Source organism: Crassostrea angulata, chromosome 7 (assembly GCF_025612915.1).
Source record: "Crassostrea angulata isolate pt1a10 chromosome 7, ASM2561291v2, whole genome shotgun sequence".
In the NCBI taxonomy this organism is placed as follows: Eukaryota; Metazoa; Mollusca; class Bivalvia; order Ostreida; family Ostreidae; genus Magallana; species Magallana angulata.
Window position 1 is genome coordinate 34,544,403 of NC_069117.1, and position 72,089 is coordinate 34,616,491.

Here is a 72,089-nt window from a genome sequence, read left to right on the forward strand (position 1 = left end):
TTTGTCTTACCCGACAAAATCAAAATACGACACGATTTCCAGTGAGCGTCGCGGATCGCGGGTCTCGAGCTTCATTGAGCTTTTGCAGTACACAGCCCAAAATCAGCAATATTCGTGTTTTCAGATATTCTCATTTTGATTTAAAGACTGGTCTTCTAGTGAGTGTCACTGTGTGTATGTGTGCGGCCGGGGGGGGGGGGGGGGGGAGGGGGGTATATAAAGTATTGTACTTCTACTATTACTTTTAACAATGTTTAAAGGAAATCAATACGTAGGCTAAACCTTATATAAACATGAATAACAATAATACCAGGTGCCATTGTGTTATTATCTTTGCTGAAAATATACTAACAATTTCAAAATGTACTTAGCTAGGCTATGTGTATTCGCTGTCACAAAAGGATAATTCCGACTCGAGCAATTAGCACCTTCGCTTCGCAATATGCGCAAGCGCTGTGAGGCAGTGCAAAAGGAAAATGGCGGTCATGAAAACAGGTTGGAGACCTCCAAATCAAGGGGGTATTGTACGTGTCGGCTACTACGAAATAGATCGGACAATTGGAAAAGGCAATTTTGCCGTCGTAAAACTGGCCACACATATTGTAACTAAAACGAAGGTAATTTGATATTTATTTTGTAAATTATGTCATTCAATGCTGTAGTTGTCAAACTGGGACTATAAAGAGGACTATCAAAAGCATGATGACTACGTGACCTCCTTGTTTGTCAAGTTGAAATAGAATAATAAACAAAAGTACATCATTTTTAATTCAAACGATGACGATACTGTATAACGGTGATTCATTTTCTCTCTCTCTCTCTCTCTCTCTCTCTCTCTCTCTCACACACACACACACACACACACACACACACACACCAAACCAAACCAAACCAAACCAACCTATTGAATAATTTCTGAATATTTTTTTATAAAGATTTGAAGCAAATAAAGATAGTAAATATGACATTATCAAAAAAGTTGGAGAGACCATTCTGTCATAAACCTCCCAAATACTTGTAAATACATACATGTGATAGGTTGAAGACCCCAAAACTGAAAAGGCTGGTGGCTCAAAAACACTGTAATTCTATACTCAGCTGCCCAGTAAATAATTGTACAAAAGAATAAATTGGACAAAATATCACTTAAATTCTTCAGGTAGGCCAAGGTACTTTTTTTTCCTAAACTAACAAATGTATATCGCTGCAAATACATTTGTTAAATGTTGTAGTCAAGATTTTAATGTTTACAAATTTCATATAGTGTTTCATGGTCACAATTTTTCCAAAGTATATGTAATTAAGCAGATGAAAGATTTTTTTACCAGCTTTGGTAACTTGATAATGGTACAAGTTGATGTCCCAAGTCTACATGTCAATTGTTCATTATACTTGTACATCTCAGAATAAAACAGTGCTAAATATAAACCCTGCATTAATTTTTGCACATAATGTATAATTTTCCAAAAATATTCATTAATATAGGCGAAATAAACATGTTTGATTGAATTAGTAAATAGAGTTTGTATGTATCATAGAAAAATGGGCCAGATTAAGGCTGTCACGGTTCTAAAAATTTTCCAGTCAGGTCTAAAATATTCGGTTTGATTTTGGTTTTTTGGTTCGGGTTAACTCTTAAAAATTCATTTTGGTACACGTTGTACAGTGACGTCACATGCGACCTTCTTCAAACAGCTGATTATAAACAAATTGTAGGATTATCATTATCTCCTTTAAACTTTTGACATTTATTTACCATGTACGTTGTTTTTTAACATGCTGACTAAATTAAAAGGATAGAATACTATTCAGTCGTACATGTTTGAGCCAGCAGTATGGATAAAAAACGATGTTATAGCCGAAGAAGTGATAGTGAAGTCGGCAACAACGATCACATTGATCGACGTGTAGACAATTCATGATGGTAAACACAACTTTGACTAGTAAGGATTTTAGCAAAACAATCGGTTATAGGTGTTTATTTAATTAAAATCTACAATAATCTTGTTGAACTCAGAATTTCATTATTGTAAAACTGTGGTCACAAAGAGTTTGTTTCTTCGGCCGTAACTGGTCACAACTTTCTAAGGTTCTTTACTTCATATTACACTGTATAAACATTTGTAGCAGGAAAAAATGTTTCCATTAATTATTGTTTTTACTGTTTTTTATCTTTTAACTTATAAATTTATATCAACAAACTTTGTCTATCTCTCACGTAAACATTCAATATCGACAACTGCTTGACTTCTCCCATAGAAAATAAAACTTACAGAAATCTTACATACAGTACTTATGATTTCTGCAGAGGTGAGCTATGAATAAAGAAATTAATCATTTATTCAAAACCGCACATATATGTATGTATAGTTTAACAATGCATCAGTAAAAACATAGCTAATGAATTAAATGAAGCAAGGCAGTATTCAAAATGGCATCCTCTCTTGTCGTTTTGTACACAGGCCCCTGAGCATAAATTATTATTCTTCTCTTTGAAAAATAAATACGATTTGTTTTTGAAACTAAAATTACAAAAATATACCATATAATTCAATAATATATGTATTAAATGTATACTTATAAATCTTCTCATTGACAGATATGTTCCTTTTCATCGTAAGATTTCCGCATTCTTACGTAAGGGAAACTTTAAAAAACAATAGTCCAAATCCCCATTTTTTGACGGCTAATACACTCGCAGGAGGCACTAAAAACCATCATGTCCCGTTATCAGCAATCTGATGTCGCACGTACATAATGGCGAGTAGATCAAGAGAGAAAATATGCATATCGTGACATTCGAATTTCATCGCTTTCAAACTAACAAATTAGCCAGATTATTTTATGAAAACGATAATAAACTTCATTTTTAATGAGTATGGAATGATTTTATTTAAAAAATTCTGAAAATTGAAAAAACATTCGATATGTCCTTTAATGAGCTACTGAGAGAATTTAAGAAAGAAGGTCAATATTTGACAGCTTGTTTTGATGATCAAACTAGATAGTAATATCCCACAAGAGTCCAAGCTCTTGTTAAAACTGCTCTCTGAAAATTCAAATACTTGTTTATTGTCTTAAAAAAACCAAACCATGTTTATTTCAAGGTTGCCATAAAGATTATTGATAAAGAACAATTGGATGAAGATAACCTGAAGAAAATATTCCGAGAAATGCGGATCATGAAGTTACTGAAACATCCCCATATAGTGCGACTTTATCAGGTATGGCAATATATCATCAGAGAGATAAATCAAGAACATTATGATTGTTTTGCAAATGTTTGTTAGATTGTTGGTCAGTTTGAAGTTTATGTTGTTAAACCAAAATCTTTTAACATGAAGGTTCATAGCCCCTGCCCCAATATTTGTTCAGCAACGAGGGATCCCTTGAATGAAAACTCAATTGTCTCTCTTCTGTTATAATTTCATGATGGGATGTCAGATTAATTTTCCAGCAAAATGTGTATGTATTAAAAAAAACTCTGAAAATGAAGGCAAAAGTAGAGAATGTCTTTATTTTGGAAAGGTTTTACCAGATGGAGTAATTGAAAAAATAGAAAATAAATGTATATATTTACATTTGCAAACATGGTTCCTTATATGAACCTATAGAATAACAAAAACGTTAAATTCTGTATGAACATTTTCGTGACGCCGCAATGATATCCGCATGCTCTTATCGCTTGACAGTTGCAATATTGTTTATTGTATATGAATGATTCTGAACGGTTTGCCATTCTCAAATGTAAATACATGTATAATTAATAAACAGCAATGTTAAAAAGTTCAAGGGATATGAACTTGGTTGGTATGTGATCAAATCTTCTGAGAAGCCCTTTGGGCTTCACAGGATTTGATCATGTGACCAACCAAGTTCATATCCCAGTGATTTTTTTAACATTGCTGATTATTTCTTAAGTATACACCATGCAAGTAGAACTATTTTGCTTAAGTGCACTACAAAAGTAACTTTGTTGTTCTACCGATTCTAAAAATAAGGGATTTACCCATGTGCATCAAAGCCATAAAATTTCACACAGTTTGGTCATGACAAGAAAATACCCAATATTGATTTTTAGTATTAAATATAATTTTATAAACTGGATGCAAAGCATCAAGAAAGTTTATGTATTCCAAGTTTTCATTGGCTATAATTGAAATTATTTGCTGATTTCGGTCAGCGAAAATGGCATCCAAGTCCAAACTCACTAGTTTAGACCTTCAACGATTATGAAAAAGTTTATTCAGAAAAGGAAATTGTTTCCTAAATTTTTCACCAAAAAAACTTATTCTTCCATATCATGGTAAAAATTGTTTTTTAAAATAATGTGATATAAAAGGTGTTAAGAAAGTTCATTCTGTTTGTAAATTAAAAAAAAAATTGCTAAAAGCAATGTTTCTGTTTCAAATTCACACTGGTTATACTATAGGGTTTTCAACTTATCAGCAGTTATCATCCCCTATATGCACTCTCTGGTGGTGTCATAGGGTGATGTAAAACGTCATCAAACAAAATGACTAGTTCGGTGAAAAAGCAGATGTCTTGCATAAGTGTCGATACTGTCAATGAACGAGCCCAGGCTTTGGCTTTATTAGATGCAGGATTAAGTGTGAAGGATGTGGCTTAACAACTGTGTAAAAGTGAGCGATGAGTAACAATGTGGAAACAGAGGCGAGAACAAAATAAACAGCTCACCGACCAACCGAGATCGGGCCGACCGTCGAAAATAGTAGGCGTAGTAAAAAGGAAAGTCAAGAACATAAAATACAAAAGAGGAAAATCAACAAGAAAATGCAGCAAAGAATTGAGAACTCGGGCTGTAATGTGAGTTTTGTGACAGTGTTTAATTATTGAGGAAAAGTAAAAAAAAAATGGAAGGCACTTTAACAATCAAGAAATCAGCTTCTGACGAAAACTTAATGACAAAAAAGATCAAAATTGCTCGTGATAACAAGCACTTGCCAACTTAAGACTGGGAGAACTACATCATCAGTGACAAATCTACAAAATACAGGTTTCATCTGCGGAACCAACCAGACATTGTTGTGTGAGGGTCCCAGTCTGAGGAGGTACCCGATGTCGGCTGCGTCAAGTCAAGCGCCAAAGTCATGATATGGGGGGTGCAAGGAGTAAATGGTTTGTCAAAGCTACACATTGTTCCATCAGGCGAAATTGTAAATGCAAAACATTTTGTGGATAAAATTCTTCAAAAAGAACTTAAACCTGAATCAACAGAAAAACGCTAGCAGGATTGATGAACGAAAGTTGGTTCAATATCCATGATTTGCTACTTTTGTTTAAAATGATGCAACATCTCACACTGCACTGGTAACACAGAATTGGTGAAAATTCATTTACCACACTTTATTTCGAAGGAAGAATGGCCTGGCAATTCCCCAGATCTAAACTGCAAGGAATATTTCTGGAGTATTCTGGACAGTTAGGCCTACAAGGATCCGCGCTGACAACATGGACCAAGTATGCTGCCGTCTACAACAAGCATGGAGGGAGATACTTTAGATACACTTACATGAGTTGTTTACTAATGAATTTAGGCTAAAGTAAATCATGGAACAAACTTTCTTAACACCTTTTATCTGTAAATTTATACATCCCTGGGTAATTAACACATTTGTCAATGAGTTGGGTACATTTTTGCAATGAAGAATGGAGCTTTTCAGCAAGTTGTTTATCAGATTACAGACATGATAAGTGGGCAACTCTAAATACTAATTAATTTAAGTAAATTCAGTATTCAACCCTGGAATATATTATTAAAATTGAATATTATCTTGCATCTATATAGACTCTATAGAATTTGAATAAATCATTTTTCACTTGTAAAAATTCACAGGATAGAAAACATATTTTTTACGAAGATTTATAATAGGAAATGTTGATATCTTTTCTCCATTTGGAAGTCATTGGCATACATTGCACAATTTTTCAACGTTATCATCTAGGTACTTTCAATGTCTCTTGCAATCTAAAATCCCTTTAGACATTATATTTTGTAGCTGTATATTGAAACCTGATTGTTTCAAAAGAGAAATTTAAAATTTTTAAAATATTTTTGAATAACATCGTTTGAAGCCTGAGGTATTTATAAATATCGAGTAATTAAGCCAAATGTGAATTGAGGAAATCATGGGAAAGGTAGAGTTCGAATGTCGACTTTAAGGTAGCAAGGGACAGTTTCGGATAAAATACCCTTCAATATTTTGTGTAAAATTGAGAGTTGCTGTACTTGAAGGCTTATGAGTGTTGCTAAACTTCATGAAATGATTTTTAATGATTACTGACAATACCATTAGTTAGAGGGATGTCTCTCGTTGAAATTGATATGCAATGTGTTGGCCTCATATGTTAGGTACATGAGAATTAGAAGAATAATGCGAAACCTGTGGCTATGACTGTTGTGTTGACTTTACACAGTGAAATTGCAAGTTACAGACGCGAGGTAAAATAACACGAAAAGTAGGTGAGTGGGACATTGTAAACTATACACCAGTAAGTGTCTGACATGTGATGGTGCAACATGCACATGGCACAGAAGGTCAACCTATTGCAGGGAATTAGCTTTGGGATGTCTTAATTTTAAAAAAGATGAAAAATTAGCAAAATGTGAAAGGGTCAAAATCTCATAAAAATCAGTTACAGGTTTTGACAAGTAATTTTCTTCAGAAATTGGTGATTGGCCTTATAAAAATTGAATTAAAGGTATTTGTGCTGAATGGGGGCTGGGGAAATTCTACTTACAGAGTTCCGAAGACACACATCCCCTTGTAGCCAGGGGATGACACCTTAATTATTTGGTATATTCACTTCTGAGTGGTGGTATCATTAGTGAGCGTTGGCTCACAGATATCTTGTTGATATTTAGGTTGATAGGTAAAGGTTAATATACAGGTTTTCTGTGTTAGTGGTAAAATTCATTGTTATATTGTCCAATTCAATATACTTATTAGGGATGAGTAAATATGTTTTACAAACATGTAATTTATTTATGAAGGTAATGGAGACAGATAGAATGTTATACCTGGTTACAGAATATGCCAGCGGAGGGGAAATATTTGGTAAGTGTATTCAGATTTATTCATTTTTGTGATAAGTTATACTAGTATTTGATAGCACTAATTGTGAATTTGAGAACCCTTTTAAGCTCACCTAAGCAAAAACCTTAGTGAGTATTTTCTGATCACATTTTGTTTTGTGTCTGTTCACATTTTCAACTCCTTCTCCAGAAGATATATATTTGTACCAATTGGACGTCAACTTTCTACAATACAGTATTGTATGATATGATACACTATTGTATTATATGATACAATGCTATATCATATATTGTAAAAAAAAAAATTACATGTTACAATGTGATATTGTATCACACTTTTTGTATAGTATGATATGATATTGTATTACACGATACAATGTCATATCATATGTTACAATATTATATTGCATCATTATTTATTACAGTAATATATTGTATCATATGATATTAATTTTAAGTATCATAGGATGCAATATCGTATTTTATATAATTGTATTGATAAAAATTGTATCTTATATGACCATATGAAATGGACATATGATTATCATACAATTTTCTATCATATGATATACAATATTGCGTCAAAACAGTATCCATGAATATCCAAGATCATTAATTATGATTTTCATATCATATGATAAAGTTTGTCTGATTTCGGTGATGCTTCATCTTGATGAAGTGTACTTTGTAATCTGTGATTACCTTTGTTATATTATTGTACTGATAAACACTCACAGTATCATATAATAATGTATAAAATGAACATATGATTATCTTAAAAATTTTTAACGTATGATATGCTAATACAATATTGTGTCGAAACAGTATCCATGAATATCCAAGATCATTTACTATGACATCATATATGGTAATATGATAAAAGTGATGCTTGATAAAGATGGTGTCATATCGGTGAGCTTTGTAATCTGTGATTACCTATGTTTATCTCTGTCTTAACCATTGCATATTACATGCTATTGAATCACGATATGATATAGTACAATTTATCTTTTAATATTCCATATTGAGTGAAATAACAATTTCATGTTGACTGAAATAACATTATATTACATTTTTCTTGCATCATATTACAGAATATCTACGAATATTTTGATGAAATGGAAGATGTTGACCTCATATACGTGATGCATTTGTATACATGATGCCTTGTCAAGATGAGGTCTGTGATCTCTAAAACCATATGTTCTTTTCTTCAGATCATTTAGTAGCACATGGAAGAATGAATGAAAAAGAAGCCAGAAAAAAATTCAAACAAATTGTGGCAGCTGTTGCATTTTGTCACAGTAGAAATGTCGTTCATCGAGATCTCAAAGCAGAAAATCTTCTGCTTGATGCCAATCTCAATATCAAGCTAGCAGGTAATTAATTCTTTGATTATATATTTCTAATCAAAGGATTTCATTAAAGAGACAGTACAGCTGAAAACATGTGTGAATAACTTCAGATTTACCTATTGTATCATTAGGAAATAAGAAATAACGTTGATTGTAATAGTTGAAATACATAAAAATTCCTTTCACATACTTAATTAACGTAATTATGAGCTTTCGGAAATTTAGGGGTCGTACAAACCGGAATAATTTTATATCGTTTATTTGTACCAAATTTTTGAATTTGATTGACAGTAATTGACACGTGCTGAAAACTACAAAATCTTCGTCCGACTAGTCATCATGGTATACGAGGTTACAGGGGCTCTCTAAACGGAACACATCCTCACTTACTTGATAATTTATAAATTGTTTACCAATTTCGGTTCATTTTAAAATGAACAGACATAAATATGTCAAATAACCCCTCAAGAGGCCTCATTTACAAAAATGAATTTAGGTTGTAGCAACTCCTACAATAAACACGAAAAATACATGTTTACAAAAAAATAATTGTGGTCATTTTAAAAACTTTGAACAATTATTACTTGGGAGAAGTAGAAAAGACATATTTATATCAACAAACATGTACAGGAGAATCTTCGCGAGCCCTGCATGTGTTTTGTTTACAGTAAATACGCATGCGTAGTAGTATAGAAAGCAGACCCCTTAACACGTTGTGATGTAAATATGTGATAAGTTATACGTAATTATTAATTTTAATGAAATAATTAGATTTATTTTATGATGAACTTTGTAATTTTCTTAAAGTTTATATGAGTAGTACAATAATACCGAACCTGATCAATAAAATATTTTCAGGTTTTGTTAAAAGATGCGCCGTACTGTCTTTTTAAGATACAGTACAGCTTATGAGTATTCCTCACAAAAAACACCATAGCTGGTGGAACTTGGTTCCTCACTGATGTTGGTGGTGTTAAAAGGTGTTGAATTTTTTATTCAGACACTGCATTAGATATGAAAACACAAGTAACTGCATGTGTAAATATTGCAACACGAGCAACAACTGGTTCAACATAGAGCATTGGCTGAAGTGACATAAAAATACATTTATTTACTGAACCAGCTAGAATAGGAACATACAATACTCAATTTCCCCTCTGATATAAAAAAAAAAGGGGGAGTGAAAAAAAAATCTCTCATCTCCTACAATTTTCTTGTTTTAAAATGAATAAAAAGCATTGAAGGAATTATTTAAATTGTAAAATAAGCATTATTTATAAAGGGTAAATGTAAATGATAATGTTAAGATGATTTGTTTTATTTTCAGATTTTGGATTTAGTAATACATTTTCTCCGGGATCAGCCCTGAAGACTTGGTGTGGTAGTCCGCCATATGCCGCTCCTGAACTCTTTGAGGGTAAAGAGTATTACGCCCCAGGAGTTGATGTCTGGGTAATAACCAAACTTTAATTAGGTGTTAAAAATGAAAAGTTATGTTTCATTTGGGACAGACTGGTAAAAATGCAATTGTTTTAGTTGAAATCAGTTCATTTGCCTTTTAAATATTAAATTTGGTCACAAGAGAAATAAGTATGATGTGGAATAAAACAAGTTTTGTTCGTTTATGTCAACAAAAAATACTTTCATGTTTACCATATTTGGCAAAAAATTAAAAAAAGGGGTGAGCAATTTATACCACAATGGCTTTTTTGGCACATATTCCTTCCAGGTGAAGCACTGACTGTCATACTGGAAAAACTTTTTGATAGTTGAAACATATGTACACTTCTGTTTGTTTAACACAATATTTAAACTTTAGGCTAATATAATCTTTGTTAGAGCATTTAATTGCAGAAAAGGATTTGTTTTTAATCTGTTGATAGATAAAAAATCATATTATAACTGGCACTTTATACTCAATTTGATTGATTGATTTATTCCTCATTAAGATGTTAATATGGGTACCGTCTTGGTGTATGCCGCCATTACAGATGTTATAAATGAATAAGCATAGTAAGAGCCTCATTAAGTTAGTACAGTTTCTTATTGTAATTATAGTGGTTTTAAAAGTACTCTAAGAATTATTAGTATTTTGATTAAATAAAAGTAATTTTAAAAAGCTCACTGAAGATTTGATAGCTTATTTTTTTTTTTACATTTCTGCGACCCTATCAAAGCCATTGTTTGGAACTCATGTGTCTGTCACTTGTTATCTCGGACATCGCCATGGGGCAATGAAATTATCAAAACATCCATAATGACCTGTAAACCCCTGTTGTCTGCGAGAGGTGACCATATTGAGCAGTTCAAAGATTAATATGATGATTAATAAAACATAAGAATTATGACAGAATGGTTATCAAGTGGCCGTTGAATAAAGTGTTAATAACATGGTGGGTCAAGATTTGACTGGCCGCTGGCCGCGTTACTTGAGTGGCCGCATAAGAAAAATCATCAAACTGGTCGCTGGTCAAGAGTGGCCGCTGATTTCGGGTGGCCGGCTAAGACAGTTTGGACTCTATGTACTTGTTGTAAAATAGCTCATTTTTAATTTATCATATTTCTATAATGACGTTGATGAGGCAATTTATATTTATAAACTTGATTGAGATAACCTTTTATCTATCTGTAAGCAAACTTAGTAAAGCTCTATTCATACCTTTGAAGTTTGGGGCATTACAACACTGAATTCTGCTCCATTCATCTGTTTTGACAGTATGGCCATATTTTGGAATTTGGGTACATAGTGGAGCCCTTGGGATTTTCTTCTATTTTTTTAAAATACACATTCACTGTCATCTTTGTTAGCCAAGGTTTTTCGGTCTACTCTGCTCCCTATAAATCCTTTGCAGATCTCATTACTAAAGCTCCGTGACATGTTCTATTTTTAGGTCACCTTAGTAACTCATGTGACCTTTTGCAATTGGTCTTTGTCTGTCGTCGTGCGTGAACAATTTTAATAATAATAGCATCTTAAATTCTGTTCTCACCAGTCAACTTGTTTTCAAATTGTATTTTGCCGTAGCGTGTACCCGGTATGTAACCTGTTGTTTCTTTCAATCATAATGTGAATTTGCAAGGGGCGCAACTCAAGTTATTTGCCAGAGAGCGCCACTGCATCACAGAGTTTTAGTAATGAGATCTGCCGAGAGCTTATGGGGAGTGGAGTGGACCGAAAACCCTTGGTTTGCGGCGATGATTTACTGCATTACATGTTTTTGTTAATCACTGAAGCATATCAAACTGTGTGGTTTCTATGATTATGAATACCGGTACTTGTAAGCTTTAATGCACCAGCTTTAGAATTACAATAATTAATGAATGGTTTTTAATTTCAGAGTCTTGGGGTTGTGCTGTATGTGCTTGTTTGTGGTGCTTTACCATTTGATGGCAGTTCACTACAAAGTCTTAGGTCGAGGGTGCTTTCAGGGAAATTTCGAGTGCCATTTTTCATGTCCACAGGTAATTTGAAATAGCATAACCACTGATTTACCATTACATTATATGTATACATATTTCATATCAGTATGTATATGATATACTGATATTAATAATTTTCAGTGTTTTTATCCCCTCGCATAACTTCTTGTGAAGGGGATATAGCATCGCTGCTGTGTGTTTGTGTGTCCATTTCAGCCTTTTTAGCAAAATTCAAAGAAAACCCACTCAAACTTCGTACACTTCATAAGCATGGTTAAAGGACAAACCCTATCCATTTTCAAGTAATTATGTGAAATATTTATTACAAAATCGTAAAAAATACAACACTTAAAATAGAAATTAGAATCTATGCCATCTGGAAAATTTCTAAGTTAGAGGTCAAGGTCAAAGCAAAATTATCTGAAATTCTTTTCATCCTATATTGTCCATTATTTAAGTGGGGCCCTTTTGAGATGGTCACTATCTCAATGTTGTCTAGTTTGATTTAGGGAAGTAATAATGATTCAACTTATTTCTATTTACAGAATGTGAAAACCTTATCAAGCAGATGTTAACTGTGGATCCCTCAAAACGTATTTCAATACAGCAGATTTTGAATCATGAATGGGTTAGAGCTGGGGATGAGGATCCTGAATTTGAGGAACTAATCTTATATTCAAGATCTGCAACTAATGAGGCAGAGGAACTTAATGAAAACATTCTTATTCACATGGAGAATCTGGGACTTGATCGGGAAATGACAGAAAAGGTAAGTTTTGAAAAAAGTTGCTATTATGCATACTTAAAAATGGTGGCCTAATATAGATGATGCCTTGTCTTTGAAAAATCTAATAGGATTTTTGGCATATGCTGGGAAAATGATAAAGTATTGATTTGTAGAAGAAAAAATGTTCTTATTGCCAAGTGTGAAATGTACATAGATTAATTAGGTTATTTTTAAGATCATCAAGTTCTTTTATTCTTTTCTGCAGCATTTATAATCATACTAATTTCTCAATGCACCTTTTTTGCAAGTTTTACTAAAATGGTGAACTTTTCGGTAGGTAGTGTCTTGGCAATCCAGTCCAAATGTCTTCTAATGTTTACTTTGCCCCTTGATTATTAGCAGAAATATTGGAACTATTTTGCACCAGTTTTAATATATTGCTTGTATTAAAAAAAGCAAGTACTGTCAATAGACATGGTTATAATACAAAATTAATAATCTTTAAAAATGACAGCAATTAATATAGTGTTTTGTTGCCTCTTTCCAGTCTGTACAGTTGGAGGCATATGACCACCACAGTGCTGTTTATCATCTACTGCTTGACAAAATAAAGAAACACCCCAAATCAAGCATAAATAAATTGCCAACCTTACTACCAATAGGAGTGGCAACGGAGAGAAGGTCCAGTATTACTACTGGTGTGGGTAGGTATTCCGATGCAATTTGTTGTTCTGGATCATCAGATAGATATACAGTGATTTGTAGAATTGTCAGTTAAGATAATACTTATAAATGGGGATGCAAAGGATTTCCATCTCTATATCTGTAATTATACCCCCTCTCTTAAAGGCCGAACATTTTACAAATGCCTCCTTTTTTACCTGTATAAACTTTAAAACGATGCCGCCTGTCATTCCATTTTATAACAATAGTGCCCAGTCTGATTGACGTGATCTTCCGAGTGGATCTGGCCAGGTCTGTGGAATTCTGTTTACTAGCAATTAACAAGATTATCTTTGATGCCTTCCGTCACAAATTTAAAGAGGAAATTGATTTTTAACATTATTGAAATTGATCATGAAAATTAATCATTTAGTAATTGAAATTAGTTAATTTGTATTTGAATTTGCGTGACCTTATAAATTCCACAAAGATGAGCAGCTGTAAAATATATTAAAAATTCTCTTTAAACAAAAGTATGAGCTACTAAAGCTTTATTTACTGGTAAAACAGGCAATTGGAACTTTATGCAGGAGTTTGGAAAGAACTCCATCGTCATAGCTTCGTAAAGGGAGTGCCTGCCTTTACATCCACATTCTTATTGATCGCATGGTTTTTACACCTCTATAAAATAAGCCCCACCCTCACCTGAGATTTACCACCCGGTAAAAATGTTGACTTTGGGGGGGGGGGGGGCTGCTTTTCCTCTGTGTGTTTGTGGCATTTTTCTCAGCAGTTATTAATGTTCTCCGACCCCCAGCTTCAAAGTATCTTTTTAGCTCACCTGAACCGAAGGTTCAAGTGAGCTTTTCTGATCACCCGTTGTCCGTCGTCCGTCCGTCCGTCCGTCCGTCTGTCTGTCTGTCTGTCTGTCCGTCCGTCCGTCTGTAAACTTTTCACATTTTCAACTTCTTCTCAAAAACCACTGGGCCAAATTTAACCAAATTTGGTACAAAGCATCCTTATGGAAAGGGGATTATAAATTGTTAAAATAAAGGGCACAGCCCTTTTCAAAAGGGAGATAATTGCGAAACAGTAAGTATAGGGTGCATGTCTTTAAAAATCTTCTTCTCAAGAACCACTGCACCAGAAATGCCAATATTTACACAAAAGCTTGTATATATAGTGAAGATTCTAAATTGTAAAAATTGTGACCCTCAGACCAAAACTGGGGCCCCAGGCGGGGTTCAAAGTTTAACATAGAAATACATAGGAAAATGTTTAAAAAATCTTCTTCTCAAGAACCACTGCACCAGAAATGCCAATATTTACACAAAAGCTTGTATATATAGTGAAGATTCTAAATTGTTAAAATCGTGACCCTCGGACCAAAACTGGGGCCCCAGGCGGGGTTCAAAGTTTAACATAGAACTACATATGGAAAATGTTTAAAAAATCTTCTTCTCAAGAACCACTGCACCAGAAATGCCAATATTTACACAAAAACTTGTATATATAGTGAAGATTCTAAATTGTAAAAATTGTGACCCTCAGACCAAAACTGGGGCCCCAGGCGGGGTTCAAAGTTTAACATAGAAATACATAGGAAAATGTTTAAAAAATCTTCTTCTCAAGAACCACTGCACCAGAAATGCCAATATTTACACAAAAAACTTGTATATATAGTGAAGATTCTAAATTGTAAAAATCGTGACCCTCAGACCAAAACTGGGGCCCCAGGCGGGGTTCAAAGTTTAACATAGAAATACATAGGAAAATGTTTAAAAAATCTTTTTCTCAAGAACCACTGCTCCAGAAATGCCAATATTTACACAAAAGCTTGAATGTATAATGAAGATTCTAAATTGTAAAAATCGTGACCCTCAGACCAAAACTGGGGCCCCAGGCGGGGTTCAAAGTTTAACATAGAACTACATATGAAAAATGTTTAAAAATTTTCTTCTCAAGAACCACTTCACCAAAAATGCCAATACATACACAAAAGGTTGTATATATAGTGAAGATTGTAAAAATCGTGACCCCCGAACAAAAATTGGGGCCCCAGTAGGGGTTTAGATTTTAACATATATAGGAAAATGTTTTAAAATCTTCTTCTCAAGAACTGTAGTGCAACTGTTTTGGATATTACTATGCATACATGTACATCCTTAAATAATGTAGATTCAAAAAATTGTAACCCCCGGACAATTGATGGGCACCAAGAGGGGTTCAAAATTTAAACATTTTAAAAAACATAAAGGAAAAGTTTCAAAATTTTCTTCTCAAGAACTACAATGTTTTAGTTTGTGGAATTTCTATGCATGCATCCTTCGCTTATGTAGATTCCTAATTGGTAAAATCGTGACCCCAGACCAATACTGGGGCCCCAAGATGGGGTCAAAGTTTATTATAGAAATATAAAGGTAACATGTTAAAAAATCTTCTTCTCGAGAACTACAATGCTTCAATTTGTGACATTACTATCATGCATACAACCTTGGATAATGAAGGTTCGACAGTTTTAAAATAGTGACCCTTGGACTAATACTAGGGACCCAAGATGGGTTTAAAGTTAAATGTAGAAGTACCGGTATATATGGAAAATGTTTAAAAATCTTCTTTTCGAGAACTACAATGCATCAATTTGTCAGATAACTACGTAAGCACCCTCAAATAGTGTAGATTCGAAATTAAAAAAGCCGTGACCTCAATCTAATACTGGGGCCCCAAGAGGTGTTCAAAGTTTAAATTAGCATAGAAATATAGAGGGAAAATGTTGAAAAATCTTTTTCTAGGGAACTATAATGCTTCAGCTTGTGAGATAACTATGCAAGCATCCTTAAATAATGTAGATTCCAAATAATTAACACTTTAGCACTGGACTAATACTGTGGCCCCAAGAGGGGTTCAAAGTTTAACATAGAAAAATATATTGAAAATGTTTTTAAAAAGTTTTTCTCGAGAACTATAATGCTACAGTTTGTGAGATTACTTTGCAAGGATCCTCAAATTGTGTAAACTCTAATGTAGTGGAACCAAGAGTTATCTTTCTTGATGTTCTGTATAGTCTGAGAGTTATTCCTCTTGAAGTGGAACTCTTCTCTTCTTTTTCAGGTTGTGTACGTGCGGTCCCACCGCAGTGCTACACATTTTAATTCCTATGTTACTATTTATGTTGTTAAAGCCAACCATAAACCTCGGACCATAACTGGGTCCCCAGAAAGGGGTTCAATGTTTAAAATAGAAAAAGCATATGCTACGAAATGTAATGTTACAAGGAACTGCTGTTCAGGTGAGCGATGTGGCCCATGGGCCACTTGTTTTATTATAAAAATGTTATTGGTCCTTCAAAGTTTACAAATGAAATGATATAAAAAGAAATTATAGATAGTATCCATGCATTTTACAAAGTTATTGCAAATTTGCCCACAATGGATATAATGGAATATATATACATTTTGAGATCAAATTTTAAGAAAAAGATTGTACCTGTTCATCGGTGGCTCAAACCCTTATACAGTGTACCCATATGTAGTATATCTTCCTGGAACCACTAAGCCAAGCATTTCATTGAAACATTAATCCTAATATTAATAATAGAGGCCTAATTATATTTGTCTATATAAAAGGCTGATATATGGTACGAATAAAAAAAAATTCAGATGATTTAGAGTTGTTGGACATGGCAAAGGATTGGAGATCTTGAATTGCAGATGCTTGAAATTTTAACACTTTCTTTGTTTAGGCATGTAATTTTTCAATATTATGGGACTCGAAATCAAATATCTATATCCATAAATTCGTTATAATCAAGTTTGTTTTAACCTTAAAAGTTTGCAAGGATTTGTTAAGAATTTTGTTGGAACACTATTAAATTTTGCTATGCCAGGTCATGCGAATGAACCAATTAGATAACACTCTCTTTTATATATTTATTGAAGTATATTTCTTTGTGTATTTCAGTGGATCAGGTCAATAAATCAGGAGAAGTCACTTCAGAATCAACACCACTTATTTCCCCTGCAGCTTTATCACGCATTCAGCAACTAGTAGAACAAACAGAGGTATGTCATATGTTTTGGTTCTGTATTGGTCATAGTTAACATTATATAGGTATCAAAACGCGGAGAGATAACATATTTTTTGCTGCCTTTGCTACACCTCCGGCACAGGCGTACAGACCTGGTTTTTAGAGCAGGTCCTGTATCTAAGTTGTTACTTGTCTGGTCTTCACCAGACTTGCCTAGTTTGTGCATCTTGGCATCTTTATGGACTTAACAGTCTTATATGCTGAATCTGAGTTATACTTTTCAGATGCTGGAGGAGGTTAAGGTTTTTGAAGTAGGTTCAAGTTTTTGGAGCAGATGCCCTTTGATAGCCATATCTAGGTTACTACTGGTCCTATCTTCACCAAACTCGGGTGGATGATGTGTCTTATAATACTTATGCACTTGACAGACTTGAATGCTAAATCTGAGGCAAAGGTTTCGGATGGTGAATGAGGTGTACGTTTTTTGAGCTGGTTAAAATTTTTAGAGCAGGTGCCATTTGATGACTATATCCAAGTTATTACTGGTCATTACTTCACCAAACTTGCATGGCTGGTGCATCTTATGATACTGATGCACTTGACAGGCTTGAATGCTGAATCTGAGCGATAAGTTTTGGATGCTGGATGAGGTTAATGTATTTGGAGCTAGTTGAAGATTTTGGTGCAGGTGCCATTTGATAGACAAATCCTAGATAGATAATGCATATTGTGATACTGATTCACTCTACAAGATTGGATGCTGAATCTGAATTATATATTTGAGATGCTGGAGGAGGTTAATATTTTTGGAGCAGGTCACATATTTATGTAAATAATATTCATTATTCAAACTTGCATGGTTGATATAACTATGTAAATGAATCTCTGTGGTAGCTTTAGATACGGAGATCAATCTTGATTTTCTAGATGCTTAGATAGGTTTAAGATTTTAGAACAAGTCAAGTTGTGTTAAAATCTTTGAGGTGGTTACAAAATGAAGTAAATTCTGTTCACACATAGTCAGACTAAAACAGATAATTTAAGAATTAAAGGTAGCTTTAAATACAGAGCTTGATCTTGATTATCTTGATGCTGGAGGAGGTGTAAGTGTTTTTATGAGTAGTTAAATGCCGGTTTGAATGTTGGAAAAAATGCTGTCCTGACCACCTATCATGGTTCATGTAACTTTGGATTTAAAATGTGAGACTTAGATACAGACCCTGAACTCTATTATCAAGGATGATAAGAAAAAAACCTTGTCCTACCTCAATATAACTTTCATGATAGATGCGATTGTTGCTATATGATATATCATGATTCCTATTCTAGACCTATGATATTGTACTGTATGATATGGTACAAATTGTATAGTTAATTTGATATTGTATCATATGATATAATTTAGGCCACATAAAATTAATTCTCTGGTTCTCAGGCCAAATTTTGCAAAATTAGATGAGGGAGGGAGGCTTTTTTTTTTCTTTTTTATTGGTAAAAAAACAGATGAGGGAGGCTTTTTTTTATTTGGGTAAGAGATTAACTACCTAAAATTTAAAAAACAAGATTTTCTTTAATCAATCTGCTGTTTTATTATTTAATAAGGATATCTATTAAATATTTTAACAGATAAAAACACCCCAATGTATGTTTGAAAATACAGTCCAACTTTCAAAGTACAACAATGATATTTTAATATTTAAGTCAAACAAAAAAACATCTATTCTTTTATAAGTGAACTGTTTGTTTTCATTTTTTTCTGCTTCTTTGCCTTGGAGCTTTGAACATTCTTCCATTTTAACGCGGGCTGTCGTTGTGAAACAACACAATCATGACACATCGGGTACTGTCCTTCTTCTGTATCTGTGTCTTGTGTCCAACAGTGATAGCATATTGGGGGAAATACACCAGAGCTGTACATGTAGTGGGGGGTCTCAATTGGAGATGCACAGGTCAAATTTTATCTCATATAAACTTTCTACATGAGAGCGCATATTGAGAGTGCTTTCTCAGGATTATCAGGTTTTAATTCCTAAATTCAGATCCACATGAAAACTGATAAAGTCCAATGATTTTGGTAAGCAAGGTACTTTCTTGGGCACCAAGTTTAGTAGCACTATATAACTTATAAGACTCTGGGTTTCTGGCAATCTATGCAGGTTCCCATTTGTTTCACTGTTTTGGCAGTCTGAGCAGATAGACTAAATGGAATTTCATGTCTGCTTGCAATTGATTGTGCTCGTTTAGATGATAAAGAAGGACAGTGTTCCTCTGTAGTATTGTTCAAAAAACCTCACTGAATTCTTTGTAGTGTCCTTCTTCTCCTTTAATAAATGACAGGCATTTAAAAATAAAGAAAAATACCAATCCACTTTACAAAACGTAAAATGACATAAATGATGTTTACTCTAAAATACCTTGCACTGGATCAGGAAAGTTGTGTAACTGGCTAGAGATATCATTATGCAATCTTGGGTGTCCGACAGTTCCTAGGACCACATTTCTTCACAGTTAAGAAGTAAGTCCTGAATATACAGCAGTTATCAATAAACCCCGCAAGTTTATAATGGTTAAAATCGCGGCGTCCAAACTGTTCTTGTGCTTGCAAACTGTCAAAGAAACGGAGGCACCAAGTAATATTTCTGCGGAGGTCCAACTTTCCCAATCGAATTTCATCGATTTCACTCCCTTGTACAGGTCTAACAAAAAACATCCATCGGAAAAACTCTCAATAATAGTCCACGGTAGAATCAAAAGGGTTCCATGGCGGATACAAATCGAAACAGCAGACATTTTGATTCGTTTTAAGTCCAAAATTTCCATCGACCCCATTTTTACTAGTATCGTTTATATCATCGAGAGGTTTGGATCATACAGTTTTTACTATCGAAAATAAGCGACTTAATGATTAAGACTACGGAGGCTGCGTATTAGAAACGAAAGTAAAACTATATACAAACCGAAAGCGGAAACTTTTTTTTTCCGGATAGGTCTCCGCATTATCAACTTTTTATTTTATTGAAAATGCAATAAAATTTGCAATGCGGCACCCTCAAAACGGATGCGCGCGGGCCTGAGAACCGTAATTTCAATTTTATTTAGCCTTAGTAAAATATTATATGATACAATAAGATATTGTATCATATTTTTGTGAAATATCATATGATATTATATGATGGAATAATATTGTATCATATTATCTTTACTATATGATATTATATCATGATATTGTATCTAATAATATTATACAATGTTGTATCATATGACATTGTTATATGATATGTTAAATGTAGGGGTGTGCAATATTACTACAAATACAGAAAATATTTCTATAATTAGGATAATGTAAAGAATTACTTAATTGTTAAGTGCTACCTGATTTTCTTTTTTTTCCCGTTTGAGTCGAATTTGTATTTTCTTGGGAAAGAGGCAATTTGTCGTTTTGGTTTTAATAGCATTGATAATGTTTAATTCAAAATGGCTAATGAGTATTAATAGTACAAATCATGAAAGCTAAAGCTTCTGTGTGACAAAATTTTGCTCTTCAGAAAAGAGCAAACCTCAAATCCAAACATGTTAACATGATCAGAGTAATTAACTACTGTAAATAACTTTCTTTTAACCCATTTCCATTGCTTTGAGAAAAAATTTCTAATACAATTGATAAATTTAATGATGGTTTTATGTTGTCTAACTGTTAACCCAGTGAAATTAAAAAACTGTCATATGTTGCACATCTTCTAAAAATCTTTTTAATAATTCCAATTAGGGAGAAGATACATCTAGTCAGCATTCTGATTCTGATAATGAAGAGCCCTCCCCTGAAGCCCTTGCTAGGTATCTTGCCATGCGTCGCCACACTGTAGGAGTGGGGGACTCTCGCCATGAAGTACCAGAAGATGTTCGAGTCAAACTGGCCAATCATCAACCTCTTATAGCTTCTCCTCAGCCAAATCTCTACTGGCCAATGGGTTTTGTGCCAAATACCAACAATCCCCATCTTCCTACTGTGCCAAATGAAATGCCTAGTGTTGCTGTCGCAGATCAACAATTCTTGCAACTTCCTACTTGTTTTGGAGCAGGTAACAATAATTGATTTAAATCCTGAGGTTCTTGAATAAAATGATAAAAAAATTTATGTCAGTAATAGGCCATAAAAAATTCACTTTCAAAAAAGGAACTTTCCTTAGATTTCAGGCCCTTTTCTGATTGGTTCTTTACCTATAAGGAAAAGTTTTATATTGCATAATGATGAACACATTAACGCAACAATTGATTTTAAGCATTCAGATCAATAACAGATTAAAAGAAATTAGTATTTATGAAAGCAAGAAAGATTATATGAGTATGCCCAGGAACAGCAGGTGTATGTGACACTTGCTATTGGTTTCTGATGATGTAACAATCTTTCTATTGTATGAACTACTAGTATTAAAATGAGATAATAAAGAGGTTGAGATTTCTTATGGGTATGTGTACATGAACTAAATTATTAATTACTTATAATTAATTAAAAATTATAGCAAAACTACCTTTCATTTTTATGCACAAGTCAGTATATGTCCATTGTTAGGTGGAGGAGGAAGTTGGAACAGGAGAGCTTCTGATGGAGGTGCTAACATACAGTTGTTCGCACGTCAGATTTGCCAAGGAGGCACTAGTTTACCAGGTAGTCCAGGCAGTCAAGAGGCACTTCCTACTCTCAACCAGTCCTCCGCAGGACTACAGTTGCCAACACTTCAGGGCTCTGTAACTGTAGAAGAAAATGAGGATGGAGGCTCGGACCAGGAACCAGACCCAGAAGCTGTACAGAGGTGAGTCAGAGTTGTTGAGATAGATGTTAGCACTCTATACAGTTCCTGAAATGTTCTACTTTCCCACTGGACAATTATTGAATGCTGCATAAGTTTTTGAATATTAAAAAATCTTCCCCAAAACCATTTGACCAAGTTTTGGTTGACTATTAGAAATGCCTTACTGAAGGATTGCAAATATAAAAAACAGAAAAATAATAATGATTTTGACCAAATATCATGACTATGCCCCTTTCAATGATTAAAAATAACAGTATTATATTCTGAAAATGATATATAACATGTATTCTTCTAATTATTTAGATTAATTATTTGAATGACCATATTTTCGAAGTTAAGGCCATATAAGAAAGCCTCTAATGTTACAGATCATTAGTTGCCTAGATTATGACTTTTAAACTATTTTAACTTTTATAAATAGTGCATTGAGAGAAACATATCAAAAGGTGTGTCTTTTGCCAAATTTGAGCATGGTATCCAATTTAATTTAATATTGGCATTTAATAAATTTTTAACAATTTAAATTTTTCTATGCACATATAAATACATTTTATTTCTAGTTTCTTAAAACCACATTTGAACACCCCTTTCTATTGACATTTACTAGTATACAGTAGCAATTGTTTACACCTGTATCAATTAAGGTATGCCCCTTACCTGAACTTACCTGGGATAACCCATCTAGTTTAAAACTCTGGCTTATTTTAAAGCAATTTTTTTTCAGGAAACACCAAGTGCTGACTTGAACAATCAAAAGATTCTCATTAGTCAATTCAACACTCATAACTGACTAATTTTGTTTAATTTCTTATCATCTTGACAAACTGGTCAATAATTCAATAAAAATTTAATTTCAGGTACTTGGCCAGTAGAGGTAGAAATAAAAGACACACTTTGGCAATGTCAAATCCTATCCATGAGATTCCTGAGGAGTTGCAGAAAAAGCTTTCCCTACAGCCAATCAGAGCACCTAGACGAGGGAGCGCACTAGGAACAATGCCACTTCCAGAAAGAGTTGCATCAAGTGAGCTCTGAAGTTTTACGTATATACTTTAATTTTGTTAATTAGGGCCCCGTTTAGTGGGTGTGTAATAGTCAGAGCTTTTGGTTAAAGGGTGTGCAGCAACCTTAGAAGTTTTAAGGTCAAAGCAGATCTCTTTAAAATCCAGTTAATTTCCCATTGACTTAATCTTGCTCATATTAAACTAAAAGAAATTCTGTTGGCAAAGGTAAATGAGCTTGACTTTGCCAACCTGAAAATTTTTAAGTCATAGGTCAGAGAACAAAATCCTCTGAAATGCCTTTATCCTATTTTTCATTACTAAAGCGGGGCTGTTTGAGATAGTCACCATCTCAGTGATGTCTAATCTTAATTAATTTACAATATTATTGCATAACAAATTTTTGTTGGAAAGAAATTTATTTGCAAATGCTTACTCTGATTTGTAACATTATGTGGGAAATTAATTGAATGTTAACTGAATCAGAATTAATGAACAAATTTAAATGACAGAATAGGAGAATAGATACTTTTATGAATTTTTAGGTAAAACTAATCTTTTCTTGTTTAGCTCCAAACTCTTTTGCGAACTGCTTACATTTACCAAATGAGAGATTTTCACCTGTACGCCGAGCCAGTGATGGGTTGGCCAATTTACCAAAATACCAATCACATCTGGAAAAGATATACAACCAGACCATACAACAATCTGGCTCTAGACACAGCAGCCAGTCCAGTCTCAAACAGCTACAGCAGGAATGTCAAGAACTACAGGTAACAATGTGTGGGTGTGTTTGACACCTCACCAGGAAAAGAAATGTTTAACAGCATACATTATATGTTTTGATTTAGGAGTTTAGTATTAAGAACTTTAATGAAAAACAGCTCGGTACCTGCACTGTAATTTTCCTATTAAAGTTCTGATAGCGCATCAGCATTTATTCATTCAGGATAGAAAGTAAGCAAATTGAATAGTGTTTTGATTTAAATTTGTAATTATTGTTAAATTTTTTAGCTCTATGAGACAAAGTCAGGGGGAGCTTATGCTATGCTGTCAGTTTCGGCAATGGCATCGGCATCCAGACCTGGTTTAAGTTTTTGTTGCAGGTCTTGTATCTAGATTTTTACTTGTCCTATCTTCACCAAACTTGCATGGATGATGCATAAGGACCAAAATTTTCAAATCACTCAACTTAAACCTCAATTCAAATCCTTATATGAAAAGTGTATTAATTTGAGGTTAAAACTTAGACTTGAGGCTGAGTATTGACTTGAGGAAAGTTGGTGGCAGTGGGGCCTGGACCTACTTATAGACTTGAAAGACTTGGATGCTGAATCTGGGCCGTGAATTTCAGATGCTGGAGGAGGTTAAGGTTTCGAAGCAGGTTAAAGTTTTTAGAGCATGTGCCCTTTGATACCCATTTCTAAGTTACTAACTAATCCAAGCGTGCATGGATGATGCATCTTATGATACTGATGCACCTGACAGGCTTGAATGCTGAATCTGAGCCATAGGTTTCGGATGCTGGAGGAGGTTAAGGTTTTTAGAGCTGGTTAAAGTTTTTGGAGCAGGTGTCCTCTAATGACTATATCTCCCGCAAATGAAGTTTATTCGTTGGGGGGTTTATATTGGATTCACCTTGTCCGTCTGTCCCTCTTTATATAGACGCAATTTTGCCCCCCTAAAGAATTCCTTACAACTGCGTGGAACAGTCTGGAAATTTGTACATATTTTGAACTCTATCTGAAGTTTTGCACCTGCAATTTTTATTAAGATCAAACAAGATTTAATGATTTTATGACAATTTACATTTTCCTTATCCTATATATTGCACACTGATGTTGAAAAGTAAGGGAGATAATCCTTACAGATTTGATTAATTATATTATTAGTAAAAAAAAAACTCTTTTAATACATTTATATAAATACATCCAGATGGAAGTTTTTTGTCTTCAATTCTTCACTAAATTTATATCACTAACCTTTCTGATTCAATTATATATTTTAGTTACTTAAATTAAATTTATGTTAGTCCCATTTGAAATAAGCCTTGCGGGGGTATTAGTCCCATTAGAACAGTTCTAGTTACCTATATTTAATTATTTATAGAAACAATGTCATCGTGACCCAGGAAAGGACGTTGAACTTCAGCAGCAACACACATTTCACCGCCTCCATCAATCTCTCCAGGTAAAGTGTAGCACTTGCTTATTGTTTATTTGTTGTTTTTCCTTCAATTCTAAACACTTATTTAGACCCTTTGAATATACTATAATAAGCAATATTAATCATAGCAAATGCTCATTCAAAATGAAGAAAACTTAGTAGTTTTCAATTTGTTTATACAAATATGTTCAAACTCTGTGGGCTTACCTGAGCTTTTCTGATCACAACTGTCTGTCTGTCTTCTCACTAACCACTTGACCAATTTCAACTAAATTTGCTTGAAGCATCGTTATGTAAAGGGGAATCTAAATTAAGAAAATGGAGGATCTAAACCCTTGAGAGAAGATATGAAAAAACCTCCAGAAAACTGAAAGTATTTTAAGAAAAATGAAACACTGGACCAGAAATGCCATTTAAAACAAAGCTTTTGTATGTATAGTGTAGATTCTTTAAACAATGACCCCTGGAATACTTGGAATACAAGTTTGGCAAATATTAATGGATGATAGATACTGTTCACACAAAAGAAAACCCGGTTTGCTGTCATATTGACAGCTTTTCTCTTGTTACAACTTAATATCTGTTTTGGAAGGAATGGGGTGTTGTTCAATTTTCATTTTTACTTTGGGATATTTAGGAAAAATGTTGTTTTGAAGCAAATTGGAGAGTGTGAGGATGTGTGATAACTGCGTGTGGTTGGAAAGGGGACACCTCAAAACGAATTTTACAAACGAAACAAAATAATATGAAGCAAAAGAGACAATGGTATTTTGACATTGCTTATAGGAATTTTCAGGTTCTCTGGTAAGTGAACCGGGCATAAATTATATTCTTACATGTGTATATGAATGTGGGAAAATTCCTCTGCAATTTCTGAGTTTTGTTGTTTTATTTTTTTTGTTCTTTTTGTTAAACTAAATAAGAAACAAACTAATTTGAAGGAGCATGAAAAGGAATAACATGGATGATGATGAGATATTTGCAACAATTTATACCTGCAATTGTAAAGATTAATGTTAGCAATATACTTCAGCAGACGACATTGTTGCTTGGGTGAGCAATGTGGCCCGTGGGCCTCTTGATAGTTATTTGATATTACTGTATAACCATCAGTCATGAGACCAAGGCTGGTTAAAAGTAGTCTAGATCCATACATTTCTAGAAATCATCAGGTTGAACAACTCTTAAAACATTAAGCTCAGTGTGTAGATTCATTTGGATCTGGATACTATTTACCATATTATATTCATCAAAATATGGTAGAAAACTGCATTTTACTTTACTATTTTTCTTCTTTTGTACTCATTCAGACAAATAACCAGTAAAAGATACTGTATACATGCAGGGAAATATTTGCCCCCGTTTTATTTTTGTTCCTTTCACCCTCGTTGTCAGCGGGCGAATTTAAGACTTGGCAAATCCCAAAGTCTCATATTATTTCTCTTTAAACAAAACTGTGTCTGGGCGAAAACAAGATGGTGCGAAACTGGTTGCAAGTGTAAAAGGGCGAAAATTACACGGGGGCGAAAATAACTCTGTATACAGTATGATTTATAAGTTAAGCATCACACCAGGATTTAATTATAATAAAATCAAACCACACATCACAACATAACTGTTTTTCCTAAAATCCAGTGAAGTATTCAGTGAACTGGTGTAAGTTAGTGTGGTGATGTGATAAGAAATTTTTATTGTAAACATTCTTTATACTCCTACTAGTATGACATGAAGGTGGATGTAATGTTCATTACCTGAAAATGGATAAAATTACATCTGTTTTATTTTGTTTGGAGGTTTTATATTTTTAAAGCAATAAATGCCCAAAGTTCAAGTATCAAACAAGATTTCAATCCATACATTTAACAGTAAATGAACAATGACTCAGATACAGGTATTACTTCTTTAGAATGTACCACGTACTAACTAATTTGAAATAAGATGTATTCACTGTAATTTCCACATGCAACTACTTTCCTCCTTTTATAGGACTACTCCATTAAAAAGTTTTACCCAAAGTATTTATAACAGGTTTGTCACCTCTAGCTTATTAGAATGCACCTCATGATAATCAGTCCTATATGTTTCTCAAAGATGTAATATAGTATGCCTGCTATGAATGGGTGTAGCCATTACTTATTTCCAACTCTTACCCATCACAGGGATTGGGCTTATTATCAGAGACTACTGTTATATCAACAAGAATTTTGTTCATAGTGAAATTTTATTTAATAAAGGACCATTTGTCATACAATATTTTATCTGCCCCAAAATTAATGTTTCTTTTTATAGAAAACTAATCAAAATATGGCCAACAAATACTTAAATTTACCCAGCTCTTGGTTTTCCCTTCTTTTTTTTAATTTTCCAGTGACAAGATTTTGGGGCAGATAATTACTTTTGTTAGAAATGGTTCTTTATGTTGAATTTATTGGGTTGAGGAAGAGGCAAGATGTTAACAGTGTGGCCCATTGGCCCCAAATTGATTAGGTCACATAAATTTAATATTAAGATTCTCATCTTGATTTACAAAAATATGGGGCGAGTGTGCAGATTTTATTTATTATTTTTTATTTTTTTTAAATCACCTTTTTCACTGTTCATGTTCTAGAAATAAAAACTGCTCTATTCTTTTAAATTGTTAATGCTAATATGTGTACAAAAACCCAGTTTTAATCTTTTTGGTTAATTCCATTTTTTTTCCAACTTAATTGTTAATGCACCAAGACATTTGTATCCTTATGATAACAATCATGACTTGAATCACCCAAACCATCCACATGTTTAGGCATCCATTAAAATATTTTGAATTTTTTTGTATACCAAGCCCGATTTTTTTCACCAAAATTTTTTTTCAATTTTTTTTTTCAAAATAAAATAAAATGCATCAGGGCAGGCCATTTTCAAAGGGGCAGGCGGAGATGAGAATCCAAAAAATAATTTTATGTGGCCTTACTAAGCCTTGTCATGGTGGTAGCTTTATATATTTTTCCTTGTATTTACAGTCTATACTTTTATGGGAATGGGAAACTATTTTAACAGCACATAGGAATGCTTTTATAACAACCATCAATGTCCATATTTTACCTTGTTTTGGTTGCATTACATGACAGAATGATGCACCAATGAAACTAGAATGGTTCATGACTTAGTCACAAGTTCACTTGTAAAAGCAAGTTCTGATTACTTGTTAGGTTTGTTTGGTCTGGCACCAATTTTCTTGCAGCCTTTAGTTGTATAAATGCCAGAGTGATAAAATTAAGAATAATTTTTCAAAACATTAAAGTTTGCTATTGGTATATGCAAAATCTATATAAAAATATGCTGCTTTAAACATGAAGGCAAATGCTGAGTAAAACCACCCCACTGAATCAAGCAGTTTAAATGATAACTACAAACAATTTGATAGTATCCAAGCATAGCAAACTGCTGCTGCACAAATATTGCTGTAATTCCTATGGTATACAAGTAGATTTAATTTATTGCAGGTTCTGTGCTTATTGTATCTTTTATAAATGCATATTTTTAGACTTCTTTTGCCTTGGACCCATAGTAGACAAGTGCGAAAATTTTCATATAAATCACTGGTCATTGCAAAACTATACATATTGTTTATAGCTGTATTATCTTCTGTGGAGGGTTTTAAACTTACAATTATTCACAGACATGCATATTGGAAGATTTATAAACTATCAAAGTTGCATTTTTTAATAAAACCAAAAATTGAATGAGCGCAAAACGGATGCTTGTACATGTATTTGCATTCTAACATCCTCACAATGTCAATGTTGTCATTCTACGGATATGGCAATTTTTTAATCCATTTTTTCTGAGCTGACTTTTTTTTCCTTTTGATAAATGTTACAAAACAGTCATTTTGTACCATATTTTTCACATTTTTAGGTCACCTGAGTCACTCAGGTGACCTATTGCAATTGGTCTTCGTCCGTCGTCGTGCGTTGTGCGTTAACAATTTTACATTTTTAACTTCTTCTTGAAAACTACCAGGCCAATCGTTACCAGTTTTTGGTGTGAAGCATCTCTATGGTAAGAAGAATCTAAATTGTGAAATTTATGGCTCTACCACCCCTGGGGTGCCACGGGCGGGGCCAAATATGCAAAAAAAGCCAAATTTTCAAAAATCTTCTTCTCTACTTCCACACATGTGAGGAAAAAACTGAATGCATGGTTATGATGTCCAAGAGGCCCTCTACCAAAATTGTGAAATTTATGGCCCTTGGGCCAGGGGTTCTGGCTCTAGGGTGGGGCCAATATGGCCATATAGTAAAAATGTATTAAATCTTCGAAAATCTTCTTCTCTACTCCCATATATATTTGTTAAAAACTAAATGCATGGTTATGATGTCCATGAAGCCCTCTACCTAAATTGTGAAATTCATGACCCCTTTGTTAGGTGTTCATGCTCTAGGGTGGGGCCAATATGGCCATATAGTAAAAATGTATTAAATCTTAGAAAATCTTCTTCTCTACTCTCATATATATTTGTTAAATACTAAATGCATGATTATGATATCCATGAAGCCCTCTACCTAAATTGTGAAATTCATGACCCCTGGGTCAGGGGTTCAGGCTCTAGGGTGGGGCCAATATGGCCAAATAGTAAAAATATATTAAATCTTAGAAAATCTTCTTCTCTACTATCATATATATTTGTTAAAAACTAAATGCATGATAATGATGTCCATGAAGCCCTCTACCTTAATTGTGAAATTCATGACCCCTCGGTCAGGGGTTCAGGCTCTAGGGTGGGGCCAATATGGCCAAATAGTAAAAATGTATTAAATCTTAGAAAATCTTCTTCTCTACTCCTATATAATTATATTTGTTAAAAACTAAATGCATGATTATGATGTCCATGAGGCTCTCTACTAAAATTGTGAAATTTATGACCCCTTTGTTAGGTGTTCATGCTCTAGGGTGGGGCCAATATGGCCATATCAAAAAACTGAATACATGGTTATGATATCCACAATCTCCTTTACCTAAATTGTGAAATTCATGGCCCCTGGGTCAGGGGTTCAGGACATGAGGGGGGGGGGGGGGCAATATGGCAATAAAGTGTTAATGCATATAATGTTTAAAAATCTTCTTCTCTATTCTCGCACATCTGTATAAAAAAAACCGACTAATAATTATGTTTACCAGGAAGTCCTCTACTGAAATTTTAATTTTCATGTCCCCTGGGGTATGGGTTTTGACTCTAGGGCAGGGCCAAAATGGATGTATAGATGTTAATGCATATAACGTTAAAAAATTATCTTCTTTACTCCCACACACCTGAAAGGAAAACTAAATTCATTATTTTGTAGACCAGATCTTTTAGTTTTTCACCAAAATTATAGGTTTCACAGTTCTTTTTGAATTAAATGTGGTTGTCATTACAAATTTATAATTCTTCTATGAGACTCCATGACAAGTTTGTGTATTGGATATATGCTACTCAGGTGACCGTTAAGGCCAATTGGCCTCTTGTTATTGATTAGAACATCTAGAGCAGAAAACCTTTGGGGGTTTTCACACCCTGTTATTATCCCTAATCTGGGATGAATTCTCACATCAGATGGCCCTTTCAAATTACACATTACCACCCTTCTTCTTTATGAGAAACTTACAGATAGAGGCTATTTGATAAAATGTTTCCACAGCTTCGTTACAATCCCATATGAAATCTTTTTCTAGTTGGGCGATGCCCATAGAGCAATTTATAGCCGGCTTCTGGGATTCTCTTCAACCGAACGTGGACCCTCTACACCACCACTAGAAATTCTGCTTTGAGAAATAGTACAGAAATATTACAAATGCAGTGCGTTTAATTTTTGAAACATACCTTATGTTACTTTATAACCTTTTTCAAAATGCAACGGCAAAAATGATTTTAAGAAATTAAGTACTCTTCAGCTGGCCTCATTGCATAAGCAATTGCCAGGCTATAGCTATAGTGTAGTAAAAATACAACTTAGGTATGTTAATAAAAGCCATTTTAATGCAACATTGAACTGATGCAATATCTTAGATGTACACATACATGTGATATGTGACTGTTCGGGGCCTTGAAAACTAGTAATTGGTAAAAAAAAAATAAAAAAAAATATTGCATAATATCATTTTAGGCATCTTATTGTTTAGAATGTTGTAAGCATAACATTTTGCATATTTTGCTTTAGCTAGCATATTAATTGCAGAGTTTCTCCTTAATTTTTTTATTAATGAGCAGATTAAAACTTGCTAGCTTTGCTTATTGGCATTATTATTGGTTTAGTCTTCAATTTACATTGTTAACTTAGTACTAAACATCTTAAAATGAACAAAGGAGATTAGCATCTGCAAATGCCACTTTGCCTAAGTATTGGCTTTATTAGTCCCCTACCGGTTTTCACCGGAGGGGACTATATAGCTTTCCTCTGCGTCTGTCAGTCTGTCTGTCCATCCATCAGTCCGTCTGTCTGTCTATCTGTCTGTCTGTCCCACTTCAGTTTTCCACACTTTTTTTCTTTATACGTTTGAGGAATGATATGAAAATTGCTGAAAGGCTTCAAAATGTCAAACTGCAGATCAAGTTTACACTTTTGTAGCGTCTGGTTGACATATTTTCAAGAAAATTATTTTTTTATATTCCAATTTTTTAATGTTCGGGTTCGTTATCGGGTTTGGTGTGCATTGAATAAACGAGGAAAGCATGTAGTCGGTAATAATATCGTGCATTACTTGGACCATTCCTTTTATTGTTTCTAACAAACAAATAAGTTCTGTAAAATAGTGTCAAGCATTATGTTGTAAATTTAATCGACAGGGTTTTTTGTATTATTACAATTGGGTTCGTTATCGGTTTGGTCTGTTGATTCGGGGTACTGAAGACAGTAAGAAATGATATTCTGCATAAGAGTGCATTGTTTTCACAAATTTCTACAAACCGGCAGGGGACATGTATTGCTTATGCAATACTTTCAGAATGCTTGTTATCAAATGTATCTACATGCATAATTTCACTATATCAAAATTAAGCATGCCATCCCACTGACACCTGTGTCTGATTCATGTCTTAAATTGTCTCTCATGTAGACATATAATGTACACAGACCCTGAAGCATGCTGATATACCAATAATAAAACTTTTTTTATGAACTACAGCAGCATTTCTGGCAAAACAGGCAGCATTTCAGTGCTAAAGTGTTATGAACAAAGCATTTTGTGTGAAATGTTACATGTATATCAAGACTTCATTTGAAACCTTTTTTAAAAATTCATTTAGTGTTTCTAATTTTACTTTCCCCAAATGGACTTTTTTGTCAATAAAGTTATTCATGAAAGGGGGGGGGGGGTGGAAATTTGATTAAATGGAACTTTTGATCGCAATATTTTGTTTTACAAATTTATGAATTGTTGTTAACAATGTAATCGAAGTCTTTGGATTTCCATGTTTCTATTCTCTCAAAAGTCATTTTAAAAATATTTCTTTAATACTATCAGAGAAAATAGAATTTATTTGAATTACTTTTGGTAAACTATTCAGCATTCATTGCAAACCCTACTATTAAAGTGGGGTTTTTTTTGAGGAGTTAAATTTAATCAACTCTCCTATGCAGTTACTCTGGCAAACCGGAAGTTAAATAGTGTTTGGATATAAGCACAAATCATAACCGCTTACAAGACTAAGGTCTTAAAAATAATCAATAAATTCGATGTAAAGTACTCAGAAGCATTGTTTTTCGGAATTTTTCTATAAATGCCATGAAAACAGATTTTTGGTACGAACTCAGATAATTTTGCAGTCATATGCATTCAGAATAGGAAATTATATTGAACTCTGGCGTATGAAATCCAAGCCAGAGTTCATTGTAGTCTCGTTCAACGGGACACCCAGCTGTCTCCATAAATCTCTGACAAGCAGAAAAATTCAGAGTTCAGTATTGTTTGAATCCTTAAAATGTAAAGAATTATTTCAATTACTGATACATAGTTTGATGAAATTAATTCTATCTATAAATATTAAAACAACATGATTCCTATTGGGTTTTATCGTTATTCGTGTCATACTGGTATTAAAAAAAATTTTGCGTAAATTCTAATACAGCAAAGAAACTACTCGTCATTCAAAATTACATATCGTTGATTTTAATTAAACGAAATAATGACTCATAAAATCAACTCCCATCAGTACTTCCGTACTTTGATTAACTGTTTAGTGTTTGAGTGATGGTAATTTATCTAGCATGTGTAGTAGTAGCATGCTTCAGAGTCTGTACATGTATGCTTGCAAGTGCCAATACGCCCATTAGAATTATTATTACACCCCAATTAATGCAAATCAACCTCAAGAAAAGTTTTGATACATTGTAAGTTTAAGATTTTTTTTTTTTTATCACATTTTGTCTCTTGGTCTTTCAAGCTTTAACACCAACTTCACCAAAACCACCAAATTAGGCACAAATTATATTTTTGGAATGGGAGTTCAAGTTGCTAAAATAATGGGCCATGCCCTCTTTCCAGGGGACATTAAAATATAAGCAAAAATGACGGCTCATAATGCTACCTCTTTTGGGTTTTAAATCTACCTCTTTTTTACCACTGGAAGTTCAGTTATGGAGATCATGTAAATTTGTTAATAAAATTTGTTGGTATTTTTAAATGATATTTTTTTCAAAAACCATATGGCCGAAAAAGATTGCAACTGGTGTAGAAGCATCCTTAGTGAGTGTAGACTCCAGTTTGTTCAAATCTTGATCCCCAGTGGTAAGGTGGGGCATAATTGGATATTAAATTTTGAACAAACATTTTATTTTTATTTGTACATCTATTAATTAATTGAACAACAACAACTATTGAACGACTAAAACTTTTTTTTTGGATGTAAAATTTTGATCATTACATGTACAAGTACTGGTAAAAACTAAACTCACTGACAGGTGTAGGTTCCTTTTCTTAAAGTACATAAAATAGTAATACATTGTCTTTCTTATCACACCTATAGCTAGGTAACTTCAATGTGGTATTTTATATTGTTATACTTTCATGTTAAATACTGAAATCTGATTGGTTAAGACGCAGTTAATAATATTTACTATTACCCTCAGCGTTAGCAACGCACTTGGCAACGGGTAACATTAAAAAATATTACATGCGCGAAAATTATGCGCGTACGGTTCGCTGTAGAATTCACGTTATTCCTATATAAAAGCAGTAAAATTTTCTTAAAAATTTTAAAAAAGACATTCAGTATAACAAAATAAAGAGTGCCTGTTTGGGAGGATAACAGTTGAAATTGACACCCCTCGAAAACCATTGTCAACCTCCGCTTCGCGTCGGTTGACAATGGTTTTCTCGGGGTGTCAATTTCAACTGTTACCCTCCCAAACAGGCACTATTTATATAATATTGCATCTTCAAAGAATATGCAACATATTAAAATCAGTGGTTTTCATTTGCAATTACAATATTTTGTGATAAACCACTTACATACTGGTTTTATGAATTTATGTATTATCTTATACTGATACAAACAGCATTAAAGGCAAGAAATACAGAGACAATCATATTATTGAGAACCTCCTGCAAATATCTTGCTTGTGAAGAAAACTTAGTAAACAAAAATTCTGTATCCAGGTTTGGTTTATCTTTAATGTTTTCTGATTATTCTTAATGTGTGGTTTTGGTTTTTATTTTTCAGAACAATGTCATGCCTCACTCTCCCGTTCCATCACCACCTCTCGCACCAGCTTCTCCAAGTTTTAATCACAGTAGTCAAATACAAACAGACACACAGACATCATCTCTGTATCAACAGTTACAACGTCTTCATCTTGTTCAGCCACAAAACTACCATCGAGGTAGCCCTCCAAATTGTATATCAGGACAACAAACCGACTCTCCAACATCCCAGTCACTTCTCCTGCATTCGTTTACCCAACAAAAACAGAGGTCTAGTCCACCTCCCAATGCCACGAATTTCCAAAATTTACAAATGATTCGTGAAGACTCCCAAGATACATGTGATACAACTAACAGTAACGAGGAATTCAACATGCATGCTTCACTATTTTACCAAGAAGGCATGGGAGATTTAGGACATAGACAATATGTGAACAAACCTCAGATCAGTATAACTGATACACATGGTCATGTCACCGCTGTACATTCAGATGGTGATGAAACAGAAGGCATGGAAGAAAGTGATATACAATTACAGCCAAAAACCTCAGGAAGTTTCTCCACATTCCAAGACCAGGTCTCTAAATCTGTTTCCCAAAATTCTTTTCAGCACTACAGTCACCAAAAGAGCTTAGCTACTTTCAGTACAGTGGTTTATAACTCAAACCTAGCAAACATTCCCCCATATCTCAGTGGGAAAACACTTTATTGGGACATTTCTCAAAGTGAATTGCCATTTTCATCTTATAACTGGCCTAATGCTCAAATTGATCATCAGAAACACAATGCAATGGATCTTATACATAGTCAACAGAGTTTTCAGTATGACCAAAAACATTCAAGAATGAAAGACCACACTTTAAGCCAATCAAATGCAGAAAAAGCAATTGACCTATCACAGTCTAATCAACTTGGTCAGAGTGATGAAGTGAATATTCAGAAAGTGAACTCTAACATCAACCTTGCCTCAACTCGTACTGTTGAGGACATTCTCTCGGAACTTAAGCGCATTCTTCAAATTGGAAACAAAGGAAGAGTGGTGCAGTTTTCTGAAAACTTGTTTCGGTTAGAGAACTCGGATGTTCAGATGGAACTTGAAGTGTGTCAAGGGGACAGTTACAATGGTCTGCAGGTCAGAAGGATCTCCGGTGATAAGGGTCATTACCGTCAACTCTGTCATGATTTACTCTCTGGAATTAATCTATGACAAAAGTTGTTTGTTATAGACATTAACAATGAATCTCCTTACAGAGCCTTTTTATTCCTCAGAAGATTCTCTGTTACATATACTTTTTATTCATGCCAAGATACCTTGAAACCATATAAGGTTTTTAACTAGTAGTCAAATCAATTAAGTGGTTTTGTAAAAGACCTTTTGAGTCTTTCAAATGACACTTTCAATTTGTTCCCGTCCATCAGCATCTGTTGTACATTTAATATTTGAATAATTTAATCTTTTTTGCATAAATTATCACATCTGCACTTGCTGTCAGCAGAGAAAAAGTTGCCTGGCATTCTTTGCATGTTATGTTGCCAGTGAAAGGAAGATTCTAATATGTAAATGATAATGTCAGAGAAGGGTTTATAATAAATTGCTTTCAAAAGATTTATTTGTTGTATTTTAATCTATTGTACAGTTATTATTGAAATTGTTACTTATATTGATATTTTTCTTATTGATTGAGAAAAGTTGTCACCTGTGTCAATAAGTGGGATAATTTATGATATGAATCACTTGCACTCCCCAGGAGCCTTATATGAGGGCTGTTAGATAATATGTTATGTGTATTATAGCATTATGATGATACTCCTAAGGTGGAATGTCCCTCTGATAAGAGAGATAACTTATGTAGAAAATATTCTCACTTTGTTTCCCGGTTTATGCTGGAAGGCATCATTTATTTAAATTTAAATATTATAAGATGAAATTTGAATGGAACAAAGCTCACCGAGACGAGGCATCACCTGATATATTGTAACATAATTTTTAACAATATTATATGATATAATATTTTATCATATACATGTAATACAATAGTGTATCATACTATACAATACTACATCATAGGAATCGTGTTTTATCATTTAACAACAAACACATTTATCATGCTAGTTTGAACGAAGTAGCTGTATCTGAAGCTACGTTTGCAATTCATTTATCTAGTTAAATCAATCATGCAAGTTTGAAATAGCACTATTATCTATTAAACATGTGACCTGTTCAAAAAATCTATAGCTCTGCTTCAGCATCCACACCTGGGGAGTGAATTAAAATCACTAGATGCATCATCTATTCAAATTTGATTAAGATTAATTCAATAATAACTAAGATTTGTCTGTCAAAGGGCACCTGTTCTAAAAACTTTAAGAAGCTTAAAATCTTTAACCTCATCCAGCATCCGAAACCTATGGCTCAGATTCAGCATTCTAGAATATCAAGTGCGTAAGTTTCATAAGACACACCATCCTTGTAAGTTTTGTGAAGTTATGACTAGTAGTAACTTAGATTTAGCCACCAAAGGGCACCTGCACCAAAAACTTTAACCTGCTCCAAAAACCATAACCTCCTCCACCAACGGAAATTCATGGCCCAGATTCAGCATCAAGTTTTTCAAGTCCATAATTGGGTCCAGATGCAACATCCATGCAAGTATAGTGAAAATAGGACAGGTAATACCTTAGATGCAGCACCTGCACCAAAAACCAGGTCCGGACGCCGACGCCGGGGTATAGCATGTTAAGCTCCCCCCGACTTCGTCTCGGTAAGCTAAAAAGTGGGAAAACACCGGTACTCAACAGTGATTTAGCATTGATTTAAAGGAAGCTGCACAAGACAGAACAGCAGCATGTTGTTTTAACAGTCTTAATGATTATCAACTTTTCAGGCCAATATTTTCATGACCCAGGGCCCCACCTGTCTCCAATTTAATTTGCTCAAATAATTTAAAGTCTTTTAATTTACAAAATTTGTAATGGAGTTGCGTTAAAATATACAACTTTTTTTTTTACTTAATATGAGTAACCGATTACATGTACTGATTTTATAACCGGTTACCATCGTTCCGTCCTAGGAACCGGTTAACTAGTTAGAAATTTCCATCCCCCCCCCCCAAAAAAAATTGACCCATCCCCGGTGTGGACCCCACTGTCTGACCCGCAAAGGTTATTAAAACTGAAATAATTAAGACTTATATAAAAAAATTTAAGCACAGAATGCTTATTTTTGGATGTCGTGGGACCGACGACATCCAAAAATAAGCATTCATTGCTTTAATATATATATATATATATATATATATATATATATATATATATATATATATATATATATATATATTCATACCGTTGTCTTTTTAAATGAAATATATGTGTAACGTCGCTCTAAAGCCATTTTATACGCTCTCAAGCAGGGATATGAAACATACAATGAACAGCCATATCAACATGTTATTTAGTTTGCTTCCGCGACTAAAAATGTTGTGCCAGAAACTTTGTTGAGATAAATTTTTTTTTTTCTATTAGGGAGTAGATTTAATTTAATGATTAATTTTCAAAAGTACATATCAAATTTGTTATGTAAGATTTAACGTTTCATTTAATTTTACAAAAATAAATATACTCAAAACACGTGATGACGTTGGAAAATATTTACATCTTCGAAGTATTATTCCTCTATTTCTTACGGAAATCATAGCTCTATAGAAACAGCCAGACTGAAATCTACACGCCCCGTTTATCGATTAGTCGAAATCTACAGCGGCTGAAACTGACACGCCCTGTTTATCGATAGGTCGAGACCTACAACTACCTAAGAAAAATCACGGACTGCACCAAATAATCATGATGATTTCAGACTCAAATTCTCACAGGAGACGATTTGGCTGTTTCTTTTAGCTAACGTACTTATGTACATTAACAGTATTTTAGTGAATTCTACTTACCTTTTTTCGATCAATTTATTAATTAGTTAAAAGAAAGATGTGAATATAAACAATAAAATGCTTTCATTAATGATTCACGCGGGTTATGAAGTTAGCGATCATTGCAAAAAAAATTTACATAACCCGCATTTTTTCTGCAATGTCGCTTGGTTTGAACATATTTTATTGCATAAACATATACAAATTTCTTACAACTTACGAGGTTCTTACCAAGTATTACAATTTACAACTGTATAGTAGTTTAGAATGGAAAGGACATAGAAATGGATATTGCTAAAATAGTTAAGTTATTGAACAAACGTACATGTATTAAAAAAAACCAGTTCTGTTTGAATTTGGTCTAGGCAGTAAGATTGAATTTACGAGAATCTGCCACAATCTGTGATAAATCTTTGAACAGCTGAAAAAAAATATTTCGCTACCTTCATATCCCGAATGAATCACCAAAGAAAGCATTTTATTGTGTAATTGAAAGTCGCAGATTTGCAATGCAAACATACTGAATATAAATATTTCATAATTAATGCTAAAATCTAGTCTCTATGTTCTGAAAAATGTTTTTTTTCCTGTGTTTTAAGATTTAAAAAAAAAACTCTTTGAGACACAGTTGGGCTAACTTCTTTACCTTAATTAAGTGGTCATTGTTTTATTAAACTTAAACCTATCGTATAGATGGAGTCTTTGGCTCAGTTGAGCTGCATGCACAGTTTACAGACGAACAAATAGACGTACAGATAGACACTGCACAAAGATAGAATAGAAAAGACCACTTAACCTTTCAGCTTAGGGGATTGAGTAAAATCAAATCATCATTGCTAAAATGTTAGAAATTTGGTGGTGAGTACATTAATTATCAATTCAGTTTATTTACATCCTAATACATGAAATGGGGGTGGGGCTCCAATTCCAAATAGAAATTCAAGGGAAAAGTAAAGCTGTTGTAAAATTGTTGTGGAAACAAGTCACTCTAAAGATTTTATAACACACGCACACACACACACACACACACACACACACACACACACATTTACTAATACAAATATCTTAATCAGCATTTGAGATAACTAAAATAGATTTTTATTGAATTCCTGTCTACTCATGGTCATCTCATTAGAAGGAAAACCAGAAGTTCCCCTCCATAAACACGGTATGTATTAAGGACATAAAAATACTTTTAGATAAAAAAGTATAAAATAAATCAATTGCCTCAAACCGTCCATTTATAAGGAGAAAATACATAAACTTACACTAAAACAAACAAGCAAGCTAATTGGTGCACGTGATATATTGAGCATGTACTGAACTCTTTAAAAAAAATCAATGCAAGACAACTACAATTTCAAAATTTTAATTTTTTCAATATTAACGTACAAATAATCATTTTTTACTTGTATTTTCTTTAAACATTCAAATTTCGATTTCATTCTTATACATTTATCCAAGTTTTAAGATTATGACTGGAAAGGATAATGTCAAAGGAATAAAGTGAAGGCAGAATTATAGTTAAATACTAGTAGTTCGGAGATTACAGCGGTTTGAGTGGTATTCGAGCTTTATTATGACGCTTTTCACTGAAGAGAAACTAAAGTGTGAAATTAAAGATGGAACAGAGCATTAGACTGATCCAGGATAAACGCAGCACGGATCCTTCGTTTCCACCGTATTTGCGAATCCAGTCCCAGTAGGAAGAATCATCCATGCAGTTCAAGGGCTGGACCGTGTAAAGGAAGGTTTTGGTGACCTCAAGAAACCCATCCCCGCACTCAAAGGCGTTCAAAACAGTTTCCACACAACTGATTTCATTATTCAAGTTTCTGGAACAATATTGTTAAAAATAATATTATTCCTGAATTAAATTATAATGTTGCATAACATAAATGTCTTCGTGCAGTGCAAAAAGAGTTGTTTTGCAAATTAAAAAAAAAAAACTAAAAAAAAAAAACCTCCCGAAAAAATTAGTAATAAGAATATGATTTTTAAGCTATAAATTATCATTCAAAAACAAATCACAATTTTAGCTTTAAATTTGGAGTATTTTTCTATATCTTTATACTGAGTTCTTTTTATCAAAGAGATCAATACAGTGTTAAATGAGCAGGACGTACATCCACCCCTCTTGATTTTAACACTCTGATTTCCTAATGATCGGTTGACAAAAACTGCTTCTTTATCCATCATGAAAATTCATATGGTATATACATTCAAAATTAAAGTGAAGACATTGTTATATAAAAAAGCTATTGATTATACCAGAGACTGTTGGGCTGTTTTTATTTATAAGTCTTTATGACGAATTTATCAACCCTGATCTGTAGCGTCAAGGACTTACCCGCAGAAAATGGTCCAGTTTTTAGAAGCTACGGCGTCCACTGCCGCACTGAAATGTCGTAATCCGAAACAGTTTGCCATGTATTGGTGAAACTTGTCGCTCTTCTCTTCCGCACACTTTAAACCCGCGAGATAAGCTATACAGAAAACGAAATCCTATTATTATTACAGTTATTTACATTAAAAAAACCAAAAACCCCAATAAGGCTGCGTCACACGATTATACTTCTTTTCAATTTGATTGAAATATTAAATAATTATGGGCAGGCACGTAGCAGTTGGGGCAGACTCATCCAAAAAATCTTGACAAGCAAAAAAAAAAAAGGTTTCTTCAATTAAATTTTTACTTGATCCCATAAAAGTTTGGGGGGGGGGGGGGCAACTCCATGTTTATTCATTTTTTTGTATGTAAATTTAAGAAAAAACTTTGCTGCGCAAAAAAGAGGGGGGGGGGGCGTTACGTGCCTGATGGGCACTGGTGACATTGTACTCCCATTTTCCATGTGCGCCCATTTTCGTTAAATAAAATCATGGTTTTGTTTAAGATCATACCTAGCTGTATGGAGCCGCTATGATTAACAAACATTGTTCAATATATATCCTTGCAGCTTAGCTAACTGCTACAGTCTTGAACGCAGCCCAGCATTATACTCGAAACAAAAACCAGCAAGTACGTTATCTTACTTTCACTGTTTTCACAAATCCCAAACATCATGGACCTTAGAGACCGGGTGCTCATCATTAGGGGGTTCAAGGAGTTATAATCGGGACACATCATGATGATGCTCTCGTAACAGAGGAAGAACTCGTTGTAGTCCATCCTAAAGGCAGTCAAAAGAACTATTTTAGATTATTGATTATAAATCAGTGCGCAAAAGTGGGCTTGCAATGGCTTGGTTTAACGTTTAATTTTAAATCTGCCACTATTAACATGCATTCATTTTATTTATAAGGTATTGAGTTGACAATATTTTTTGTAAATTATGAAATGAACGCAAAGATATTTTCGTGAAATTATATATAGCGTGTGTTTTTATTTTGAGCAACTTACCCGCATGTATCGATGTAATCTAGGGGCACAGACAGGATGCTTTTGATATCTTCTTGTGGAAGCTTGATGCCAATGGAAGCATAGCATCGCTGGATTCCACTGGTCAGCATATCACACGTCTGACCAGATACAACTATCAAGTTGTCTGAAATTACAATTGTACATTGCACACTAATCCGGATTATCCACTCAGAGCCATATCAACAAATTCTTTTACTATATGCTTGTAGACCAGTCAACAACGTATGCATAAACCATAATTTATGCGAAATATATCTATGACACACCAAATTCACAAAACGGGCTAAACATAGTTTCAAACACGATAAACTAGGTTTATCGGTTGTAAACCGTAGTTTACGGAGTGTAAACAGTAAACTATAGTTAACGACGTTAATCTATATTTCACTCCTGTAAACCATAGTTAACGTAATCATCTATATTTCAGAACCGAAACTTTAGTTTACGAACCGCAAACTATATTTACATTTTCCAGTGTCTTTGCCTGTGATAACACTACGTATCGATTTTGTACTATAAAACCCATAACTTCAAATGACGTATAAATGAGGCGCCAGCGGGGTTTGCTTATCTATATTAAAATATTTAAAAATCGTACAATTACATATAATTATTTATTACATACTTAGTAATAAATACAGGTTTTTTTGGCATATGTGATAAAGATGACATCACACAACTCATATCGGCCTCCGGGGCTGATACAGGTTATTAGCCCTAGGGCTGATACGGATCCGTATCACACCCCTTGCGGAACTCCTCTGCCTTTTTTCCGTTTCGGCATTTGTGCATGTTTACAGATGAAAAATGAAACATTTTTTGCAGTCGACATTTGGAACATTTAATTTTAAAGCACGAGGAAATTTCAGTTCTGTAGCTACATGTTGGTAAAACAATAAGATCTCATATTTTTATTTAATAAATATACAGACTACTTTCAGATAATATTTAAAATCAATTTGTTCAATTTGATGCCTTTTTACATAATTTATTACTTAGTATGTAATAAATATAATAATAAATACCCTTTTTCCATATCACAGCCTGTATCAGCCCTCAACCAATATCATCCCTCGGGCCTTCCGCCCTCGGGCTGATATTGGAGTCTTGGGCTAATACAGGCTGTGATATGGAAAAGGGTATGTATTATTCTCTATATAAATATAAATAATATTAAGGAATCATACTTTAAATATTACGAGGTGATTATTTTGGTCAGGGCATGATCAAATCTATCATTTATTGGATTTGATCACGCCGTGACCAAAATTATCACCTCATAATACTAAAAAAATGATTCCTTAGTCCTTAATTAACAGTCGATAATCCTAGTTTATCGACTGTGAAACTATTATACTGTATGCCCATACTGTATAAATTGAATAACAAAAATGCGTTTGTAATCATATGCGGTTTATTTGGTGTGGAAATAAACTTTAAATCTGTTTCATATACATTTATGATTTCACACTCTTGATGAGTGACGCAATTCGGTTAGTGAAAAAACTTAATACCATTACTAGTATTTCACTGAATATTTATTGTGTGTCGAAGGGCTGGCCTCCTAGCCCTATACAAATATTTTTGAGAATGGGAAATAAAGAGCGACACTTTGAACAAGGAAAACATTTTTGTCCCTTATTAGTCTAGGATAGATACACCTCTGATGAAAATATTTTTGTTCAAGCATGCGCTCAATGTTTTCTGATAGAAAAAATGTTTTTAAAAAAGCCAATTTATGCTAAAAATGGCGGGAAAATGTTAACTGTGATGTAATATTTCTAAACTGTGGGCATTTGGATCAAAGTGAAAATCATAAAGTAACTTTACATATAAGCCTTTATGTGTACAAAGAAAACAAAAAATTAAAGAAAACAAAAAACCATGTTTATTTTAAGGGCCATTCTAGGCTCATACATGTATCATATATAGTCCTTTGGGCTTGACTGGCCCATTGGTACTTAAAACGAGGATGAAAGTGTTGAATCTAAGAAGAACGCCGACGAAAAGCAGTCCTCTGGTTAGCTAAAACATACCCACTCAACATTGCGTGCTTTATCATTTTTTTCATTTCAAACCTTCCGAAAGGGTTTTTTTTTTTTATACATTAGTAACTAATGGTTCATTTTGTTTTTCATCTTAAATTTTTATGCATAGGGGCAATTTTAATTTAATACTAGTAGCGCAGAAGCGTTTGCCAATTGTAATATTTTCGGGTGTTGGAAAATATATATAGTAAGAACGCTGAGTTCCTCAAACACGTGTGTCTTTATTCAAACACTCGGAAGTACTGTTTTACAAGATACGGGGTTCACATAAAACATAGAATGACCAATGTGACGTAACAGGGGCAATCTCAAAATACAAAATCAAAATCATTACACCAATGACCTGGTGAATTGGAAAATTTATATTTTCTGATGAGTTTAGGCGTTGAATAAGGACCTGATCCCTTGACACGAAATTCAAAACCTACCGAGGCATTTATGATTAGTCTGGTCGGTGATAAATGTTCTTGAAACATTCAAAAACCAACAAACATCAATAAGAAGTCAGGGAAGTTCATCACAATATACATGTATTTACATCCACTATGTATGTTTCACTCTATTTCTTATAGAAATTGCAATTCTCAGCTCTATTAATTAAAACTGACAAAACTGAAATCTACATGATCATGATCCAGTTTTATCCAGTTTGTAGATGAGCGAAACCTCCAGCAACCAAGAAAAATCACGGACTACACAAAATAATCATAATAATGTCAGATTCAAATTCTCATATTCTTTTGTACTGATATATAAACAATAAAGTTACTTTTACTTACTTTTTACGATCAATTCATTATTTTGTTAAAAGAAAGATGTAAACATTAATAATAAAATGCTTTTTATGATTCATGCGGGTTATGAAGGTAGCGATCACTGCAGGGAAAAAACATAACCCCGTTTGCGGGTTACTAGTATGTGATTTTCTTTTCTGCAGGGAAAATACATAACCCGCGTCAGCGGGTTTTGTTATTTTTCCTACAATGTCGCTACCTTCATATACTATAAGAATCACCAAAGGAAAGCATTTTATTAAATTTCTTTTATACAAAACGAATTCTTATTTATTCATACCAATATTATAACTTTTCAAAGTAATTTAAAATTTGGATCAGATTATAAAAATAACATTAGTTGGATCGACCGATTATTATTGTTGCTGGTTACAATTTTAAATCATGATAATAAAAAGAACACACAAGATGTACTCACGTATGGATAGCATTACTAAACAAATTGGGAGCTTCATTTTCATCAGAATTTCGATTGTAATGACTGACCACTTCAAAACTCTCAGAGGAATACGCCTTAACACTTTCTCGTATTTCCTTTAAGCTGTGATATCTGGGCATTCGCACCAACATCAGCTTTATATCGGCAATAGGCTTAACTCCCATTTCCTTTACACTGCACATGCTGTGAGTCAACACAAGTACTATTATAGTACTAGCTAACGCGGGTAATGTATTGTTTTTTGCTTTGTTGCCACCTTTATGTCGCCATAGTTTGTATGAACAAAAGTTTGTATGAACAAAAGGAAATGCAAGCTTACATGAACATTTCCACATTACTTGACAATGCGTCGCAAAAATAAGGATGCATAAAAATTAAATAGTGTACCGCCCAGAAAAAATTATAACAACAAAACTGCCTGTAAATAGTGCGTGTAAATTAAATATGCAAATGTCTTAACATTTACATCTACGAAGTATTATTTCCTGTATTTTCTACGGAAACTTATAGTTAATTCATAGCCAGACTGAAATCTACACGCCCCGTTTATCGATTGGTCGAAATATACAGCGGCTGAAACCGACAGAACTAAAATTAACACGCCCTGTTTATTGATTGGTCGAAGCCTAGCTACTGAACGACCTAAGAAAAATCATGGGCTGCACGAAATTATCATGATGATGTCAGACTCAAAGTCTCACAGGTGACGATTTCGCCGTTTCTCTCAGCTAATGTATGTACATGTAAATTAGGGAATTTTACTAACTTTTCATTTTTCTGCAACGTCGCTACCTTCATATCCCGAATGAATTACCAAAGAAAGCATTTTATTGTTTAATTAAAATCAACTACAAATTTTCGTGACATTCTGCATTCTTTCATTCAATATTGGCAAAACCTCATATTTTAAAATGAGAAAAATTCCTGAAAATTTGAGGCATCGTAGTTTTCTTTAAATATATATTACATCTACCCAATATGACCATATATGACTATATACACCTGTCTAGTGACTGCATACAAATGGACTTGAGAACAAACCCAAACAATAACAATATATATATATAAAGTATAATTTATTGATATTCTTTAGAACCATCTCCAGTTTCAGATTGCTGAATCACAAAGAAGTTTCTCTCCTGTTATCGCGTTCACTCCTTTTATAGAATGTTAGGTAACAAAATGTAAATGTACGACAAAATTAAATAATTTCAATTATTCTGCTGACTGTTCCTGATCCTCAGGGGCTGGGTCGGCCGTCTCCTGGTTTCCTCCCTCCTCGGCCCCTGTGGTGGTGTCCTCCCCAGCCTCGGGGGCGGTTTCCTGTTTGGTTTCCTCCTCTTTCTTCTCTTCCGTTTCTCCTTCCTCAGTTTTTTCTTTCTTTTCTTCGGTTGTTTCTTCTTGTGATTCAGCTGGCTGTTCAGTGGAAGATGGTTCTGTGAAAAGATTAAAAATTTTTTTACCTCTTTATTCCACTGAGTTAGAAAAATTATTACATGTACTTTTTCACTTGTTCTAAAATAAATTAATACATCTCAAAGGATGCTAGATACTGTACTTAACAGAAATAAAATCAGTACTGGGAGTTAGTCAATTGTAATACGTACGTACAGTATCAATGTATGACAACTTTGGTTATAACAAGTAATAAAATCTGACATGCACATCAATTTCAATTCGGATGATTTTCAACTAAACATGCCTCAAAATGCAAAATAAAACTCTTGTGCTTACTTCTTAACAAATGTATCACTGACAGATTTTTTATTTAATAAACAAATACACATAGAAAATAATAATCAACAGCAAATGATTAAAGCCATTGATGAGTCTGTAATCTCAATTTGAAATGAAAAAAGCAACAATAACAAATAACAAGTAAAATTCAATGGAGTAGATAAAAAACATTACCTCTGTGTCAGTTTATATATCTCTTACCTTATGCTATGAATAGCAATTAATAATATGTAAAACACCCATAATATATATCTCATTTTCATATACAGTTAATAATCATTTAATATGAGGCAAACTAAATTTGAAAAGAAACAATCTAAAATTCATGTTTTCGGGCAATGAATTCAGCATAGCTGCAGAACTGTAGTTCCACTGGAAATTCAGGTTGACGGACCCTGGAGCTACAGTTTCATCCAAATAAAAAAATTGTATGTTTTGGACTTAATAAACTAATTTAGGAAAATATTCTTTGAAAATTTCAATACCGAAATATTCCTTTGACATTTTACTTCAGATGTCATTGCTGGTACTTTACTTGCCTCTGAGCTAGTATCAAACACCCTAGTCAGCTCTCGTAAAGTAAAACAAAGTTGTTTATTTACAGACAAAAATGCGACTCTTGATCCAACATTTAACACACTTTAATTTCTGAGGTTGGTTAGGGTGTTTAGGAAAATGTTTGAGGCAAGTAAAGTGGTGATACAGTAGTAAAATATCTAAGGAATTTTTTGGTATAAAAAAATAATTACTGAATACATTCTTAGATAAGTAAACTTTTAGTGCACAATAAATAGTTTTTTGTATGAATGGAACTGTAGCCCCAGGCGCGCTCCACGGTCCGTCAACCCAAATTTCCTGTAGAGCTTCTAGCGCTGTAACAGTTCTGCAGCTAATTTAGCATAGCAGTGAATACAAAACTCTTTGATTATGCATTAAAGATTATATCTATATGATTGACAAACTGATCATGTCCAATTTAGTCCGATACCTACCCTCTGTCTGTTCTTTGGCCGCCTCTTCCTCCTCTTCCATATCTTCCTCTGTCTTGAGATGAATAGCTGTAACTTGACCTGCTTTCCATTTAGGGACAATATTTGCTGAGGGCTCCTCATCATCACCTTTGTCTTCCTTCTCCTTTAATCAGAAAGTTCAGTTTCTATTTTTAATTAACTTCACTGGCAAGATAAAAAAATGTTTACAGAATAAGCGTGTATTAGAAACAAACTTTTTTGATGATGTTGCAATGGCTCAGTTTTTTGTATGAATGGAACTGTACATAGAGATTGTATGTTTTATTATACTTTCATGTTGAAATCTGATGGATTAGACACAGTTAATAATTCATTCCATTACCCTCAGCGTTAGCAACACACTTGGCAAGGGGGTAACACGATGAATTGTTACATGCATGTAAATTATGTGTGTACGGTTCGCCGTAGAATTCACGTCATTTGTAAAAGAGTAAATTTTTCTTTAGAGTTAAGACATTCAGTGTAATGAAATAAATAGTGCCTATTTGGGAGGATAATATTTGAAAATTGACACCCTTCAATCGATCATCTTCGCGTCGGTTTGACAATGGTTTACTCGGGATCATCATTAATCAACTTCACAGAAATACATGTATATGCAGACAAGGGGTTTTTGGAATGAATGTATGACCACAGCTTGAAATGTTCAGTTGCTAGGATCCAAAACACAATAACTATACATAAACTGAAGATAGATATTGTATACATATATTCTAGCTAGTACCTATAATATATAGCCATGACTTACTTGTTCAATGGGAATGTATTCCCCGTGTTGCTCACATCCAATATCAAAAACATATTTTCCCTTCCCCATTGGCTGAAAATTGGAGCATAAAGACATAAAAGTTTGTATCTCTTGACAAGGCAATTAATAAACTTAAAGGGACTTGGACACGATTTGACTTAAAATTTTCAAATTTTGTTTTTCCATTTTCAATGTTTATACTGATAAATATAGAAGTTAATAATACTATGTCAAAATTTGAAACTCAAATATCAAGTTATAAGCAAGATACAGAGTTCATAATTCTTTGTTTTGTAAACAAAGCTCGAACATTGTCATTTTTACATATGTGTTGTATTGATGTAAGTTTTGATCAAATGTAACTTTCTTTTGTTGATAATAGCATTTATGAAGATATTGAATTAGTTTAAATTGTTTTTTACATGTCACTTTGTCTAAGAAATGGTAAAATTCTACATTACATTTTTTGTAAACAACTATAAGACTCGAGCTTTGTTTACTAAACTATCAATTCTTACCTCTGTATCTCGCTTGTAACTTGACTTTAACATTTATTATTTTGGTCAATCATTTAAAATGCACAAGTAAATCATTTTATACATAAAAAATGAAAATAAAATTTTTGATCTCAAATCGTGTCCAAGTCCCTTTAAAACCCTAAAAAATAATAAATTATGATGATTCATCTATATGATCAATTCAGAAGACTATATGTAATTAATTATTAATTGCAGTGTAATTAATTAAGTATATATTTATATACTTCATAAATTGGCAAATGTATAATTATCATGCATACAAATTGTACCTTGTCATCTTTGAACACTCCGACATATTTGTGATTTGCATGAATTAGTTCACCATGCCCCTCTCGTTTCCCAATTTGCCATCGGCCTACATATTTTGTGCCAGTGGCAGCATATGTGTAGGTTCCCTGGCCATGTCGCTGATGATCCTTCCATTCTCCTTCATATGTGTCACCATTTACATAGGAGTATTTACCAAATCCACATCTTTGATCATCTACCCAGCTTCCTAGAAGAAATGATCAGGAATAAGAAATAATTCATATATACCGCTAATATTAAATCATAACTGGGATAGAAAATCTAATGCAGAATCTTTTAGATATAATTTTTCTCACAAAAATTAAGGCTTTTCCTAGCTAGGGCGCATCATGGAATATGCCAACAGAGCAGTTGCTATTCATAATGCCATGTTCACTAAATATTGTTGTTTATTTCTTAATTAATACAGTATACTGCATACTGCATGTGAAAATAGATCGTACATACCTTCATATTTTGAGCCATCTGGATAAATAAATGTTCCTTGACCATGTTTTCTGTTTTTCAAATACTCTCCGATGTATCTTGCACCATTTTTAAATCTGAATCCAAAAAAGGTAATAAATTAAAAACAAAAAATCTTGTAGAAGTGCATGCATGAGTTGTATAATGAGTTGTAAGCCTAATGGTAACCAGGAAAAGACACAAGTTGGAATTAAAAATCATAATTATAATCACAAATCATGAAAACTTCTTTTACCCCATTTTTCAATATTGTTTTGATGTGTAAATCCATAATTGTTTGGTTTTTTATGCAAAAGAATGTGACATCATTTCAATAGAAACCATAATGATCATAGTTGCAGTGTAATATACAATATTTTTTTCACAAGAATATCTGTGACTGGAAACCACCGAAGATAAATATATATAACAATCAAGAAATAAGGATCTAGATTCCACTGTGACCTTTGGAGTTTAGCAGATAATCCCAAATTTCTATAATTCCTTAGAGATATGGAATTATAAGCATGTGTTCTAACTTAAAATAACAGGAAAAAATTCAACTTCAAATTAACTTGATTGAAGATGTTTTAAAGGAAAATTAACACTGTGTTTTTTCAATCATTTATCAATAAAAAAGATATCAAATGAATATCAAAGTATGTATTAAGCAAAGTGATGCAAAAACATCTTGCGACATCAAGAATAAATTAAAGAACATAAATGTCATAACAATTAAGTAAAAATCTTGTTCATTTTACCTGTATACACCTTGACCGTGTCGTTTCCCACAGTCATACATTCCTTCATATGTATCTGTATTTGGTAATGTTGCTTTTCCATGGCCATGCCTTTCTTCATTTTCATTGCGCCCTCCTTCATATTCCTATTTATAATAGATGAATGAGACATAATCAGTATGATTTGAAAAATTACTTTTTTAAAGTGAGTGTTTAAAGGTGATAATTTGTACAAATTAACCTCCTGTATACTGGTAGTTACAGAAACAATAATCTAAAAGAGATTGACTATTCTGCTGGAAATCTTATTAATATATACATGCAGTCTATATAAGCTAGCTGTCCCAAGTTAATTTCACTTTCTGTCATACTTCGCTTTTAATGAAATTATGCATAGCTGTCAAAGAAATACAATATATTGAAATTGATGAAAGGGAAAAAAATTTAGATTCCTTGATAAAACACATCGTCTCCTTTCATCTAGCTGAAGGTCTAATATAGCTCCCAGGTTGTCCATCTGAATGTTTTCAGACCGAAAGTTACAGACCTGCAGCTATCAGATAATATCAAAGGAACAAAAACCTATTTATTATGGAGATTCAATCATAATGGAAAAACCTGACATCTTCCATCATTTGCACAATTTTTAATTGTCTTTCATATGTCTGTTTCAAAATCCCCGTCAACTTTATATTTAGCTGTGTATGAAAAATCTTGGGGTTTTTTTATAGTATTGAGAGAACATTGTTTGAAAACTGAGGTATTAATATAAATATGGGGTAACAAAATGTACAACATAAATATCTTTTGACAGAATATTATGCTGGCTATTTTAATTTAATTCAAACAAACTACTCTTAATTAACAGATTTAGGATACTTTGATTTTAAGATATGTTATAGGTCTATTGATTTCATACCATTTCAACACAAATAACAACGTAAAACTGACTAAAAAGAAGCTAACAACTAAACATTCTACAAATATTACTGTACCAACAATATTAATTAGGCCTAATCATATTACTATATGTACATTGTATAGTATAATATATACCTTGTAATAATTTGCTTCCTTTTACTCTACTAGTATTAACGTTAATTTACTAAATATTCTAATATTTTTCATTCAGTCTAACGTTACAGATATTATGATTGTATGGGCAATATACACGCATGAGCATTCTGCAAGATTTGAAGTTGCGATACGCTCTGTGTACTTGTTTAAAAAGAAAAATAAGACGCTAGTAATAAATACCCCAAGGTATGGACCCTGATCTTCTTCACCCTCTTCAGAACCAAAATCAGACATCTTTTTCTTCTGTGGTGTTTATCACAACTAAATTCGCAAGTGTATGGCGGCCTTTGTAAACAACGGTTGCCAAGCACGCAGGCGTGTACGATCACGATCGAATCTTCGGAACTCTCCGTTCGGGTGTCCTTTGTGTATTTCTCTGTTGCCATGCGCATACAAGTAAATAGCCTAGCTTTCCAAAAATTTTAAGCTTGCCTGACTAACGTTAAACAAAATTGTTCAATGGAAAGATGCATGTATCAATTAGGCTATCTTATAAGAAATTAAATTTACTTTTCGCTGCTGTTCATATTATTTTCATAACCATGATAACAGTGGCGTCGGAACTCGGAAGTCGGAAGCAAATTTGAAAGGGGGGGGGGGGGGGAGATATAGACTAACGTTAATCGTCAGAAATCTTGACAAGCAAAATTAAAAAATTTAGTATGCCTATAACTCAAAAAAATCTAATCATCCAAAAAATTTTTTTTCTCTAAAACCATGAAATTCCTTATCCGTGGGGGTGGGGGCTAATATATCTATGACTCTACATTCTCAATATCAATATTATATAAAAAAAATAATATATCAATTTTTTAAGGTAAATTTAGTAACAGTTATGTTTGCTCGATAAAAAGTGGGGGACAGAAACTCTTTGTCATCTTTTTTTGGGAATGTGAATATGTAAGTGAAATCTGGGATAACTACTGGTTTGGATGAAGGAAGAATTTGAATTAGATATATACCACTGAACAGAATTGATGTGATATTGGGTAAAAACTACAAATATTATAACAATTTCAATATAATAATATGTATTGTCAAAAGACATATATATATAGAAAAAGGAGTAGAAAAGAATTACCCACCTTTATTGGACTCAAAAGTGAAATACTTTATTATTACAAATGTGAAAAATTTATTTACACGAAAAATTGTGAATTAGAAAAATTTTATGGAAGATGGGCGAGGCTGTCCTTTAATAATGATTGTTGATTTTCAGCCTTTTGCCCCTATGATCTTAGATATTACAAAGTACTTTATGTTTGTTTCATTGTAAAATGCTGATTTTCTGTACTTTATTTTGATGTAGAGTAATGTGAATATACATGCAACTGAATGAGTGGGCGTATGAATGAAGCTATTTGTAAAAATACCCTGTATCAAAATATATTCAGTTTATATAATCATGTCAACTTTTAGATTCCAAGGCTCCCAAACCTCGGCTATAAGAATACTTTTACATGTTCAGGGGTAATAAAAACACTTGTTAAAAAAAAGAGAGTGGGGGCCTGACCCCTCCCTGATGCTATGTGCCTGATGGTTAAGTGTAACTTTGCAAAAAAAAAAAAAAAAGAGGGGTGGAGAAATTTTTTTTCAAAGTGCGTTAAATATTTGACCAAGTTAACCCACTTTGAAAATTTTATTTCAAAGTGCGTTATGAAGGTACATCAAAATTTTTTAGTATCGACACTCTTAACGCACTTTAAAAAAATATTTTTATATCACAAATTCTGGAACTGAATTTCTATTTGTTGATAGTATGATGACTTGTTAACACTCGTGATTTAATTTACCGTAGTTAGAACGGGGAGGGGGATGGGGAGGGAGTTAAGCAAAGATACAGGTCAAATACCAGTGCATCATTTAATTGATTACAAGCAGGTCCCCTACCCCTCATTTTTATTTCCAAAACATATGATGTTAAGCAACTTTGGGTAAACATTTAAGATCGGAAAAAGAAATATGCTCTGTATAAGTACATGCAGTGTTATTGAAAAAATGAGCTGGCCGAACAATAATTTCTCCATTGTTATGTTAAAGAATCTATGTGCTTCAACAGTAACCCTCTTTTCGTATTCTATTCAAATGACTCACTCCAATAAAATAATATTAACATTAACGAACATTAAATTATTATAAACTTAAAAATAAGCATTAGGATGTGGGTTAATTTTCTCGCTCTGGTCTTCTAAAAGACCATATTGTTTTTGATAAACAGAACTAAGGTATCCTTTTTCACATCATATTTGCAATAAGCCAAGTTAAAATATATTATACATTGATCTCCATTATTCATACCTTTAAATCATATTCGTTCTGGCATAGCCCAATATACTAGATAAGAAGTAAATTTACTGCATACTCAAAAAGGAAAATGCAGTTGCTTAGCGATGAAGTTTATGTCATATTTGGATAATTCAAACCTCCCGAAATTTTTTCTGTGTGAATTGTCGATATTGTCTTATGAGAAAGAAACAAATTCTCATCTAGAAACTGTTTATCAAGTTAGCAAAGAATGCAATGAGTTCTTTTTTAGATAAACAGCTAAACAAGGTTAAAACAATCATTTATTGTGTATTAAACTATCAACTATTTTTACTAAACCCTGAACATTTTTTTTCAAAGTGGGTTAATATCGACGATATCAACGCACTTCGAAAAAAAATATTTTTTTTTATTTTTCAAAGTGCGTTGACTTGGTCCCAAAATTAACGCATTTTGAAAATTTTTTTCAAAGCGCGTAATTTTTTTAAGTGCTTATTTTGATGTTTGTAATTAAATCTTTGTTTATGTAATTTTTTTTTATATTGAAGTTATTTATTTGATTAGAATATAAAAAGAGGGTTAATGTTGAAACACTTATAGATTCTTTAACATACATTTGTACCTATGGAGAAATCATTGTTTTGTCAGCTCGTTTTTTCAATATCACTGCATTTACTTAATTTACAACACAGCATATTTCTTTTTCCGATCTTAAATGTTGGTGAAAATCATATGTTTTAGAAGAGAAAATGAGGAATAGGGGACCTTCTTCCTCTGATCAATTAAATGATGTACTGGTAATTGGCCTGTATCGATGGTTAACCGCCACCCCCATCCCCATCCCCGTTCTCAAATACGGTAGATTCATTAGTGTTAACAAATCATCATATTATCTGCAAATTAGAAATTAAATTCGAGAATTTGTGATTTTTACATATTTTTTAAAAGTGCGTTAAGAGTCTCGATACTAAAAAATTTGATGTACCTTCTTAACGTACTTTGAAAATTTTTTCAAAGTACGTTAAGAAGGTCCCAAATTGAACGCACTTTGATTTTTTTTTTCAAAGTGCTTTTTTTTTCAAAGTGCGTTGCCACATACCTTACATGTGTATATGCAATATTCTGCGAAAAAAATGATAAAGTTGAACATTCAACAGCTAGTATTTTTTTTTTTTTTAAATTGTCAAGAATTAGAATCCAAGTGATATGCACTTTCCTAATATATGTACAAAACAACAACTTCTTATATCTTGAACACTGTAGGAGGAGTTATCCATACAATAGGGATACCCTCTCCCCCCGGCCATCTTCACCACTTCAATAACCGATTTTTTTCTTTGGAAAACCCGGTTAAAAAAGGGTTACAACTGCTGATGAACAGAGACTACAAGATCAATTCATTCAGAACTGACAGGCTGATATAAATAAGTCACCAAAGGTACATGATTTTTAAAGTTACTAATCAAATTTTCAAATCAAAGTTTGGATATGAAAAATATTTAGATACATGTATTTTACCCCTGAAATTTTGAAAAAATCTTGCAAAATTTCATACTTCAAATCATCACCTACCAGTTGAACTGGGAAGATAGGAAGGTATTCCATTAATTGAAAGATTTACACCTTTTGGACCTGATGACAATATGTGATGTAAAATTATAAAGAAAACTATGTATGTTTATCACAGAAATATACGAGGTAGTACATGTATGTCCTCCATGAGTATCAGCGGAACGGATATAACTTTAATACCATTCCTTATCAAAACCATATATATATATATATATATATATATATATATATATATATATATATATATATATATATATATATATATATATATATATATATATATCGTGTATTATTTGTTAAAATGGTGTTGAGAGAAATTGAACTGATGATACCCCGGAATACTTAGTAGATTACTGCAGCTGCAAAGCAGTTACTAATATGCAAGTACGCTGGGTATTAAAATAAAATATTGACTTTAGCTGGACAGCAGCTTAAGGTTTATAGCAATTAATTAAAGTCCTCACTGTAGGTTGACATCGGACATTTGTGATTACATGTAATACCTATGTAAAGCTAGTTCTTTACTCCCTCTACATTTAAACGCTGCTGCGATTAGTCCTTTAATCTACATTAATCTACTTAATCAGTAAACAGTATGAAAGGATATCACAACGAGAAACAGAATATCAATTCAAGTCCTGTTTTGATTAACAGACTGACCCCACTAAAAAGCTACCAAGAAACTTGTACCGATATTTCTTGATTTGATGAGATTCAGGCAATATAATGATAATCTGGAGTTTGATCTTTGTTCTGTGGAACGCACGAGGTTCAAGTAAGTATTCATCTTGACAACAGTGATTATCAAAAACTCTTTATAAAAATTGACAAAATACGAAAATGTAAATTAAATATCTCAAGAAAACAACAATATATAGAATGTTACAGATTGTGTCTATCACTTTTGTCAGGAAAAGGTGTTAAACACCTCTGTAAAGAGTGAATCATATGAATTCGTGCTGAGGGCACAGGGATCGAGTTCCACGGTACCACAGAAACTTATATATTAAAAATGTTCTGTGTCACCTTAATGCACCATATCATCGTGGCTCTGAATATCGTGGTTTCATGTTAACGCTGTTGTGAACGATGCCTAAATTTTAGCTCACCTGAGCCAAAGGCTCACATTAAAGATTTTATTTTTTACATAAGCAAAGTTTCAATAACAATTTTATGTAAAATTGAATACAGTGCATACATGTGATCACCGTGTAGGAAGGTTTAGTGTATTACCTTACACAAAGTCTTTAAGAAGGATAGGTGGTCAACAGTTTAACCATCAGATCTCCCTTAGACTGAAATTTTAGCTTTCAAATTTATCAGGTTTTTTTTTTATCTTTACATAGAGCTTTTTTTTTATTAGTAGATTTAAATAGTCTAAAAATGGCCACGAACATTCAGCCCTCCTAACATTTCGATTCAAGGTTCCTCGACACACAAATATTTTATTTGATGGATCTTTTTTGAAATATGATTTCACAAAACAGAGATTAATATCGGCTTTTATGCACGGTCATTTCATGCATATCTTTTTCAATTTTATGCTACATTATGGAATGCGATATCAATGATAAATGTATGCTATGAGATTTTAATGCAGTGCTATGAGATTTATATGCTATGAGAAATTGAAATAAAGAGTTTAATGATAGGGTATGCTATGCTATACTATGATATGCAGTGAGATTTGTACAAAATGTCTTTGTATACAGAAAAGTTTCAAACATTTCAAAGTAAGAAGATAATAAGGCAATGTTTACCACTAATATGCAATGTGAACATTTATTCTATAAAATAAGAGCATTTAAAATCGATTAAAAATAATGTTTACTGCTATGCTATGGTATTCTATGGTATGATATGATATGACAAATGAGAATCTATGAGATTGTATGCTATGGTATGACATTCCAATGCTATAGTATGAGATTTAAAGGCAATGCTATGCTATGGTGTATATTGTAAAAGGTGTGCTTAAACTGACAGTAATATTGTTGATCTGGCTGGGACTATCAAGAACATTTCACATGTTTGAGTGAATATTGTTAATTTATTTTGACAATAAATGCTGTATGAATTATTTCACGTGAAGTTTTTATGTATACAGAGGCGTTTTGTACAAATCTCATAGCATTTAAGATACCATACCATAGCATACCATATCATTATGCTCTTCATTTCAATTCTTCATAGCATATAAATCTCAAAAAATCAACTTGTCAAAAAATCTGTAATTTTGTGGAAGCATCTTTGAGTCATGAAGACGAAAGTTCGTTCAAATCATAATCCCTTGGGTTAGGGAAAGGCTACAATGCGGGGTTGAATTTTTAGAAAGTAGTATTTAAAAAAATCTGTAAAAAAATCTTCTCAAAAACTGTTTGGACAGAAAATCTTAACTTGTGTGGAATCATCCTCTGGTACAATAAAGGGTTTATTCAAGTTTGTTAAAATCATGAGCCCTAGGGTAGGGTGGAGCCATAATGGGGTGTCAATTTTTTAAATAGGAATAATATATAGAGACAACTCTTTTAAAATTCTTTTAAAATTCTTCTCATGAAACCATTCGGCCAGAAAGTCTGTTACTTGTGTGGAAGCATCCTCAGATAGTGAAGATTACAATTTGTTCAAATCATGATCCCTGGGGTAAGGTGGGGCCACAATGGGGGCGGGGTCGATTTTTATTTTTTACATAAGAATACATGTACATTAATAAAATTTAAAAAACAATTGCTTCTTATAAACCAATTAGCCAGAACATCTATAACTGGTGTAGAAGCATCCTCGGGTAATGATCAAATCATGATCCCTTGGGTTACAGTGGGGCCACAATGGGGGGGGGGGTTAAAAAATTTTCGGTGAAAAAAACTTCTAATTTTTTTTCAAACACAAAAATATCAAAAGGAGGAATAGTAATTTAATAAAAAAGTTAAATCTTAATAAACAAGATACTCTGCGAAGCTATTTAGATATTTTATATTCGATACTTTAAAGACAGTCTTAAGGCTATTCTGATCTGTTATGGCTATTGTTGCTCAGGTGAGCGCTGTGGCCCCTGGGCTTCTTGTTGTTCTGAACGACCTTATTAGAGTTAAAATGTATATGATATTCATATGATACTGCAAAATAAGCAGTAAACACGACACATGGTTTTAAATATTGTTCTACTTGTTACAGGCTGTTGTATCTTCCCCGTTAAGGGGACTTGGGACACCAGCGACCATGGATTAGTTACATTTTCAGATACTGTAGTCAATGGATTTCGTAGCATTTTTTTCGGAACATCAGATTATACATGTGTTACCAACATTGATGAGAGATACATGGCTAGGTATGTCAACAGAGAGAGAGAGAGAGGAAGAGAGAGAGAGAGAGAGAGAGAGAGAGAGAGAGAGAGAGAGTTTTGCAGTTGCGGATCTAAAAATTTCCCCAATACGATGGGGTTGGGTTGAGGTTAAGTGTAAATACTAGATAACTATTATTATCTGTATATTTATTCTTTTTACCACTTATAAAGATAATATCTCTCTCTCTCTCTCTCTCTCTCTCTCTCTCTCTCTCTCTCTCTTTCTCTCTCCTAATGTTTGACCTAATGTTTTTTTAAAAGATGAATAAATCGAAACTGATGTTTATTGCAGATCTTCAAAATTTATTCTACATGGTGTTGAATTTGAAGTATATCTTTGTTTACGTTTGATCTACGTAACAGCGAACAAATATAAATATCATTTGGCAACTGGTGAGTTTTTTTAATATTGTTCCTCAACTGTATCACATTGCTACATTTTATCAACTTCTCTTTAACAATAACATATAAATGTCTTTTATGTCTTCCTTTCTGTTAAGTAATTCAACAACAAAAATTCAACTGCCACCCTCATCTCTTACGTAAATGAATTGTACGAATTCATTGAATAGATCTAGAAGAAGGTTTGCAATTCTTTTAAAATAATGTTCACCTTTGAAAAGCGTTTTCTAAATTTCTGGAAAAAAAGATTTTGTCTACCTAATAGAAAAAAAAATCATTTATAAATATTAGAGAATTAGATTCGAATAAGGTGTAAAATTGAGCGGCTTTTTTTTTTTGTATTCAGATGAGAATCAGAATGCTGGCAACGAAAGATTGAAATCAGCCGCTTCTAATGCTCCTCTAACGTTTTCCGATGTCTGTGATAGAACTTTATTTGAAACTGGTTCATACAGCATGATGCTAAGATCAGGTATATAATCAAATAAATCATATATTTTTTCTTCACAGTTGTAATTATATACTTTGTAAATTGAATCAATGTTTTATACGAACAATTGTGAATGTCATGTCTGATTAATCTCCTTTCTCCTTACACTCATCGAGTGTAAGGAGAATGTCTAATGAATATCTCTTACGCGTTGTTTTTTTTTGGTGATTGAAGGGACCGTCCTTTCTGAAATGGTAGAATGTCCGACAGATATCATAGCAAAGTGGAACTACGTAGTGACTGACTCCAATGGAAACAGTTACTGCACTGTGAATTCCTCCTTAGACATCTGTCAGAATACCACTCTCATCTTTAACACTTCTCAATGCTCTGGAAACATACTGCATTCAGGTAACCTAGTATATCCAAAATATAACGTTAGATATTTTGATTTTCTTGCTTGTATATACAATTTATTCAAGCAATACGACATGCCTTTTTATGACTGAAAGTTTAACTAAATGTCAAAACCAAATGTCAAAAATAATCTCACTTAGTTTCTGTTAACTCAAAATTATTAAGGCATGTAGCAATAAGGGAGGCGTTGCTGAGCTCCAATTTATGTTGGAAGGCAGCATTTATTTAAAATTCACATATAGCAAAATAAAATTTGAACGGAAAGAACTGAGCCCCAACTTTTAGCAGCACATGTACAGAAAACTTTTACAAAAAATTACAAAAAACTAATAACATTGATCAGATTTTTATGAGGCCATATCCATTCCCCGTAGAATAATATCCCTACCGGGTATTTTGAGATCGTACTAATTGCTGGAAATCATTCATATGATCCCTTTTTGTGTCATAACAAAATGCTCTGGTTTACATTAATTTTTTAGCATATCCAAAATATATGGATCCAATTTACTATTACCTTATCTGAAAAATTAGGAAATAAAAGAATTTATCATGTATTGTATGTAAAACCTTCAATATTTTATGATAAAGCTAGAAAGAAACTTTTGCAGATAGAAGCAATTTAATATAATTATTTTTGTTACAAACCTATACAATAAAGCGCTATTCTAAACGAAAAAGCACCGCTTCAATATGTTTTCTAATACGAAATGACAATGAATATAACTATATATCATTTTCATATATATTTAGTATTTCTAATTGTATGCTCCGATGGTAAAATTTTGCTTTTATTATTCACTATGTTTATTTTTCTTCATATTAAGATCAAACAAACAGCAGAAAGATTCTTTAAAATACTATAAACGTATTATCTTTGGCGTGTACGATATTTGGCGGAAATTAGTTTTTGAACAGGTTGGCGTGGATTTGAATTAGCGTATTCCTGAATGTGACTATTCTTACGCATTTATGCATGGCATTTAGCGATGTAATTGATTTAGCGGAAGCCGCATTCCGCCAAAAGCGCTAAATAGAATACACAGCCAAATGTAGTACGTTTACAGTATATGGTAAAATTAATAGCAGAGGGGCATTACAACTTAGTGCTAGAATATAAGGTTTTAAATCATTTCGAAACAAAATCACAGTATTAAAACACGTGTTTGCTTAATATTCCATGATCTTACACACATGTATCTTTCTTCTTATAAAACTTGACGCTTTGAAGTTTGTTACAATTAGGGTCTAATGTTCATATGAATGCATAATTAGATCCATTTAAATAAGACCTTGGACTTTCGATATGACTTAAATATCTATTTCTTGCACCAAAACAAGTCAAAAATGACGCTGGTTTCGAGTGAAATATGCATAGATTGCGTAGTCATAGCTCAAAAGCCAGACAAATCTTGTTGAATTCAAAGAGCCATGGCTGAGTGACCAGCAATGAAATACGTCACATTGCTTTTTACCCAACTACCCAAAGTCTAAGCTCTTGTTAAAATGGTTCTATCATAAACGCAAGTTTTTGCATTCGTAAATTAACAATAGCTTTGAAAAAAAACTATTATCTGTAAACATTTATCTTTCAGTTGATGGTTCCTTCCATTGCATATATACTACCCAGGTTACGACTTCTTCCTATTACATAACAACGTACAACGCTGACACCGTCACTCCCAACGAAAACACAACGTTCCGTTTCTCCTGTCTGGTAAGTACATTAACTCTCCTCCTTTTCAATGAATACAACAAACGTAGTGCCTTTAAAAATGTGTTCTAAAAGTATACATGTATTTGAAATCAACAAGATTTAAAGTTTTAACACAACCCGAGTTATGCTCCCACAAACAAGACAGTGCCAACCAAAAATTAAAAAACAAAAACAAAAAAAGAAGCACATAGATACCTTAATTAGTTTGTTTTATATGCATGTGTAAAAGATTGTAAACTCAGAATAAGCAATAAACGTCATATTTAACTCCTTGTTTGTTCAGCCACCTTTGTTTGAGCTATTTAATCAACTCACTTTTTACCGTTTCGGTCGCTCACATTAATTAAAAGCTCAAGCGAGCTTCTCTAATCACATTTTGTCCAGCGTGTGCCTATCAATAGATCTGTAAACTTTTGAACATTTTAGACCAAGACACAAGACCAAGTCCACAAACATTCCTTAAACCACCCGTTTTTGAAATCAAATATAAATTGTCAACATAAAGGGCCAAATCTTTTTCAAAGGGGAAATAATAACAACAAGGTTAAACAGGGCGTCTTTGTATAAATTAGTTTTGATGAACCACCAAGGAAACCCGTTTAGAACAAAGGTTTATATACATATATTATTTTTTTAATTAGCTGCAAAGCAACAGTGTGTATTAAAATGCAATTATCATGGTGTAGTATAGATTTAAGAGGGATAGATGGTCGTGACCATTTTTAGACTGAATTGATCTCCCTTGAAAGAAGACCCCTATATAAAAATATTAGAAAATATCAACATTTAAAAGGTAAAATTTATGATTTTTTAAAACTAAATAATAGTTTATGGCTAAACTTAGCATATCTTAAAATTTAAGGTAGATCTGATGGTTAATTTGTTGACTATGCAGCCTCCTTAAAATTGTTCAAACCTTCACCCCTGATATAGTGGCACTCTAAATACCTCTGGGAGACACTATGGCCCAAAAGGGGGTTAAAGTTTTACGTCAAAAAAGTTTAAACAAGTTTTCATCTTGTCTATTTTTCCTCTGTCTCCCAGAGCCTGATTATAGTGTTTAAAAGATTGAGTTGCAAGAACTCACTTAATGACTGACGTTTGCTCAATTAAGCGATGTGGCACATCAGTATCGTATTTTGTTTTTGTAGCTAGTTGAAGCAAACACCAAAGACAATATTTCTTTGTATCAATATCCTCAACATTGCCATCCATTTCAAAATGCCAAAAACCTATCACCAGAGATTTTATTATCGCTCTCTTATCAAAGTAAGTAATAAAGTGAAGAAGATGCATTATTAATTATTCGCAATCAGTTGTTTAAGTGTCTCATGATTTCTTTTCATTCTCTTTCCAGGATCATGTGGTAAGTAAATGGAGATGATTACATAGTTGCTCCGCGCAGTCACCCCCGTACTTGGGTCGTGAGTTGTGGGATACATACACAGACTGCAGTGCAGTATTTGTATAACACAACATAAATAAATCATATGTGACACGCCATTGATATTCCTTGACAAAGAAGAGTAAATTCTCAAGGAAAAAATGACAAAAACAGTCAAGTATATCAATTCCTAAGCCCCGCCCCCGATTAGTAGATATTCACATAAACTTTCACTTTGTTGGATTCTTATGGTTTGATTTCCTGTATGAATATTCATTGTTGCTACTATATACATGATTATCCAAGTCCATAATATTATATTCTATGAAATCCATTTTAATATGGACAATTGCTTCATTTTTTTTAAACTTACAATACCATGTATATTGAAAACCGTGCTTTTCACTTGCTTTTTTAAAGAAAATAAATCATTGGTTGGTTTCGCGGATTATACTGTTTAAGTAGATATACTGTCTAAATTACAAACAAAACATTAAAGTTGTTTAAAAATTCAATTAAGCATTATTACTTTCTGGTGTAAATTAAGTGTCTAGGAAAAATATTTTGTTGAGCTTATAATAACTTCTACATGATTATTTGCAGCTACAGATATAATTATATTAAACACAACAATTACGCCCACTTTGACGACGCAGAAACCAACGACTTCCGACGCAAACCAAGCCTATATAGCTGTGGCCATTGTTATACCAATCCTTATTGTCATCATCATCGCAGTAATAGTTGGGTATTTGTTGTGGACAATGTACCAAAGAAAACTGAAAGCTAAGCCTTTACCAGATCCCAAGTTTCTTCATGGTGAAATAAGAAATCGCAGACTTAATGTCCAGTTTGAGGGTATGTCGCCGACATACACAGACAGAGCGAATGTGTTGACAAGAATATCAGAAGACAGCCTCAGTTCTGCTATGATACAATCAGATTTATTGGAATCTTCAAGTGCAGGACCTTCAAGTCTATCGTCTTTATTGGTCAGTGTACCAACTCCCCACACTAAGGATGACGTGTATGTAATCAAGGAGTGTGTCAATGATTCGCCACATAATAATGACCTGGCACCTTCAATGTCCACGCCGGAAAATGATGATACCAGTATGGATATAAGTTTTCATTCTATTGGCGTCGATACGAGAGATTTGAAGAGTTCTCAAAACAAAAGAGAAACGCGGAGAACTTACCGGCGTCGTTTCCGGTTAGGGCGTTCCCGAAGTTCTGTCGGAGATAGCTTACTCTCCTTCCGCAAAGACAAATCAACATCGGTGAGATGATGGCAATAAAAGCATCGATGAAAATTATCAATTACAATAATATAAATTTTCCTGCGACGCTATTCTGTGCTATGTGGTCATGTTTCTTGTTATACCGATCTCATTAAATAATTATTTGTGTAAACCAGTATTTAAAGGGACATGGTCACGATTTTGGTCAAAAATTATTTTCCCGATTTTAATGTTTACAATGCTCCAGTGAGGCATTTTTAATAGGCAACCAAAAATTAAGTGCTATTCGTTAAGATATAAGCATGTTACAGAGCTTACAATTCATTGCTATGTAAACAAAGCTTTTGTTTACATTTTGAACGTTGAAGTGAAAACTCCAGTTTAAGACCGAAAATGAATTTGGTAAACGTTAAGATATGTTGCTTTAGGCTTAAAATGAATAAGAAGATTGAAAGATCAGCTAGAAAAAGAACTTTTACCGGTATATTCAACTACTGTAAACAAATACACGGCACGGGCCTTGTTTACATGACAAAGAATTGTGAGCCCTGTATCTTGCTTATAACTTCACTGCTGACTCTCCAATTTTATTTGGTCATTGGAAATGCATTCCTAAAACATTGTAAATAATAAAAACAGAAAAAAAGAATTTGACCATAATCGTGACCATGCCCCTTTAACTCTATTTAGAAAGCTTAAAGATAAACCACCAGTGTTTCTAATTATGCTTAGTGATATTTGACAGAAATTATATATCTTGATATGTGTATAAGTATCTCGATTACTTACTTGTTATTATATATGACGATATTCTTATAGAAATCGGTTGTGACATTTGGAACAAAGAATGTAGTTCTTGGAATACAACCCCCGCCGATGAAAAAGAAAAGAAACGTAAGTTTTTCTTGTTTTGAAAACATGAAACTATTAAAAACTGAAAAGAAAAAAATCCGGATCCGTCCGAGTGAGTGATAGTGGATCACCAGTGGTAGCAGAGACTGAAAATGTCAGCCCCAGGGATAGATTTCCGAGCTTAATGTTTAAATTCCCATTTAATGGATACTGTAGTATAGTTGTAGTGCCCCAAATCTCTAAAAGTAGAGATGATACCATCATCATATTTTGTGCTAGTGGTTAAACCCTTCAAAGATGACATGGAGAATTTAAACCTCCATATTTTAATTTTTTATTTGACTGCGTTCAAGGATGAAGTTCACTTTTAAAATGCGAATAGAAAATTACTTTCTAAATACCGATGCACTCCATTTTGTTACATTGACAGGAGAATATTTTTTTTTGATTGGGCATGGCATCTACTATCAATTCTTCAATATAAGTGGTTGTAAAATGTTACACAATTTGTAGTATTTTACATCCTAGCCTCGAAATAAATATGTACAAATATTTGAAATATGTGTACACACTTTTCTACAGAAAAATAGTACTATTGATCGACCAGCACAGCCGATGGATGTGTTAGGAAAAAACGAAGTTAAAGACAAAATGAAGAAAACAAGAAAACACAAATCCAGTAAAGAACGGCAAATTCTACAGGCAAGTACTAAGTTATATGAAATTAAGCTAGTGAAAATACATTACCCCCCCCCCCCTCCCCCCCCAAAAAAACCCCAAATAATTGCTTGTGCCTTGATAATTGTAGAAAACCCCCAAAGAAATGCAGCTTTAATTCTAATTTTTCTTGTTTGATAAATATATACCAAATAAATCAATATAAATTTACAAGTATTGTTGCAGACACCTGACACAGCTAAATCCACAGTGTTTGAAGAAGATAAGACAATAACAGAGGAGGAACGTAACCCAATCATATTTTTTACGCAATATCAAGAGGAGGGTAATGTTAGATACTGCTAATATAGAATAAAAAAAAATGTCATTTATGTGATGTGAGTGTGTATTTATTTTTCTAATATATATATTTTTTTATTTATTTAGGATAGAAATTGCAATATTTTGTCGAACTTGTCCACTCCTGTACATGTAGCCAGAGAACTAGTTGACTCCAAATGCTACCAAGCACTAATCATCGACAAGTGGCGCCATCCACACCGCCAATCATAGCAAATCAAGCCGTACGGCGAACTCAAGTACATATGGGTTCCCGAAAAAAAAGTCAATATTTTACAATGGCTATCACATATGTAGTATTTTATTAGAACCAGTTCTAATGTATGCCGTATTCAAGACATGCAATACAGATATGAGCGTGCATATTTGAAGTTCTGATAGTTTTTTTCCCCATTTATTCTTCAAAAAATTAAGTTATTTTTTTTAGAATTTATTAATGAAAATTCGTTTTTATACTGATTGTAGAGATAAATAATGAACTGTTTGTTAATATAATGAAAACTGTCATACTGGCAATTACGTTTAAAAAAAATGACGATTATTTCTAATGAATGAATAACAGCAAACAAAGCTTATGAGCACATGAATTATATAAAAAAAATGACGATTATTTCTAATGAATGAATAACAGCAAACAAAGCTTATGAGCACATGAATTATATAACAAAGTGCATGTGATAATATGAGGCTCATACCTATATATGAGTAAAAATAATACGGAAGCGGATCGGGTCCTACACTAGTTGTGTAATGACTTATACATTGTCATATTTTTTACCTTCTTAAAGTTATCAACATATAAACTATTGTGTTGTTTTATTTATGCAAATATTTCGCATTGTTTTGATGTTAGTTATCTTGCCAGATTTCTTGCTATCTGCTATATCGACTTAACAAAATATGGAGTTAAAATAATAATGTACGAATGAGTTTTGGTCACACGCAGACTGACACTGGCAGATTTCGTTAATTAAACCATCCATGAATTTAAATTAGCAGCGAATTATAAGTAACAGTGTTAAAACAGTATCAATCTATTTATCATATAACACGATCTTAAGGGAATTTTATTGGATAATAACCCACTGTCTCAACTAATATATTATCAATGCTATTATGTATGAACTAATTTCATGAACGTTGTATTTTCTCATTATCGTGAGTTGATGCGAGTCTTTTCTTTATTCGCGTGGTGGAACGAATCGCATCAAATCATGATAATGAGAAAATGCATCGCTCATGCGATCAGTTCATGCATAATATTATTTAAAAGCAAATAAAATTATTTTATATTTTTTGGAAATTTGGCAAATGTAAAAATTATATCTTTCTTTTTTTTCTTTTTACTTTTTGATTATGACAACAATATTATGAAATATGAAAGAAAACCATATACGAATTCATCATACAGAAGGTTTCACGCATTATAAGCCTTTACTTATCACAGCTTACATGTCGTTACACTCATCCGGAAATTACACATGTAAACAAACTGAGTTATTCGAGTGCCACATGATTGCTGTCTAAAAATAGTCGATTTTGATCAAAATTATTTTTCCGATTTTAATGTTTTCAATGCTTCAATAAAGCATTTTTAATAGCCAACCAAACTTTGAGTGTCATTCGTTGAGTTATAAGCAAGTTACAGAGCTTACAACTCTTTGCTATGTAAACAAAGCTTTTGTTTACATTTTGAACGATAAAGTAAAAACTTCCGTTTTAGACCAAAAAATGAGTGTGGTAAACGTTAGGATTTGTTTATTAATGCTTAAAATGAATAAAAAGATGGAAAATTAGCTTAAAAAAGAATTTTACCTGTTAATTGAACTAATGTAAACAAAAACAAGGCACGAACCTTGTTTACACTACAAATAATTGTGAGCCCTCTATATTGCTTATAAATTTTCTACTGACTCTCAAATGTCATTTAATAATTGGAAATGCATTCTCAAAGCATAAATAAAAAATCCCAGAAAAACAGAATTTGACCAAAATCATGACCATGCCCCTTTAAAGAGGTTTGCGCACTTGAAAAACGATTTCGACTAAAATATAGCACTTTTGCAAACGTCAAACATTTTCAATATTAAACAATATTTAGTTAAAATACATTTAAAGAGACGCAAATAAAACAATTACCATGCTGAAAGTGTCTTAATTATATTGCACGACATCATCAAAATATTCAGGTTTTGTTAGGAATATATAGAAAAATAGTTAGAATACAATAAAAAAAATTGTATATTTGACTATTTGAATCACTCTAAACAAAAAAAAAATCCTAAATTTTGTTGTACAGGTATTGTAGTACACGTTTACATTGAATAAGTTTGAGTTACGTGGTCTTCGCACAGGAAATTAGACAAATATTTCAATTAGCGTCTTTTCAAATACAATCATGTACCAGATGGGTGGCCTAGTGGTCTTTTTGATTTTGTGGTCGCTGGATCGAATCCATCAACCAGTAATTTCTTTCTCACTCAATTGAAACATAAAAAGAATGGACATATTAATTGACATGTATCTTATCTTCTTCTTCTTTTTTAAAATTATCTTGTTTAATTCAGTCTTAGTATGAGCACACTAAACATAAACAGATCTCTTCATTATTAACATAATAATGTACTCTATTTACACTTAGATCCATTGCCTTTTGCATGAACTTATCGCGGTTTAGCATATCAACTGACGTTTTGCACAACGTTTCCCGAATTTATGTCAAATCAGTTGTTACAGACACCATTATTCTTATTTTCTAAAAATCAGTACCTGGTTTCGAAAATCATATTGCGACAGCTAGGTACCTGAAGCTATTTTTAGTAACAGGTACTTTTTGTCCAAACACAGGTGTAGGCGAAATAATGGGAAAAAGGCGCTATACCTCTTTCAGGTAAGTCGATGTCTGTAGTAAGAAACACGCACTCGAAGAGAATGCTGCTTTACCATTCATCACGCAGCGGCTGAGATCTCGATCCGATGGTTTGAATTAATTCATCCATTGGCATGGGTCTAACGAATTTTTTGACATTTGTTTTGTAACAACTACATATATTAGACTTTGAATCAAATGTTTTGGAAGAAATCTATCGAATATACACACTTGACTAGTATAATTGTTAAATGTAGCAATGTGCATTTAGTATGACACGCTAGTTATGTACTCCTTTCAAGATGAATAAAATAACCGAATTGATCGAAAATCGAGCCACACACTGCTTCGGCCTTGTATTTCCTCCTGTAAACATTCCAGCTATATGAATATATATTTGTTTTAATCCAAATTTATGATTCTTTGGTAATGAAGATAATCCAACACCAATTATAACTTACATTGTACCATAATAGATCGACAATATTTAAAAACTTGTTGCGATGCCCCCCCCCCCCCCCCTTTTCTTTTACTTAAAAACCTCCGCTCACTGTTGTCAGACATACCATATAACATTTTCATCAATTGTGAATGTAAATGAACTTGCATCGGTTCATTAAAAATCTTGATATTACTTGCTCCCATTGTCTGCACTGTTTCGGAGAAGGCAACTATTTCCTGACGTCATGACGTCAGGCAATCAGTTTTTACATGTTGCAAAGACAGGTGGGGACATACTACTTAATAATTCAGTTTTTAAATGTAAACTTAAGAAAGAAATGTTTGCCATGAGAAAAAGTGGGATGGGCAGGCATCCCTGGCCCCTGATGCTACGTGCCTGCAATAATTGAGTAAACACAATGAACAAGCAGCGCCTGAGCAGTTAAACCAGTCAATCGATACAGTATATCTAAAATCGTTTAAAAAATCTAATAGTTTTGATTGCATTATAGTTTTGAGAATAAAAAGATGAATATAATGATAAGAATAAAGTGATGGTTTGTGTATATATTTGATTATGTGTATTTGTTTTATTTATCCACATATGGTATTTGTATCTGTATATACATTTATATATTTTACATGTCTATACTTATATGTATTCATATAAATTATGTTAGGCGCGCCTGGGTCTATAGTACCCGGACGGGATTTGGCATTGTTACACATGTATGATATGTGCATATGATTAATCAGCAGCAATTGGCAATATTACTAATTGTCGATTAGATGTATTACGGGGATTTGGGCATAAACCTCTATCTACAATAATGGTAATTATCACATTCTTAGATTTTATATGATATTGCTCATATCTTTTACGTTTGTTTTACGTTATTGTTATCTACACACAATATAATGTTACTCATTAAACCCTTAAACTTCGTTATTCTTTTTATCCTTCCGAACTTGGATTATCTACGGGACTAACCTTTAGATAGTCCTGTTGCAACAATAAGAAGACGATCGCTCATTTTTGTTTTCGTTTTGAGAAGTACCAGTATCCTACTGCCTCGAGAATTTACCATAAATATTTCAAAACCTTTGTAAATGACAGCATATCAATAAAAAAAATAATTTCTTTGCAAATATCATTTCAGAATTATTCTTCTAAAATGACTTAAAATTTGATAAGTTTTAAGTCCCCCCCCCCCCCCCCCAATATATTACTACAATGGTAAAATGCATCTTCGCTAGCTAATGGTTTCCGATACACCCCGCTTCTTATGAGAAGCGAAGAGTATCGGAAACCCATGGCTTGCAAAGATGGGTAAAACGATGCCTTATACGCTTGACCAAACTTTGAAGGTCAAGTTACAAACGAAATACAGATTTAAAATCCTTGTTATGTAGATAAGCTGAAGTCTGGACCCCCCCCCCCCCCCCACACACACACACGCTTCAATTAACATACTAAAATTACCGAATATGGCTTTGACTCCCACTGTCACCACCAACCCACCCCTTGCAAAACTAAATATCCCTAGGACTCTCCCTTTCTATCTGAAAAAAAAATCAAGATCCGCGCATAAAAACGTTCCCTGTAATTCAAGGGTAGGTTTTCTCCAGGGCACGCTTTCTCCTGGTATCTCTGCACGCCATCTAGCGTTAATTCAGTGCATGACTGTAGGTTTTGCATCAGTGATTGTTTTGCATCGGTGTCTGTTGATTTATTCACAGTGGTTAATATGCGTCAACATAGCCGACGGTGATAAGTGGAGGATTGTAGATTACCTCTCGACGGAGAGGGTGTTTGAATCATAGTGGGCGTTTTCTTCTTATATTCTGCACTTTTGCTAATACAGTGGGAAATTGTTTGAGATTACGTTGTAATGTTTACAAAAAATCCATAGAAATGAAACTAAGAAGAAAAGTATGAAGCATAACTGTGCATTTGTTATGGTTATATAGATGTATTTCTATATTGAATATGTACTGATGC

General features: G+C 33.2%; 4 protein-coding genes across 5 annotated transcripts; 2 read left to right on the forward strand and 2 right to left on the reverse strand.

Moving 5' to 3' along the window:
• Positions 1-438: 438 nt before the first annotated feature.
• LOC128155319 (serine/threonine-protein kinase SIK3-like) lies at positions 439-36,496 on the forward strand. 2 transcript variants are annotated; one of them, XM_052816964.1, is made up of 16 exons: positions 439-617; positions 3,108-3,224; positions 7,016-7,079; positions 8,275-8,436; positions 9,740-9,864; positions 11,751-11,874; positions 12,378-12,601; positions 13,107-13,263; positions 17,183-17,283; positions 21,016-21,328; positions 21,820-22,060; positions 22,918-23,084; positions 23,632-23,834; positions 25,171-25,251; positions 27,214-27,255; positions 34,910-35,045. In XM_052816964.1, the coding sequence occupies exons 1-15, from the start codon at positions 477-479 to the stop codon at positions 27,250-27,252; spliced, it is 2,259 nt and encodes a 752-aa protein (XP_052672924.1). In that variant the 5' UTR covers positions 439-476; the 3' UTR covers positions 27,253-27,255; positions 34,910-35,045. The 2 variants fall into 2 exon arrangements, with proteins under 2 accessions (XP_052672924.1, XP_052672923.1); XM_052816963.1 differs by lacking the exon at positions 27,214-27,255 and having other exon boundaries at positions 444-617; positions 34,910-36,496.
• Positions 36,497-40,163: 3,667 nt separating this feature from the next.
• Positions 40,164-45,641, reverse strand: LOC128155324 (uncharacterized). The gene is made up of 5 exons (XM_052816969.1): positions 45,492-45,641; positions 42,211-42,355; positions 41,844-41,980; positions 41,161-41,296; positions 40,164-40,645 (listed from the first exon to the last, which is right to left on the reverse strand). Exons 1-5 carry the CDS (start codon positions 45,532-45,534, stop codon positions 40,414-40,416), a joined length of 693 nt encoding a protein of 230 aa, XP_052672929.1. The 5' UTR covers positions 45,535-45,641; the 3' UTR covers positions 40,164-40,413.
• A 930-nt stretch (positions 45,642-46,571) lies between these two features.
• On the reverse strand, positions 46,572-52,474 carry LOC128155323 (radial spoke head 1 homolog). Its single transcript, XM_052816968.1, has 7 exons — positions 52,318-52,474; positions 51,082-51,206; positions 50,324-50,418; positions 49,837-50,063; positions 49,029-49,100; positions 48,242-48,383; positions 46,572-46,948 (listed from the first exon to the last, which is right to left on the reverse strand). The coding sequence occupies exons 1-7, from the start codon at positions 52,369-52,371 to the stop codon at positions 46,728-46,730; spliced, it is 936 nt and encodes a 311-aa protein (XP_052672928.1). The 5' UTR covers positions 52,372-52,474; the 3' UTR covers positions 46,572-46,727.
• A 4,118-nt stretch (positions 52,475-56,592) lies between these two features.
• LOC128155325 (uncharacterized) lies at positions 56,593-68,829 on the forward strand. The gene is made up of 13 exons (XM_052816970.1): positions 56,593-56,749; positions 59,149-59,302; positions 59,610-59,710; positions 60,066-60,191; positions 60,384-60,560; positions 62,162-62,283; positions 63,435-63,552; positions 63,641-63,649; positions 64,271-64,947; positions 65,728-65,802; positions 66,343-66,462; positions 66,664-66,763; positions 66,865-68,829. The coding sequence occupies exons 1-13, from the start codon at positions 56,701-56,703 to the stop codon at positions 66,867-66,869; spliced, it is 1,833 nt and encodes a 610-aa protein (XP_052672930.1). The 5' UTR covers positions 56,593-56,700; the 3' UTR covers positions 66,870-68,829.
• Positions 68,830-72,089: the final 3,260 nt, after the last annotated feature.

Excerpts from the sequence above, each read along its gene's own strand:
- LOC128155319 (XM_052816963.1), top strand. The coding sequence starts at position 477 with ATGGCGGTCATGAAAACAGGTTGGAGACCTCCAAATCAAGGGGGTATT. Across the intron at positions 8,437-9,739 it reads TCTCAATATCAAGCTAGCAG|ATTTTGGATTTAGTAATACA; the intron begins GTAATTAATTCT and ends TTTTATTTTCAG. Across the intron at positions 23,835-25,170 it reads AGGAATGTCAAGAACTACAG|AAACAATGTCATCGTGACCC; the intron begins GTAACAATGTGT and ends AATTATTTATAG.
- LOC128155324 (XM_052816969.1), bottom strand. The coding sequence starts at position 45,534 with ATGAAAATGAAGCTCCCAATTTGTTTAGTAATGCTATCCATAC. Across the intron at positions 42,356-45,491 it reads TTTAGTAATGCTATCCATAC|ACAACTTGATAGTTGTATCT; the intron begins GTGAGTACATCT and ends TTGTAATTTCAG. Across the intron at positions 41,297-41,843 it reads GATTTGTGAAAACAGTGAAA|CTTATCTCGCGGGTTTAAAG; the intron begins GTAAGATAACGT and ends TTTTCTGTATAG.
- LOC128155323 (XM_052816968.1), bottom strand. The coding sequence starts at position 52,371 with ATGTCTGATTTTGGTTCTGAAGAGGGTGAAGAAGATCAGGGTCCATAC. Across the intron at positions 51,207-52,317 it reads ATCAGGGTCCATACCTTGGG|GAATATGAAGGAGGGCGCAA; the intron begins GTATTTATTACT and ends TATTATAAATAG. Across the intron at positions 48,384-49,028 it reads AATACATTCCCATTGAACAA|GAGAAGGAAGACAAAGGTGA; the intron begins GTAAGTCATGGC and ends TTCTGATTAAAG.
- LOC128155325 (XM_052816970.1), top strand. The coding sequence starts at position 56,701 with ATGATAATCTGGAGTTTGATCTTTGTTCTGTGGAACGCACGAGGTTCA. Across the intron at positions 62,284-63,434 it reads CGTTCCGTTTCTCCTGTCTG|CTAGTTGAAGCAAACACCAA; the intron begins GTAAGTACATTA and ends TTGTTTTTGTAG. Across the intron at positions 65,803-66,342 it reads CGATGAAAAAGAAAAGAAAC|AAAAATAGTACTATTGATCG; the intron begins GTAAGTTTTTCT and ends ACTTTTCTACAG.